Below are 71,730 nucleotides of genomic sequence, written 5' to 3'. Positions count from 1 at the left end.
CAGTGCTCAGGGGTTACTCCTGGCTCCATGCTCAGAAATCACCCCTGGCAGGCACAGGGGACCATACGGGATGCTGGGATTCGAACCATTGTCTTTCTGCATGAAAGGCAAACGCCTTACCTCCATGCTATCTCTCCGGCCCCTTCTTTCTTTCTTTTAAGGTCTTTCTCAGTCTAAAGATTTATGGTTTTAATTTCATTTCTAGAAATTTTTCTCATTCACTGCCTAATATTTTCTTGTCATCACTCTTTTTTTGTTTGCTTGGGGCTACACCCTTTGCTGCTTAGGAAATACTCAAAGTTCAGTGCACAACCATCACACCTAGTGGTGCTGTGGTGCCGTGGATGGAACCCAGGCTTCCAGCATGTGCTACAGCTTGACCCACTATATTATCCCCACTTACCTGTTTTGGACACACTTATCTCTATTCTCCTTAGGTCTCATTTTTTTTTGTTCTAGGTTCCCATCTCTTGATCCCTTGAAGGTTTCCTCAATCCAGGTTTCTAGTTCAGTGATTTTTTTTTGTTGTTGTTGTTTTTTTGGGCCTCACCCATTTGATGCTCAGGGGCTACTCCTGGCTAAGAGCTCAGAAATTGCCCCTGGCTTAGGGGGACCATATGGGACACCGGAGGATCGAACCATGGTCCTTCCTTGGCTAGCGCTTGCAAGGCAGACACCTTACCTCTAGCGCCACCTCACCGGCCCCTAGTTCAGTGATTTTAAACCTCTGATTTTAAGCCTGGAAGAGAACTTGTCTGAATACATGAAAAGGCTGACAAGCACTCTTCTCTCATAGTGGTTATTAACTGCCCATGTGCTGACAGGTGTCAGTGCTCATAAGTATAAAAATGCCGACAATCACCGATCCAGACTTGAGTTCATCTTGTCTCTTTCCAGCTACATTCCGTCAGATAAACACCCCTTTTTGAGTTATAGGCCCTATTTTTTTAGGGCTTTCCCAACAATGCTTAGGAGTCAAGGGTCTTTCCTGTGTGGTTCAAGCCTGACTATTTGGCGTGTGGGCTGACTGCACTGCCAGCTGGGCTTAGCATGCTGGGGAAGCTCTCAGGGCCACCCTGGTGGTGCTTGGAAGGACACTCAGTGTTAGGAATCACACCAGGAGCCTAGCACTTTTAAGGTATGGACTCTACCCCAACTAGCTCCCTGGGCTATGTTGCTTTTTTTTTTTGTTTGTTTTGGGGCCACACCTGGCAATGCTCAGAGGTTTCTCCTGACTCTTCACTCAGGAATTATTCCTGACAGTGCTTGGGGGACTGTATGGGATGCTGGGGATTGAACCCAGGTAGGCCAAGTGCAAGGTAAATGCCTCACCCCTGTACTATTGCTTCAGTCCTGTTTTTGAGAACTCTTTTTGCCCTACCCCTCCCACCCCACTCTTGAAATTTTTTTTTCCTTTTTTTTTTTTTTTTTTTGGGCTACACCTGGTGATGCTCAGGGATTACTCCTGGCTATTTGCTCAGAAATCGCTCCTGGCACTCTCAGGGGACCTTATGGAACCCTGGGGATCAAACCCAGGTCTGTCCTGGGTCAGCCGCATGCAAGACAAATGCCCTACTGCTGCACTATCATTCCGGCCCCCATTCTTGGAAAAAAATTTTAACTGTTATTAAATATTTTTATTCTCATTGATTCTTTATCATTTGTCCTATTTTTGTTTTATGATCTCTTTTATTGTGGTATGGTTGATAACTCCATGGCTACTTTGAAGGCTTTATTTATTTGGTGTTTGGGCCATACCAGTAGTATTCAGGGACTATTCCTGGCACGTTACTCAGGGGTTGTTCCCTGTAGTACTGGGGAGACCATGAGGTGCCAGGATTGAACTTGCTCTGCTCATGTACTCCCATGTGCAGAGCATGAATTCTAGTCTGGTTTGCTCTTTCTCTCTCCCTCCCTCCCCCACTCTCTGTCTCATTTTGAAGATTTTAAAGATACCTACTCTTGGGGCTGGAGGGAAAGGGTTAAGGTGTTTGCCTTGCATGTGACCCATGCTGGTTTGATCCCTAGTACCATGTATGGTCTTCCGAACATAGCTAGAAGTGATCCCTGAGCACAGAGACAGGAGTAAGTACTGCGTATCACTGGGTGTGGCTGGCTGCCAAGACCAAAACAAACAACAACAAAAAATATACCTACTGTTAGGTTCTTTTCAGATGTTCTAAAACATCTAAAACATGCTTCATCTGCTGAACACGCTTGCTTCCTCAGTGTGCACAAATTGTCTGGAGGTTCTGTAAAACCCAAGGCCATCAGTTGGGGGCCTTCTCTTAGTCTATAGCTGGCTGGGTTCCAGACCTGGGCTGTTTCAGGAGTATTCCCTGTTGATGTCCTTGTATGACCTATCAATTTTGGAACATCCTTTTATACTGGCTGTCTCTACTGAGGTCCCCCCCATATGCATGGGCTTTAGTATTTACTGTGACCTTGAAGGGTATCTGTGTGTGTGTGTGTGGTGGGACTTTCCTAGTTTGTGCCTATTTACTGTGGATACACAGACATTGTCCCAGCTGGGCCAGTCCACTGTGGCCAGACAGTTTTCCTCTAATCTTTGTTCATCTCAGTCTTTTGGGACTACCTAAAACCTCCCTTTCTGTCCCGTGGTCTCCCACTGTTTTGCTGGTCTACAAACACAGTCCTCTCATGTTATTAAAAAAAAAATCCATATTTGGAGCAGGAGAGGGTTCAAGCATAGTGAGAGTACAGTGACATCCCCATACAGGGCACAGCATTACTGACTTGGTGTAGGTCCTCTGGCAGGCCTGGGAATGGTGCATACCTGGGCCATGTGCTACTCTACAATCTGACTCATAGCTGCTCCCATCAGGCCTGTTTGAACCTGTGGGATACCTGGGTCAGGCTATGCCTGGGGAAATGGGGCAAAGTCAAAGCAGCTTGTACTATTTTTTGAAAAGCAAGTTTGAAGGGATCTGCATAATCAGTCATTTTATTGCACCAGATTTACACACACATACACACGCGCGCACGCACACACACACACACACACACACACACACACACACTCACTCACTGCACAAAATGCTCAGTGAGCCTGGGCTTCATCAATGCCTTTCTCACATGAACTCAGTTACCACTCATAACAATCCTAGAAAGCAGATATTGTTGTTATGACACCCATTTTACAGATAAACAATCTGAGGTAGAAGTTCAGGACATAGTTCAAGGACTGGAATGAATGTTTGGCATTTGAATTCCAGTCCTCAGCACAGCGTGGCTTGCTGAAAACCACCATGGCTAGTCCTCATGCCCCCATGATAACTGCAAACTGTTTGGCCTGCACAACTGGGCTGAGTAGTGGATTCTGGGTCTCCTGGACACTGCATCAAAGGTCCTTTTTACACCTACTCGATCCTTATCCTCACCACCACCACCCTCCAAAAAAAAGGGGAAAAGAAAGTTGAGATTTTTGTTTTGTTTTGTTTTTGTGCCACATCCATTGATACTAGGGGTTACTCCTCGCTATGCACTCAGAAATTGCTCCTGGAAGAGGATGCTCCATATCAGCCTGACTTGGATGAAGGAAATGCACAGAATCCAGAATCTTTACATACAGGAATCTGACACCAACAACAGCTAAAGTGTGGAAAAAACTTCACTGGGACCATGGAGACTAACTCAGGGGTTGGACAGACTAGTATGCCTGGAGCCCAGAGTCTGTCTTATGCCAATAAACTTCTGGGGTGAGGCCTTCTTGTAATCAGGCCAAGGATTTTTTTCCCGTTTTCCCCACATTTTGCTGGGCCTATGCAAACAAAGGCGATTGCCACTTTTACACCTTTACTACTGTATTTTTTTTTTAGTACATATCCTTTAAGGAAAAAAAAAACAGTTTAATCAACTTAAAAAAAAATAACTGTGGTAGAGTGCCTGTCTCGAATACAGGCCAGGAATGGGAAGGGGGGGGGGGATTTAGGGTGGGAATGTTGCACTGGTGAAGGGGGGTGTGCTGTTTGTGACTAAAACCCAACTATAATCATGTTTGTAATCATGGTGCTTAAATAAAAAATTAAAAAAAAAAAGAAATTGCTCCTGGCTTGGGGGGGCATATGGATGCTGGGGGATTGAACCACAGTCCATTCTAGACTAGCACTTGCAAGGCAGACACCTTACCTCTAGTGCCACCTCTCCAGCCCCGAAAGTTGAGATTTAAAGTGGTGGGTTAGGACTGAAATTCAGAGCCACGCTCTTAGTCAATGCCTTGTGCTCTGCACAGCATGTGCGTGTGTGTGTGTGTGCATGTGCATGCATGTATGTAAGTGTGCCTGTGTCATCTTGCATGAGGCAACAGGCAGCATAAAGGCAAACTGACTGTGGTGGGACTTCTCACAGCTGAGAAGTTATGTGGGGAGGAAACTCAAGGAGCCAAACACTCAGGTCCCTGTCCCAGACCAGCTTTGCTGCCTCCTCCCTGCAGCTAGTGACCTACCCTGAGTCTGGGGGAGGTCAGTCAGCAGCAGGGCCACAGCTATGTCCTCTCCTAGTCTCTTTCTCCTAGCCTCGATCAAGAAAGCTCAGTTCACTGCAGACAGCAGGGGCTGGGGCCCCAGAAGAGGGAAGACTGTGAAAATAGCTCCTCTGTGGAAGAAGGGCTGACACATCACTCCCATCGCTATTCCAAATGCAGGGAGTGAGAGAGACAGGAGCCACAGGGAATGAAAAGCTCAGGGAAATATGGGGAATGAGGAAAAGAAGAAAAGTGGGAGATGGACTGAGAGGTCTTGGAGAGTGGGCATCTGAGAGGTAACCTGTGGAGTGTGGGGCTAGATGGGAACCAAGGGAGCATGGCAAGAGGGAGGTAGCTGAGCAAGGAGTTGAATCCCTGGGGCTGTCAGGGGCAGGCTATGAGTCTTAGCCTAGGAGGTAAGGAGGTTTGGGACAGAAAGGTCAGGAGCTACAGTCAGGAGCTCTACTTTCATGGCCTTTATTGAGGGGGCTGGTGCTGGAGTGGGTGTGTGCCCTCCCTAGGCAGCTGGCCTGGTGTCCTGGAGTGGGGACAGGTGCCCTGACTCTTCATGCCCTCTGCCTGAAGATGGCCAGCTGGCCCATCCCCCAGTGCCAGTATCCGATTCCAGGCGATTCCCTGGGGGACCTTTGATCTGGAAAGAATGAAAGTGACCGATCTGGCAGCTGCCCAGGGTCCAGCCATGTCACTGAGACTTGGCCTGGGCTGCCCCTGCTGCCTTCCCGCCCAGAAGGCCATTGGGCACTAACTCCCTGTCCTCATTTCATTCCCTGATCCATCAAGAATTCCTACACATATTCATTTGAGCCTTTACTCATTTGTTCATTCATTCCTCAAGTTTGGTTGGTGGAGCAACTGGGGTGGGAAAGGCAGCAGGGCTAGAGAATCTGTGAGTGTGTGAGTCTTCCTGTCATGCTCTTTTAGGATCCCCTCACCCTGAAAAATGGGGTGTTTCAGAGACACATCCCAGAGAGCACTGTTTGCAAGAAACAAGAGGACAGAGACAGTAAAGATGAGGGGGTGGGGTGAGTTCCAGTAGGCAGATAGGGTGGGGAATGGAAAGGAGAGATGGCAGTCCTATCAATGTTGGCTTCCTGGAGGAAGTGGCATTTGAACTGGATTCTGAAGATCTGCAGAAGATGGGAGCTTGCCAGGCAGATTGCCAACTGGAAGGGAAGCTTTGGGCAGAGGGAGGGACCAAGACATACATGATGGCAGAGGGGCCTTGAATGGCCGTGGGAGGCAGGCCAATGTTAGTGAGGAACTCATGGTGAGTGGGATAGGTTTGTTCCAGCAGGTGCCCATGTGGACTGGGAGAGAAGGTGGCAGCCTGGTGAGTTTAGTGCTGGTCTTCAGATTCAGGTATTCCTAAGGAGGGCAGCTAGTATCCCTACATCACACCCACATCAACCCCAGTTAGTCTCCAATAGGCTTCAGAGGAAGACTAACTTGTCCAGGGTCTGTAAACCCCAGCCCCAGCCTAATGCCCCCAAGATGGGCCTGGCCTCCTCACACCCTGTTGGCTCTGAGTGATGAGGCCTTTTGCTGGGCTGAAAGCAGACACTGCTGGGCTGCAGCCCCTGGGGAAGGTCTGGTGAGCTGCAGCACTGGAGCTTGGCTCCTCTTATCCTGGAAGCCACTGAACTAGGCCCTATAAATAGCTGGGGAAGGAGGAAGGGCAGCTAGCCTGCCTGGGCTGGAGTGGTCTGGCCTTTGGTGGGAAATTGTCGGTGGAGGGACAGGAAAAAAGAACCCAGAATTTTAGGCCCGATGCCATGCCGCAACACATTAGGGTGCTGCCTCTTCTGAGTGTCTGGTCCTCAGGCTGTGGCAGAGAGGCACATGCAAGTAGGCCCTGTTGCTCTAAGAGGAGGCGCCTTCCTCCAGCCTTCCATCTTCAGCCCCTTTCCGGAGGTCCAAGGGTCAGGATATGAGCCAAGAGGCTTCCACCTGGCCTTGAGTGGCCGAGATACCATGTCTCCAGTCCCTGATGGCCCAGGACAAGTCATGGCCAGGTGCTTACTTGACCAGGACCTCTATCTCCATCTCTGCAATGAGTGCCTGGTGGGGTGAGGTGTTGGAGTGGGTCCATGGAGACACAGCCAGTGCTCAAGGGACTGGACCGGAGAGGGAGGATCCTAGCAATGGAAAATGTGAGTTCAGTGGCCTTATCTGGGCTGGAAACAGCTGCCCCCACTCCACACCCTCCACAGCCCCCGCCTCTGTGAGGAGACGGTAAGCCCCTCCGCTTGGGGATCTGTGATGTTTGTTCTCTGCAAAGCTGGAGCCATGACCCAGGCTTGTGGGAAGTTAGTTCCTTGTTTACTAGGACCAAGAGGGGTGGTGTAACCCAGGTGACCCAAAGCTCTGCTCTCTGTACCCCTCCCCAAATCAGATAGCTCAGAAGACTTTTGAAATTTTTAAATTTATTTGGGGGGGGGGCACATTTGGTTGTGCTCAGAGTTTACTCCAGGATCTGCTCTCAGGGATCACTCCTGGCAGTCTTGGGGATCAAACCTGGGTCTGCTGCATGCCAGGCCAGTGCCTACCCACTATACTATCTCTCTAGCCCAGCTCAGCAAACTTCAAATGAAAGAATCTAAGGATTAGTCCCACATACCAGAAGAGTCTTTTGTGCTCATGTGTGTAGTAATGTGGATTCAACCCAGGATCTCCCACATGTGAGACATGTCCTTTAGCACCAAGTCATCTTCCCTGGCCTGATCTGTGCCTTCTACAGAGGGATTTTTCCCAACATGATATGGGACCTGGGTGCCTACTAATGTGCACATAGGCTGCAGGCCAGGCATATGTTCTGAGTGTGCAGGTGCTTTACATGTCATAGCTTTCATATCTGTTCCCATCCCAGAAGCAAGCACATCAAGCACATAGACACTTACACACATGTACTCACACATGTCCTCACATATATGTGTGCCCTGCACAGTGCTCCCTGGGATGGAGATGATGTTTCACAGGGGGGTTGGTAAAGGGAATATGAATGACCCAGGAGGTAGGAGTCTCTTCCCAACCCTCAGGAACAATGAGGCCTGGGACAACTCCCAGGCAGGAAGAACTGAGGGTGGGGTGGAGGAGGGTGCAGAGCCCTCTGCTTCTCTCCTGAGTCCTAGACATGAGGCTCCAATGCAGCAACACCCCTTTCCACTGGTGGCTTCCGCTTCTCCAGTCTCCACCGTGACTCCTGCCTCCTTTTGGCTCCTGAATGCAGCAACCTGGCAGGAAAAGATAAATACTAACTCTGTGACCCACCCCTGTGGGTCTCATAACACGGCAACAGTTTCTAGGAACAAAACTAGGTTTTAGAAGATGAGTGGGGAAGCAGGGAATGGGATGTTTGCAGAGTGAGGGGTCTAGTACCAATGTGACTTTTCCTTGGGGTCCTGTTTAGTTTTTTTCCATTGGGATGTTTATGAGAAGTGGGTCTGGCTGCATTTATGGGCCTTCCAAACCACCAACTTGCACCCCAGTCCCGGGAGCTGGCCCAGGAGAGGTTGCCTGGAGGGTCTGCCTGGTCCCTGACATGCTAGTCTGAACTCTATCTGGAAAGGGCTGGGAGGGAGTCTCAGGGCAAAGGCTGGTGTGTGCTGCCTTCATGATGAAGCCTGTGTGCTTAAAGCAGGCCCTCACAGACACCATCCCATCTAAGGAATCCTCTCTGTGGGCTCAGGGACTGCTATCTCATAGCCTCAAGACCCCAGGCTAGCATTTGGGAGCCATCCTTGACTTCTCTCCTCCAGTTTCTCTTTATATTGAGGACCAGCAGCCAGGCTGAGCCCCCTTGCTGAGTACTGCCATCACTCAGAGTTGACTAAGCAAGATCTAAAGCCAGTCATTCCAGCTGTGGGGAAGATGAACAGCTGACACAGCATGGATCTCTGGTGAAGGGGTCCAGGCCTGTGTGCAGTTGCTGTATTCAGCACACCAGGGACAGAGGGATAGGGTATAGACAGAGCTACAGATCTTTGGGGGGGAAGGAGCCATTCCACATGTTCCCTTCAGCCTCTCCCTTGAACATCACTCCAACTAGTATTCTCAACCCCAAGGCATAAGGCTGGCAGCAGGGGGATGAACCCAGGGGACTCTCAAAAGAGCAGGATGCGGCTGGAGATGTGAGATATCAGCGTGGTCTAATGCCCAGAAAGGGACTAAGGTGAAAGAGGACAGGCTCTGGAGCCCCAGGAACAAGGGGCTGATCATTCAAAGGATGATAATTAGGGAGGATGTGGACCGAGTGAATCCGGAAAGGGGAGGAGAGAGCAAGGGGATACACTGCTGGAGGGCCTCCTCTGTGCTGTCTATAGGAGCTTTCAGGGCAGCAGTGATGTGTTATCTGGACTTAGCTGTTTCCTGGAAAGAGTGCTAGGACCTGTACAGAGGGGAAAAGGATCCCAAATCTCAGTCAGGGCCCTGAGTTTCTTCCTATGTCTGCAGCAGAGCTGTGGGACCTAAGACCAGCTTCTGGCACTTTCTGGGCCACAGTTTTCCTATATTGGGATCAGGCCTTTACCTTCCTGGCCTGGCAAGAAAGCACTTTGTTAATGTGAGTTGGTAGATAGAGGATCCAGAAGACTTGGAATCCAGAACTAGCACAGAGCAGGGGATTTGCTGGCAGAGGAGGGGTCAGAGCCAGGCCAGGAGGAACTGGGAGGGTGGGAGTCAGAGCCCAGCACGGTAGGCACCTCCTCCTCTACTGACTGACCTCAGGGCTGGTGAATGTGGAGGGAGTTTGCTGCCTCATCAACCCTCTCCTCCCTCCCTTCCCTGGAGCTGGGCAGGAGCTGGGTCTTTAGGAGGAGTGGCTTGGGGGAGGGGGGTTGCTGGAGTCCCAGGGCCTGGAGCACTGGCAGCCACCCCACCACCCACCAGTCCTGGATACTATCAGTTCTTCCTGTCCTGCTTCCCCTCTACCCCTTGTTCCCACTTCCACTCCCTTTGCACCCTTGGTCTCCACTGCCTTGAACCCAAGTGCCTCCCAAGAGCTGAGGGGTGAGAAACCAAGGGGTCCAGCTGTTTCTGGCGCAGTCAGACTCCCCAGAAGTCCCAAGGAGCCGCACCCAAATATTCACATGGGACATCTAGAGTGACTGCTTAAGTGAGGATGGAGCCTAGAGGGCAGTCTCTGATTAGGGTCCCCATCCCAGAAAACAAATATGGACCCCTGAGGCACCTTCACCCCCAGCCCATGCCGTACCTTCCCAAATCTGCCAGACCAGTCATGTGCCCATGTATATAGCAGCTGAAAGAGGGGGCTTGGACCTCCTGGCTCCCTCCCCCAGACCTGTGGGATGGGGCTGTGAGTGCAGAAGTAAGAGGCAGCATCTCCCCTCCACCAAAGATTCTACCCAGAGAAAGAATGGAGTGGTTTGGCTTCTCTCTCTCTCTCTCTCTCTCTCTCTCTCTCTCTCTCTCTCTCTCTCTCTCTCTCTCTCTCTCTCTCTCTCTCTCTCTCTCTCTCTCTCTCTCTCTCTCTCTCTCTCTCTCTCTCTCTCTCTCTCTCTCTCTCTCTCTCTCCCTCCCTCTCTCCCCCCCCCTCTCTCTCCTCTCACCACATGCACATGTAACATGCCTTTTGGCACTTGGCTTTCTCATGGGATAATTGCTGGAAGGCTCCGTGGATTAGGTAACCAGTGTTCCTTCCTGTCCCTGTGAAGGGGGAGGTAAGGGGGCACTCAGTGCTCAGCTCAGCATCTGTTAGTCTGCCTCCTCCTTTGAGGCAAGGCAGGCAAGTCCAGAAGGTCTGTGGCGCCAACATTTTTGGAAGCTGAATGGGTTAGGAGTGGGCCTTTCTCACTTCTTGTTCCTGGTAGGCCAGGCCTGGGAAAAAGAAAGCTAATCAGGAAAACTGTTTTCTTTCTTTTTTTTTTTTTTAATTTTTCCTTGCACAAAGAACGGCATGTTCCCATTTTTAACTTTAAATTGTATTTACCACGTGCACAGAAGTTAGTGTGTAACATCTTTTACCATTTCTCTTAAGGGTTTTTCTTTTTCTTTTTTTTTTTTGGTCACACCCAGCTATGCTCAGGGGTTACTCCTGGCTCTATGCTCAGAAATTGGCAGGCTCGGGAAACCATATGGGATGCCGGGATTCGAACCACCATCCTTCTGCATGCCAGGCAAACGCACTACCTCCATGCTATCTCAGGCCCCAGTTTTTCTTTTTATCCTAGCATCTCCAGGCGATCTCTGTTTCTATTCTTCCCCTTTCTGGGATGGGGAGGCAGGACTCAGGTGTGAAAGGAGCTTTCAGAGGAAGAGAGGTGGATGGTCTGGCCTTTGGAGTAAGAAAAGCCAGGCCTGGAACCCTGAGACAAGTGGGGGTGACTCAGGATTTAGAGATCCATTCCTGGGCTCACCCTTCCTCTGTACTACCGTACAACCACAGTGACCTCTCCTGCCTAGTCCAGGGCAGGAGGGGCCAGGGAGGGAGCAGATATAGGGCTGAGACGGGTGGGGGCCTCGACACCGGTCTGATCTGACCTCCTTCCTTTTTGGTTCTTGCAACAGGTGCAAGGCAGTCGGGTCAGAGGCCCCCAGGCGAGCGAGCTTGGGAGCATGAGACCTATGCTCACAACGCAGAACAGGCAGGGAGGGATTCAGGCGCTTGCTCTGCGGACAGCCACCACCATTGCAGGGGATCAGGATCCCAGGTGAGCCCCCACTCCCGGCACGAGTGAGAGCCCGAGAGAAAGCACAACTCTCGGCTGGGGTTTCTCAAAGGGACGTCTACGTGGTGGGGAGACCCGGGGGCTCCAGACTGTCTTAGAGTGTTGTGTATTTGTTGTAATATTGTTTTTGCCTGTCATCCCATCTGGATCTTCCAGGTGGGGTTGATTAAGGAAAGAAATAAATAGCTTGTTGGGGAGGCATAGGGGGCTCTTTTGCCAGAACTGACGGCTTGTTCGGTTTGCTTTTTAGAGCTGGCTGCAATTGACAAAAGACTCCTTTTGCTGAATCTGTGGTCCCCTAATCTTTTGCATTCGTTGATTATTTACTCCGGATATTATTATCAAAGTCTCCCCCAAAAGGGGGGACGGAAGAATGGGATTCAATTTATCTTTCTGGGAGTCATTCTTAGACTTGGAGACCATCAACAAGCGGTTTGACCTCCCCCCACACTTGGCGCCCGGAACAGGTGAATCTGGACCCTCTGGAACTGTAAGTGACATGTTTTATTGGAAATTACCTCTGGAGGTCCTTGGCTGGTTATTATGGATACTCATGCTCACTATGCCATCTGTTATTAAATACATCTGTTCGGCATTACTCAAGTGCATTACTCTGCTTGGATATCAAGCCACTTGGTTTGATACTAGTAAATATCATTGTCGTTGGATGGTTGCTGCTTACAATTCAATCGAAAATTTCTACTCCAATATTTGCATTACTTGAGTGGTCTCCATTAGTCATAGTTTGTGGAATTTCTGTGTTGGCTAATATGACTATCATATGCATAGGCATTGGCTGGTGGTTAGGAAATAGACAATGTGGAAATTGTAAAGTGATGACCAGTATGGACAATAAAAAAATTTTTCCTACGAAAATTCAGACTAAGATACAGGCTGATAAATCTAACACTGGCAGCAAAAGTATAGGTATTTTTGCCGGTAAAAAATCAACTCGGACACGTAATTTAGATACTCATAATTCAAATAAAGATCTTGACACTGATGATCAGCCTCCAGTGCTAAGTCCACAAGGGAGTCCTGATTCTGTTCACAGTATGGACTCACATGTTAGTGCCAACTCAGACAATGAACCACATTCTAGTATTCCACACCTCAGGCATCAGAGTCCTGTGCAAGGTACTTCTGCTAATCCGGCCTCAACTCCATTTCAAACAGTATATGTTTCAAATTATGAACCTCTTGAAATGGAGGATGTGGAACGGTTTAAGAAAGCATGTAAAGAATTTGGGGCTACCTCTCCATATTGTCAGGAGGTACTAAGCATGTGGTGTCGAAAATCAATTTGGACTCTGCATGACTTTAAAAAACTTACTGAAATATGCCTGCCATCTAAACAGCAAACTGAATGGGAAATGTTATATGCAGAGGGTGTGAAATCCAAACTATATAGTCCAGATGGAACCAAAAAACGAGTGACAGGGGTTAATCTCTCATATGAATTATTAATGGGAGAAAATCAATATTCAGATATACAGACACAAGCAGCTTTACCATAGGAAATCTCAAAAATAATTAAAGACATTGCATTATCTGCATGGGAAAGAATTGATACTAACAGTACGGGTGAGGGAACCTTTTTAAGAATCATCCAAGGTCCCCAAGAGCCTTATGTAGAATTTGTGGCTAAACTCAAGGATGCTTTAAAAATACAAGTTAAAAATGATGAGGTGAGGAAATTTCTAGAAAAATGTTTGGCTTATCATAATGCTAATTCAGCTTGCAAATTGGTATTGGCTCTGTTGCAGGAAAAAGCTGATTTAAATGAATTTTCATATGCATGTAGGAATGTTTATGATATACCCCATTCATTAGCAAATTCAGATCAGGTGCAAACCTTTGCAATTACTAAAGGAAATATACCTCTTTACCAAAGGGGACAAAAACTTACCCGAAAACCAGGTCTCTGCCCAAAATGTAATAAGGGTTACCACTGGGCGAAAGACTGTAGATCTGGAAAACCCTCTAATAATAACATAGGAAGAGGTTTTAATACAAACCCTAGGAGACAATTTGCCTGTTACCATTGTGGAAAACAAGGGCATATTAAAAGGAATTGCCGTCTTTTGTTAAATTCAGTTCCTCCAGGATCTACAATTAAAAAACAGGGAAATGCCTACAGGGCCAATCCCCAGGCCCTTACAAATCAGGGGCAAAGTCATCAAACCATAATTCTCCCCAGCCCAGCCCAAGAAGATTAATCTCAATTAATGAATTAACACATGCCACAGTGGGCAGTGCTGGGCTTGATATAACTTGCCCAGTGGACATTACAATTTACCCAGGAGAATGCCCTTATATGTTACACACAGGCATAGTGGGACCACCACCCCCAGATACAATGGGTTTGATTCTGGGCAGAAGTTCCCTTAATGTAAAAGGTATATCAGTAGCCACAGGTGTTATTGATTCAGATTCAAAGGGAGAAATTATTGTAGTTATCAATGTGCCAGTTACTTGGACTTTCAAAAAAGGAGAGACGATTGCCCAAATAGTAATAATACCTTATGTTAAATTTGGGACTTCAGATAAGATAAGAACTGGAGGTTTTGGAAGCACAGATCCAGGGGCTGCCAAAAACCCATTAGTGGCTCTGATTACTAAATGTAAAGATGAAAATCCAATGATTAAACTTAATATAGAAGGGCAATTCTTCAATGGCATTATAGACACAGGTGCTCAGGTCACTGTAATTTCTGATAAAGAATAGCCAAAAAATTGGTCTCTGCAAGAAATTCCATATTCGTTAAAAGAAATAGGAGGCCTGAGTTCTTGTTTGTTAAGCACAAGAACCATGGTATTTTATGGCCCAGAAAATCAAAAGGCTATAATCAGACCTCATGTGGGCCCATTCTCACCATCCCTGTGGGGCCTTGATTTGCATAAACAATGGAAGGCAGAATTCCATATTCCATTAGCTCAAGGTGAGCCTGAACCTTCTCCTGAATTAAAAACCCAAAATTTTTGGTAGGGTCCACTGCCAGAAAAACCCCAGCACCAATAAAAATAAAATGGAAATCTGATGAACCAATTTGGATAGGCCAGTGGCCCCTTAAAACTGATAAATTAAAGGTGCTGACAGAATTAGTGGAAGAACAGCTAAAATTAGGACATATTGAGCCTTCGTTTTCTCAATGGAATTCACCTGTATTTACCATAAAAAAGAAATCTGGTAAATGGAGATTGTTAATGGATCTGAGAGCTGTGAATTTATCTATGGTACCTATGGGAAAATTACAGACAGGTTTACCATCACCTGTAGTAACCCCTAAGGAATGGCCACTAATTATAATTGATTTAAAAGACAGATTCTATCATATTCCTATTCACCCAGATGATAAACACCGTTTTGCATTCTCAGTTCCTTCTATTAATAATACTCACCCTTGCAGGCATTTTCAATGGACTGTTCTCCCTCAGGGCATGCTAAATTCACCAACTATGTGTCAATATTTTGTGGACAAAATTTTGAGCCCTGCTCGTGAAAGATTTCCCCAAGCTATAATTTATCATTACACCTATGATATTTTAATTACAATGAATAATGAAACAATTTTACAGAAATTATATGCTTATGTGATTAATTGTTTGCAAATGGCAGGACTGAAAATAGCTTTAGAAAAAATACAGACCATGCCACCATATCAATACTTGGGCTTTATTTTGGACAGAACATCAATACATCCTCAAAAAATTTCCATAAAAAAAGAGAACCTTAAAACGCTTAATAACTTTCAGAAACTTTTGGGTGATGTAAATTGGCTCCGCCCAGTGCTAGGAATCTCAAATGCAGAGCTGTTTAATCTGTTTAAAACTTTGAAAGGCAGGGGCCAGGCGGTGGCGCTGGAGGTAAGGTGCCTGCGCTAGCCTAGGACGGACCACGGTTAGATCCCCCGGCGTCCCATATGGTCCCCCAAGAAGCCAGGAGCAACTTCTGAGCGCATAGCCAGGAGTAACCCCTGAGCATCACAGGGTGTGGCCCAAAAACCAAAAAAAAAAAAAAAAAAAAACTTTGAAAGGCAGGGCCCGGAGAGATGGCACAGCGGCGTTTGCCTTGCAAGCAGCCCATCCAGGACCAAAGGTGGTTGGTTCAAATCCCGGTGTCCCATATGGTCCCCCGTGCCTGCCAGGAGCTATTTCTGAGCAAACAGCCAGGAGTAACCCCTGAGCACAGCCGGGTGTGGCCCAAAAACCAAAAAAAAAAAAAACAAAAACAAAAACAAAAAAAAAAACTTTGAAAGGTAATCCTGCATTAGATAGTCCCAGAAATTTAACACAAGCTGCTAAAAATGAATCGGACATTTTCTTGAACAAACTGCAAAAATCATTTCTCTTAAGATTTATCCCTGGAGAGAAGGTATTTTTATTAATTTTTCCTACAAAAGAAACACCTACTGCGGCTTTAATGCAACAGGCTGGTCCTTTGGAATGGGTGTATTTACATAACAAACAGCCTCAGTCTGTGATATCTTACCTTCAACTAATCTCAGAATTGATTATCAAAGCAAGACTTAGATCAATATCTTTGTTAGGTTTTGATCCAGATATAATAGTATTGCCAATACCAAAAAAGGAAATTGAGTTAATATTGCCTCTTAATGAATCTCTACAAAGGGCTCTCTCAGATTTTACAGGAGAGATTTCTTCTCATTATCCAAAAGGAAAGACCTGGGACTTTTTGAAAAAGACTCAGTTTGTTATCTCTTCAATTGTGAGGGATTCTCCTATTCCCAATGCAAAAGTTTTTTATGTAGATGGATTAAGTGGGGGACGGGGCGGAATAACCGGAGAAAACATGAATATAACGATAGAAACCAAATATAAGTCTGCACAGAAAGTTGAATTAGCAACGTTAATTTATCTATTAGAAAATGTATCTGAAGCCATGAATGTCGTTTCTGATTCTTTATATGTTGTAAATTTATGCCCGGTGATAGCCACTGCCTCCCTCAATTCTCATAGTCCTATTATACAGAATTTATTAAAAAAAGTTACAACACATTATTCAAAAAAGAACTGAACCTATCTTCATCACACATATTAGAGCTCATTCAGGCCTTCCAGGGCCAATGGCTCAAGGAAATAAAACTGCTGATTTGTTGGCAATGCCTATATTTAAATCACCTGTAGAGGAACATTCAGCCTTACACACAAATGCTTGTCGTTTACATGTAAATTATCAAATTCCATGGAGGCAAGCGAGAGAAATTATAAAAAGATGTAACATATGTGCCCCACTAGCACAAAAGACTCATATAGCAGGAGCAAATCCAAGAGGCTTGCAGTCTAACGAATTGTGGCAAATGGATGTAACTCAAACAGACTTATTTCCCAAAAAACCATACCTTCATGTGGTAGTGGATACATATTCTCGATTTATTTGGGCAATTCCTATGTCTTCCCAAAAATCTAAGGCAGTTTGCAGTTTTCTTTTACAATGTTTTTCTGTTATGGGTATTCCGTATTCTATTAAGACTGATAATGGACCCTCTTATATAAGTAAAACTTTTGAATTTTTTTATAATGAATGGCAGATAAAACATCTTAAAGGAATTCCCCACAATTGTCAAGGACAGGCAATTGTGGAAAGAGCCCATAGAACTCTGAAAACTCAATTGCGAAAGAATAAAAAAAGAGGTTTAATGCCAACGGAGCTGTTATCTTTGACTCTCATTACATTAAATTATCTAAATTTACCTCAGGGAGAGAGCTATACAGCAGGGGAAAAACATTTTAAAGAAGATAATCAGTGGGGCCGGAGAGATAGCATGGAGGTAAGGCGTTTGCCTTTCATGCAGGAGGTCATCTGTTCGAATCCCGGCGTCCCATATGGTTCCCCGTGCCTGCCAGGAACAATTTCTGAGCCTGGAGCCAGGAATAACCCCTGAGCACTGCCGGGTGTGACCCAAAAACCACAAAAAAAAAAAAAAAAAAAAAAAAGAAAAAAAAAAGAAGATAATCAGAGACAAGAAACAACAAATATTCCAATTTGGATAAAAGAGGATAAAAAATGGATTGCTGGTTATCTCCTCTTGAGAGGGAGGGGTTATGCTTACGTTTCTACAAATGACAACCCTCCTAAGAAATTTTGGGTCCCCTTGCATCTTGTTAGAAATCGGACTGGCGCTGATGATCAAGGTCAGGTTGCTGGGACTATAGATTCCTCCCCACATCAAGTACAGAGTGCTCAAGATATTGACAGTTGTGGTGCTGCTGAGGTGACTGGGAAAGTAAGTGAGGGATTAACTTTCATACCTCATATTTTCAGTGAATCTGACAAAAGTGAAAAATCCTTACAGTCTGGACTACAAATAGAAAAACAGAAACCTGTTTTCACTGGATTACAAAATTTGGGTAACTCATGTTACATTAATTCAATATTGCAATGCTTGTATAATATTACAGACTTGACTCAGTATTTTTATCAAGATCATTATAAAAAAGATATTAACAGAGAAAATCCAAAGGGACATAAAGGTAAATTAGCAGATGAATTTGGTCATCTTATCAAAATCATGGGAAATGGATGCCATAAATATTTCAATCCTGAAAGTTTCAAAGCAACAATAAGTTTACTCAATGACCAATTTGCTGGACACAACCAACAGGATCCTCACGAATTATTATTGTTTCTTATAGAAGGCCTACATCAAGATTTGCTTAAAAATTCAATAACAGATGAAACTGTACTCTTTATAGACAATGATAAATATGAACAATTTAGAGCTTGCAAATCTATTATCTATGAAACCTTTCAAAGACAGTTTAAATCTATACTACAGTGTCTTACATGTTACCAAAAGTCTGAGGTTTATGAAACATTTGTTCAGTTGTCCCTGGCTGTCAAGTCTGCAGATAAATGTACTTTACAGGAATGCCTTGTTGAATTTTTTAAAGAAGAAGATTTGAGAGATAACAATAGAATTCACTGTAATAATTGCAACACTAAAAGAAATTTTTCAAAGAAAACATATTTATGGAAAATACCTCCCGTATTGATAATTCATTTGAAACGTTTTGCTTTTGATGGAAAACAGATTAAAAAATTATACACTTATGTGGATTTTCCTTTGGAAGACCTCAATTTAGCAGAATTCACTCAAGAAGATAATAACAAGATTGAAAAATATAATTTATCATCAGTATCAAATCATTTTGGTCAAATTCATTATGGACATTGTACTTCATATTGTAAAATTGCCACAGAACAGTATTGGATCAATTTTGATGATAAGAAGATCAAGAAAATCCCTATTGCATCGGTAAAATCTACAGCAGCATATATCTTGTTTTATATTTCTCAGAGATCTACTATGAATACTTAATGATCATTTCCTTTATTTGTCGATTATCATTGATGTTTTACTGGTCATTTTTTAGGTATGAGTCCTCAATAGGAATGAATACGATGAATCCCCATTGTGGTTGTTTGTTTGATGTATTTATGCCTTAAGTTCAGTATTGTTTTAGGTTACTATTAATTAGAAGATTTTGCAATATATTGATGTTACTTAAGACCTATATGAAAGAAAGATTCTTTTTTCTTTTTTTTGTTTTTGTTTTTGTTTTTGGGTCACACCTGGCGTTGCTTAGGGGTTACTCCTAGCTGTCTGCTCAGAAATAGCTCCTGGCAGGCATGGGGGACCATATGAAACACTGGGATTCGAACCAACCACCTTTGGTCCTGGATCGGCTGCTTGCAAGGCAAACGCCGCTGTGCTAGCTCTCTGGGCCCGAAAGAAAGATTCTTAATCATGTTAATGTTGCCTTATGATTGTGTATCGATATATGTTCATTTGGCAACTTTTGACTTTTCATTGTAACATCAATGTTTTATTGCTCTCAACATAGATTTTGAGATGGAGGTATAATCATAGTTTTGATATAACCATAATTTTGTATAGTATGTATTTGCATGTTTATCGGTTTTGTAATTTTTGTTTATGGTTTTCTTTCCTGACACTTTATCCCTTAATTTATTATTTCTCACAATTCCCCTTTTCTTCCTAGTTCTTAACGTTTTATTTGTAGGAATCTCATCACAATTGCAAGCCTCCTGATATCGAACTGAGGAATACACCATTAACTGTTCCAGTACTGTGTCGCATATCAAAGACAACTTGTCTTTCCTGATTCATCAAATGTCTTTGGTCGGACTTTTAGGAGTTCTATACTCCCTATCTTTTTAGTGTAAATTTCGACTTGGTAAAAATTTTTAGCTTTTGTATTTGTATTTTTTATGATTAGAATCCTTTAAAGTATATTTAATTCTGTATTTTTGTGATTATTGTAATTAATGTTTTTAATTAATTGTAATTAGTGTTTTTAATCTTATAAAATTGATGTTATATTTCATTAAAGTTTTGCTTTTGTAACTATGTGTTTGGGGTTAGATAGTGTTATATTATTATTATTGTTATTGTATTGTACACTATTATTGTTTACAAAAGTGGGGGAATTGTTGTGTATTTGTTGCAATATTGTTTTTGCCTGTCATCTTCCAGGTGGGGGTGATTAAGGAAAGAAATAAATAGCTTGTTGGGGAGGCATAGGGTGCTCTTTTGCCAGAACTGACGGCTTGTTCGGTTTGCTTTTTAGAGCTGGCTGCAACTGACAAGACTCCTTTTGCTGAATCTGTGGTCCCCTAATCTTTTGCATTCGTTGATTATTTACTCCGGATATTATTATCAAAGTCTCCCCCAAAAGGGGGGACAGAAGAATGGAATTCATTTTATCTTTCTGGGAGTCATTCTTAGACTTGGAGACCATCAACAAGGGGTTTGACCTCCCCCCACATTAGAGGTCTTGCAACCCCTCCCCAGGCCGTGGGTTCCTATTGGGGGGATCTGGAGTGGGGGCTGGACACTGGGGCTGCGGCTCCGCAGAGGGAAGGCGAGGCGGGACAAGTCCTCCTCCGGGCGTCCTGGGGGCCGGCCGCCCAGGGTCTCCAGAGGGCCGGGGCGCCCCGAGTTCCCACCAGGACCCGCCCCACGGACCCGCCTCCACGCCGCCTCCAGTCAGTCCCCAGCTCTCCCGGGGCAGATCCCGCCCCTCGCCCGCCCTCCGGCGAGCCGTGCCCGGGGCGGCCAGTCCGGACCTGGCGCCGGGAGCTCCGCTGCTCCGCTACTTCGCTGCTCTGCTCGCCCGCCCGTCCGTCCCGTCCTCGCCCGCCTCGCCTCGCCATGGAGCCCGGCCCCGACGCCGAGGAGGCGAGCTCGCTGGGCCGCTACGAAGCGGCGCTGGCGGGCGCGGTGCGCGCCTTGCAGGAGGACATGCAGGGGCTGCAGCGCGGCGTGGAGCGGCGCGTGGCCGAGGCGCTGCGCCTCGCGGGCCCGCTGGCGCGCACCGTGGCCGAGCTGCAGCGCGACAACCAGCGGCTGCAGACGCAGCTCGACCGCCTCTCGCGCCAGGTGGAGGCGCTGGGCCTGGCGGCCGGGCTGTCCCCCGCGGCCGGCTCCCCGCAAACGCCCAGCCCCCCGCCTGCGCCCCGCGCCCCCGACCACGCGCCCCGCCTGGGCACCGCGCGCTTCGCCAGCCACGCCACCTTCTCGCTGTCGGGCCGCGGCCAGGTGAGCCTCGAGTGCGGCGCGGGGCGCGGGGGAGCGCGCCTGGGAGTGGGGGAGCCCGCCGCCTCCTCTCTGTCCGGACTGCCTGCACCCCTCCAGGCTTTCTCCCCAACCAGCGGACCCGGGACTTGGGGGCCTGCGATCGCTCTGGACAAGGCCCGACAAGCGTGGGGACAGCCGACCCTCTGCACCTGCCTTCCCCCGTCCCTTCTCTGCACCGTGGCCCTGCTGTCTCCCCGTCCCGTCGGCCTTGCGTTCTGTTCCGGGGATCTTGCTGGAGTGTTGGAATGATCCACACCCCCTAACTGCCCCCTCCACCAATTGCCCCTTCTGTGAGCCTGATGACTCCTAGTTATTTGTTAACTCTCAGAACTCCAGCAACTGAGCACAGCAGGACGTAGAGAGGGTCCCAGACTTCTGGGGATGCAGCCTGCAGACCCCTGGAGAACTCACAGGAATAAAATCCCCCAAGGGGAAGGGGAAGACTGGGGAAGTCAGCCTAGAGCAGATTCTAGGATCTTGGAACTCTGAATGGCCATGGCTCACAGTGCAGGGAGGCGGTGGGTGGGGGGGAGCTGGGCCTCACGGTGGGATATTCCACCCTGCTCTGGCATGTGCTTCCGGGGTTATCGCTGCACCTGCACCCCTCTATTCAAGTCAACTTGAAGTCAACTCCCAGGGGCCCAGGAAGAGGGGGTGCTTAGGGTCAGCTCTCGGCCCTGCTGGGAGGGCTTTGCTAAAGTGGGAGGTGTCCATGGACAGAGAAGGGCCAGTCAGCGCGTATGCTCTGCTCCCAGCCCCGCAGCCCTTTCCCACTGGGCAGGCTTTGTCCTGGAGCCTGGGCTGGTGCTCAGCTCCCCTGGCTCCTGTGGGGATGGGGTGGATGGAGCAGCTACAGAAAGAAAAGCTCAGGGACTCAAAGGCCAGGGGAGTGGGAGGAGAAAGCTGTGAGGGCCCCTGGATGGCTAGGCCAGGCTGGGGAAGAGGTCTTTGTTCCCTGGGTCCTTAAAGGAGGTGCTGCTAGACTTCCAGCCCCACCCCTGCATGAGTCCATGGAAGTCACGGTGCACCCAGTTCTGCCCTCCAAGCATGACATGCTACCATGTCTGTGGTGTACAATCACCCCCAAGAGCTCACACATGCCAAATCAACTGTGTCATCAGTTGCTTCTGATTTGAACACACATTTGCTACTTCTCTGTTCCTGGAAGCAGCTGTCCCAAGTTTTAAGAAAAATAATCTGAGTCATCTGTATATGAATATGGAAAGTCTGAGCACGCTCGCACACACACACACACACACACAGACACACACACACACACTCTCACACTCACACTCACTCTCTAGTGTGACCCAAGAGACTCTGCAATTACTTTTTGGGAAACAAATTTTCATCTGGGATGGACTATCCCAAATGAAAGTCCTGTTGATTGTGGGGTTGAGGATGGTATTGGGGGGACAGGGGGCTCCTTTTTCCCAGCAAGCTTCCTAGAAGATGATGGCATGTTGGAAGGTGGCTGGAAACTGGGTGACTTAATGTGATGGCTGGAGGAGAGAGGGGGCACTGAGGTGGAGCCCCTGTGTGTGGTTGGGCAGCATTGTCCCCTGGTGTGGACATGTATGGATGTGAACGGGGCCCCCATGTGTGAGTGGGAAGCTGCAGCAACTAGGCTGTTGCCTGCCAGCTGGGTTATGCTGACAATGTGTGTCTTTGGGACGTCCTGGTGAAGATGTCCCAGGGGGATGGAGCTTTTTATCAGGTGCTCTGAGTTTAGGGAGAAGGCAGGTTGGAGCAGGCAAGATCTTCAGAGTGATTGTTCAGAAGAAGGCCAAGCAGAAGGCGCCTGGACAGCCCACTCTGAGAGATTAAGAAGGGGAGGGGGTCGCTTTTGGAAGGAGAGGTTTGGGATATTGTAGTTGCGTGGGTTTGGGAATTGAGGCACAATTGGGGAGCAGGTTGTGGACTTTTGCCAGTCGTGCAGTAAAGCAAGAGGAGGAGCAAGTCTCTGAGCTGCTGCTGGAGAGTGGTCAGGGTCTGGGGTGGAACGTATTCAGAGGCTCTGCAACTCTCTGGGCCTGAACCCCAGCCTCCCACTGTCAATACTTCTCTTGCAGCCTACCTCTCAGAACCCCATCATGGGATCTCAGCTAGCTTCTGGCTTGAGCGGGCTGTGTGGGGCCATTGGGACCTGTCCCTGTGAGGTTTGGTCCTGGAAAGCGAAGCTGGTTTTAGGTGAGCCTGCTCAGGTGCTGCTGAGTGCTGCCTCTCCTGCTCCTGTGTGTGTGCTGTGGGGATCCCCATACTCGGCAGTGCACAGGGGTTACTCCTGGCTTTAAACTCAGAAATCGCTCCTGGTAGGCTCAGGGGACCTTATGGGATGCTTGGGATTGAACCGAGGTCTGTCCTGGATTGGCCGTGTGCAAGGCAAATGTCCTACTGTTGTGCTGTCACTCTGGCCCCTTAATGTGTCTTGAGCCCAGTGTTTCCAAGTGCCCAAACTAGGTAGTAATCAGCCAAGGAGGCACCGAGAAGAGGGAGAGGATGGGATGTTGGGATGGGAATAATCAGGCAGGACTTCCTAAAGGACGCCATATTCACTAGAGCAGATAGGACCTGCTTGGCAGGCATTGATGGTGAGGTTTTGGGGTCTTCTGCTTCCAGCTCCACAGTTTCTCTGTGGCTAAAACAGTGGTGTTCAACCTTTTTATACTTGTGAACCAGTGCTAGTCTGTGGACAGGTGACTATAAACCACTGACCTAAATCCTGGGGAGTGGTACATCTGGGCTTAGTGACTGAGGGTGTCAAAGCTGACATGAGTCCTAGCGGGTCTATGAATTGGGGTCCGTGGAAAAGGGCAGCAGCCAAGAGGCTAGGCTGGCCCTGCAAGTTGGGCTCAATTATTCCCTGGAAGTGTTCTCAGTTGAGCTAGAGCCACTGGGTCCCCATGGCCGAAGCCGTGGAATCCCTCCAGGGCGGCTGCCAGGTCTGCCACGGGTCCAGGCCGGCCCTGAGAGAAACCAGACCTGCTTTATCTGCCTCCCTCTCCCAGACACAGTGCACGATAAGAGTCAAGCTCTAAGGAGCATTTTGAGTCCTTTAAGCCATGGTGCCAGGCGGCATGTCCTTTTCAGGATGGGGGGCAGGGGTGACTGCCTGTGGGTTATGGAGCATCTTTGGGGGGTAAGCAACACCCTGGAATATTCCTGCTTCATCGAATTGCTCAGAAACTTCCCTCAGGAGACGGTTCCTGAAAGCAGGCTTATCTCATCCTGGCCTTGTCTCCCTGAGCGTTCCCAGTCCTAGGAGCTCCCTTATTAAAACAAAGCCCAGACAGGGCTCCTGGGGTGCTGGAGCCAACAGGCCCAGCCACAGGGCTCTCAGTGACTCCCTCACTATCCAGTACACCCTCCTTTCTTTCCCAGGGGGCTGAAACAAGTCATCCCAAACATACAGGGGGACTTAGTGGAGACTGGGCTAGAGACCCTGAAGGTGTACTTGGGGGCTGTACTTGGGGGGCTGTGGAGAAGCCAATTTCTGTACCACTCACTCCCTGCTTTTAAAGGCATGATGTCTGGAGACTGAAGTCTTAATTCCATTATGCTGTGCTATCTTGGGCAAGTTAACTAATCTCCCATCCTTTTGCATGGGCTAGGACCCCACTGGTCATGTGTGACTCCAATTGAGGCATCGGGGTACAAGGGGGCAGGTTCTACCCTACACAACACATGACTTCTGTTCCTCTCCCCTGCTCACTGTGCCCTTGGCAGGAGTCAGGCTGTTCCCAGACCTACATCCTACAGGTAGGGGCATCTGGTCCCCTGGAGCACCTTGGGGGTGTTAAGGGGCCTGAAATGTGCATAGAGAACCACATTCTTGGGAACATGATTTCACCATTAGTTGTCCCTCCAGGCCCCTGTCTGGACCTGTGGAACCTGTTGGACCATGGTGGGGGGATGCAGAGACCCCATTGTTGAGTGCTCTGGTGGCAGGTGGGGGCTGCTGATTCAGGGATGCCTGGCTATTTCTCTCTCCCTGCCAGACTAGTTTCAAGTTGGCCTTGGGAGCAACCCTTGGGGTACCCCCTCCATTGTTTCTGCCAGTGGGCCTGCCCTCCCTTGTCCTTCCTGGTGCTGAGAGGCCTCTCCAAGGCCAGGTTCTCTGGCAGGCTCCAGCACCCCCATCCCGCCAAGGGTCTTCTCTCCTTTCTTTCAGCCTGTAATACTGTCCTTCCATCGGTTGACCCCTTCCCTCACCCTTCCTGCTCTGGCTGGCCTTGCCTATTGATGCTCTATCTGTAGTCACCATGATTTTTTTGCTAAGCGGGGTGGATGGTTGTTGCTTCAGAGGACATCTGAGTCTTTTCCTCAACCTGAGGCCACCTCTGAGCTGACACATTGTCTTGTCTTCCCACACATTCCCCACTGCCTTTCCCACTCATTCCCCCAGACCCTTTCTCACAACACTCCCCCTTATTTTCCCAACACACACTAGTTACTGCCTTCCCCTTCCCTCACACACCCCACTGATTCTCCCTACCCCCATGTCTATTTCACCCAACACCCGCCTCCCCTCAATCCTACTCTGCCTCCCCCACTCCTATCATCCCCCCTGCCTTCTCTCATACTCCCTCTGTTTCCCCCACACCCCACCCATATTCCCTCCCAACATTCTCCCCTGCCTTCTCACACTCCTCCAATCTTTCTCAACTGTCTTCTGGCTCCTTCTTGCCCTCTGGCTTTCCCTTCTCATTCCCCTTCACAGACTCCTTGTCACAGCCCCTGCATGCCCAAGGCCAACCCTCCTCCTTCTGTCCTTCCTGACAAAGCCTTCTTTCTCCATCACCACTGTGCTCTGCTCCATCATGCAGGTTTTCCCCTTCCATGTCCCATTCTTGCTGGCTTCTGAGAATATTCCTGCCACAGCCTTCAGCTCCTTGTCCAAGGGTTGGGAACAGATTCTACAGGCCTGTGGGGCCACATGTGGTGCTTTTCAGCCTGCAGCCATGGGGCTCCTGTGTTATGGTACTGTGGGGGTGACACTGCTTTGTTTGTACCCTTGTGCCAGTCCCTGCTGGAAATGCCCTGCCCTTCCTCATCTGCTCAGGCACCCCAGCCTCTGAGGCCAATTTGGCACTATCAGCTAGCAGTTGGTCCTCGTTCTCTCCCACCCCCACACTGACAACTTCATAGGAGGACAGTAGTTGGGTCCACAGGGTCAAGGCTTACAATCTGGTATGGAACCTTGGACAGCGCCCCCAGGTGAGTCCCACACCCTCCTGGAGTGGGTTGGTAACAAGGGGAACAGCACATGGAGGGCTTTGCTGGCTCATGTCTGCCCTCCTCCGGAAACAGGCTAGCTCATGCCTTACGCTTTTGGCCCCCTTCCCACCTCCCTGTCTGTGCTTTCAAGAGGAGTCATCTTCAGCCCTTGGACAGGTCTGGTCCCTATGTGTACTATAGAAGGCCTGGCAGCCATCACCTATCTCCCATCTGCCCAGAGGCTCTGCTACCCTGGTTTAGGGCTCTGCCATCTCTAGGGACAGACTATGCTCCTGGTCTGGGGCTTTGTATTCAGCTGGGGAAGCAGAGCAATCGTCTCTGACTCATACTCCAAGTGGACTCTCAATCTAACCTTCACACCTTATCTTTGGGGCGTCAGTCAGTTGGGGTTGGGTCTTCCCCCAGCATCATCCATTGCACTACCACCCAGAGCTGTTGCCTCTCAAATGTGAGGGTTGTTCACCTTGCTGGAACCAGGAGGATTTGGGGCACCTGGGCAGGTCATTGGTCCTGACTGCCGATATATGTGATGTGTGTGTGTACATGTGTGCATGTGTCTCTCCAGAGTGTGGATCATCAGGATGACACCAGCGAGTTGGAGATTAGAAGGAATTCCAGCTCGAGCATCGTTGAGAACGGGCACCAGCCAGGGCCAGGTAGGGAGCATGGGTAGAGGCTGGCTCAGACTGCACTGGTCAGAGCAACCTTTAGGAGCAGGAAGTGGGGTTTGGGCCTCCACCCAGTGGGTGGTAGAGAGACCAGCCGGTGAGCAGGCACCTTCAGTGTGATGCCAAATGTTTGTGCCCAAAAGGAAGTGGGGGATTCTTTGAGGGTCTGAAGAATGGCAAACTGGGCTCAAGAACTACTGTCCAAGTAGAACATGGAAGAGGTTGGGCTGATGATCCAATGAGTGTTTATTGGGTTTACTTGAGGGAGTCTGAGCAGACATTAACTTTATGTGAGATAAGATTTCCTAGTAGGAGGAAGCCAGAGCAGCCTTACTGGAGTTGGGGAAGGTTCAGAAGCTTAGTATTCTCCTGGGGGATGTCTAGTTAACTTTAGCCCTTCTTCCTACTTCCAGGTTCTCATGAAACCTTTGATGAAACCCTTGATGCCACCCAAGCGTTCCCAGCACCAGATACTCCCAAGCCTCGTCCTATCAGCCTCTCCTTGCGGCTGCCTCACCAGCCTGTCACGGCCATCACACGAGTCTCTGAGAGGTTCTCTGGGGAAACCTCAGGCACAGCATTATCACCCACCTCTCCAGCCATCCTGGGCGCCCTCAGCCTGAGCCCCAGTGAGACTAGCACACCCTGGACTCCTAGTCCTAGCGGTAGGATCTGAAATGTTGGGGGCTGGGAGATCAGGGCAGACTTACCTTGAGTGGGACAGGGCAGCAGTTGGTAAGACTAGCAGAAAGCTCAGAGCCCAGCACTGGGTCTGTCTTTGCCCCAGTCCCCAGGGCCCAGGTAGTGGGGCTTGTGGACATGGTCACACTCTGCATCCATGGTAAAGCCATGGGCAGGACATTGCCTGTTACTCTGTGCCTTTTGGCACAGACTCACCAGCCAGCCCGCAGGCCTGTGGTCAAGCTTCTGTGGTGTGTCCTGGGATTTCACATATTAGAATTTGGGAGCAAGACGTTTGCTAGACACACACAGCCTAGGAGACCCTGGGCCTCTGGCTCTCAAAACAGGTGGGTATAGGGCACATTTAAAGGCCTCTTTTATGCCCTTGTGCCACACTTTATCCTTTCTCCTCAATTGTTGGCCAAGGTCAGTGGGATTAGGCCAGGATTCCTGCTTGTGTGCAGAGGAAGGGAGCTGGGTTTCCGTGGCTGGCCCTCTTATTCTGCTCCTTTCCTTGCTCCCACAGAGAAGAATGCCTCTCTCCCACGGTCTTCAGTGAGCTCAGGCTATGGGACAGCGAGGGCAGGTGGGGGCCCTGACAGGTGAGTCATGGCTTTGTACTTTTTCCTCTCTACCTGCCCTTGCCACTTGCAGAGACCTCCTTGTGCTGGCCTCAGGACCTATGTACCCCCAGGGAGGGCCTTGGCCTCCAGAACATTTAGGATGAATACAGTAGGACCATAGGTGGGGCCTGGGCAGTGCACAGGAGGTTGCCCAGTGGACAATGGAGAATTCTGGAGAAATACAGCTGGTTCTGCTATGAATCCTTCCAAGCAAATCTGTCATCAGATTTTGTTGGGAGGGAATCTTGTCCTGTTGGGAGGAGGAGGGTGGAGAAGGATCTGTCTTCCACTTACCTGTTCAGCAATCCTGGCTTAGGGTACTCCTTACCCCAGGGAGAGACAACAAAATTGGGGCAGGTCTGCTTGGCCTTCCCTGTGCTGTTCCTACACCAGCTCTGCTGTACTGTGATTGGAAGTGAGGGTGAGGTTGGGAAGGGGGTTTGGGGGAACTTGGCTTTTAAATTTTACTTAAAATACCTTAAAAAGTATTTAATTTTATTCCTTTCTTCCCCACTCTCTCCCCACTTCCTAATGGTGATGTTGTGTTGACCCCCTCCATCCTCCTCCCTAGTACACTCCAGGCTTTCTCAGCTGTGGCGCCCCCTGGGGGCTGTATGAAGCTGTTGTATTCTGTCCCTTTCTCACACCATTGAGAAGTGCTTGGTTGTGGTGTTCTCCAGGAGTCAATGCTGCTCACATACGTGCTTGCCAACACTACACATCCTGGCTGCGATCCTCCTTTTATGCTATGGGGGGCTTGGGGTTTATATTTCTCCACTATTTTTGTGGCACCCACTCACCTCAGACTGCACAGTTGCTAGAGATGACAGAGCAGATCTTCCAGGATTGTACTCTGTTCATGTTGGATACTAGGGATTTGAACTACTGACTGCATGCTTGCAAGGCAGGCCCTTGAAAGCCCCACACTCTTCCTCCAGGCCTTTTATTCTTTTCCTTTTTGCTTTTCATAGCACCAGGAGAGTTCTAGCATTTTCAGTATGAGGAAGAGTCTGAAGGACTCTTCACAGTGGTGGCTGAGAAGGGACCTGGTCCTGGTGGACTAGTTCTGGGCACAAGCCCTGCCCAGGGGGGAAGCTTCTCAGTTTCCTGTCACTCACTGATGCCTACCAATGGGTGATTGTATTCAGAAGGGGGGACTTGTGCTTCTCCAGTGTGGGGCCAGGTGCAGGTTTGCTTGGGAGAGCAGCTCAGTTCAGAAAACCTGCCCGACCGGTTGGGGACCCGAGCAGGTGGCTTTCTTTCTAACTGCCACTGTCCCCACCCCTTGGGTGCACTTGGGGAGGGCTCTGTGTTCCTGACTTGGTGCTTCTCTCTCAGCCCACCTCTGGTGACACCACCCCAGTCTCCCCCATCCACGATCACCGCGCAGGCCCACCGCCAGGGGGAGCGCCGCCGGGAGCTGGTGAGGTCTCAGACACTGCCCCGAACCTCTGGGGCGCAGGCTCGGAAAGCCCTGTTCGAGAAGTGGGAGCAGGACACAGCTGGCAAGTACGGATGGATGGCAGAACAAGACCCTCTGTCATGGGAGTTTCCCCTGGGGTGTGGTCTTCCCCAAGATTAGACTCCTCAGGCAAGACACCAGCCCACCCTCAGGGAGAGCGGGGGAAGCTGATTCAAACCCTTTCCACTGTCTGTCGTTTCTCCCCCCCCCCCTTCCCCGCCAATTCTCTGGAGTCCCTAGGTCTGCCCTCACTCATACCTGAGTTCTATGTTTCAGGGCCAGTCTGGGGAGACCCGTGACCGGCCACAGAGTGGGATTTTTCTAAAGGAAATGGGTGGCCCAGGGGCCCTGAGTGTCTCCTGGCCCATGACCATGTTCATCCCCTTAGAAAGGGGCCAGGCCTTTTCATAGCAACCTGTGTCAGTGCATGGAGTTGTGGCACAGGCTCTTGTCACATTCCCCCCCCCCCCCACCAACCCCCGCAGCGTGAGGATAACCCCAGAAGAGTTCCCATTGACTCAAACAAATGGTTTAGCAGTTAAGGGGTTAGGGTTAGGGAGAAAATCCTCCCTCTTCACTAGCAAAGAGCCTCAGGGCTTGGAGGAGGCTGAGGTTGAGGTGCTCCCAGCAGCAGGCTAAGGTCTCTCAGCCCCCTGTTTCCCAGTGGATGCCTGGTGTGGAGAATATTTGGGCCTGTTCTGCCAGATTCTCTGGGGAGGTGGGTTGGTGGGGCAGGGAGATTTGGAGCTCACGAAACAGCTCTCTGACTGAATACAGTAAATAGGGGTGGCCTTAGGGTGATGTGAGATTGGCTGGGACTCCCTGCTACTGAGGGGCATGGCTTGAAGTGTTGTGCCAGCCCCCACAGTAGGTCTGCTCCCTGTACAGGGGCCGAGGTGAGACCCGGGCTAAACTGAAGCGCTCACAGAGCTTTGGTGTGGCCAGTGCCAGTAGCATCAAACAGATCCTGCTTGAGTGGTGCCGCAGCAAGACCATTGGCTACCAGGTGTGTTTTGGTTGGCCCTGGGGAACTCTTGACAGGAAAGCAGCTGAGCACTGCTCCATCCCTGAGTCCCTTGGTCAAGATGAGAAGCAGAAGCGGGATACTGGGTGGAGGTTTCTTGCTGCCCATCTGTGGCTTCCCAGTGGTCCTGTGCTCATGACTCTTCTCAAACCTCCACTACTGGGAGAAGGGCAGGAGCAGGGCATCAAGGAGGGGTTGGGGGAATCTGCTTGTGGGATTGAATGGGTGGGGAGCCCTGCTGGAAGGTCCCCTTGGCCTCACATGGAGCCTTGCCTCAAACAGCACGTGGATCTGCAGAACTTCTCCTCCAGCTGGAGCGATGGGATGGCCTTCTGTGCCCTGGTGCACTCCTTCTTCCCACACGCTTTCGACTACAATGCTCTGAGCCCCACACAGCGACAGAAGAACTTCGAGCTGGCCTTCACCATGGCCGAGTGAGTAGGGCAGCTCCAGCTGCTATGGTCAGCACTGGCAGGGGCATAGAGGTGGGAGGAATCAGGCAACTGTTATGGAGCTTAGGGTCCCTGAGGCCACCACTTTGTCTTTCCCTGATATGGATGGGGGAAAATCAACACCCGAAGAGGGAAGTTTGCCTATGTCTTCGACATTTTTCATGGGTGTGTGGCATGTTTAGCTACAGATAGGGCATGGGAGCAGAATGCCCAGGTCTCCAGAACACTGGGAGACTGTGGGCTGGTGAAAAGATAGCAGAGGTGGAGTGAGCCACAGCTGCTGAGCAGCAGAAAATTAACTAAGCTCTGCCTGGGACATTAAGAACTATGCTTCTAGGGGACTGGAGAGATAGTACAGTGGATAAGGCTAGCAAGAGGATGACCTGGGTTTGATTCCCAATACCACATACAGTCCTTTAAACACCACCAGGAATGACTCTTGAGCACAGAGCCAGAATTAAACCCTGAGCACTGCATTTTGTGACCACAAAACGAAAAAGACCTTTGCAGGCATTTGCCTTGCACATGGCTGGCTGACCCAGTTTTAATCCCTAGCATAATATATGGTCCCCTGTGCCCTACCGGGAATGATCCATGAACACAAAGACAAGAGTAAGACCTGAGCCTAGCCAGATGTGGCCCCACAACTCAATAATAAAAAAAAATAAGGGCCAGAGTAGTAGCACAGCAGGTAGGGCATTTGCCTTGCATGAAGTCAACCCAGGTAGAATTCTCAGCATCCCATGTGGTCCCTTGAGCCTGTCAGGAGAGTTTTCTGAGTACAGAGCCAGGAGTAACCCCTAAGCACCACAGAGTGTGGCCCAAAAACACAAAACCCAAAATAAACAAAAGTAAAATATAATAATATTTAAAAAAATTTAAAATGGGGCCGGAGTGATAGCATAGTGGTAGGATGTTTGCCTTGCACACGATCTACCAGGGAAAGACCCAGGTTTGATCCTCAGATCCCATATGGTCCTCTCAGCCTTCCAGGAGTGATTTCTGAGCATAGAGCCAGGACTAAACCCTGAGCACTGTCAGGTGTTGCCCCCCAAAATAGATAAAGTTTTAAAATCTTTTAAATGACCTCTGACTCTAAGAAGTAAATTCTCATAACCAGTGCACCCTGTGTTTGAGATGGTGGTGTCTGCTTCTAGCAAAAGGATGGAGTAGTGGAGGCTGTTCTGAGATAATGTGAGGTACTTAAGAAGCCACTTTGGATTTTGACCTAGGACAACTCTAGAGCTTCAGTAGATGGGGGAATCGTCCTGGGTCAGGGTTTTGGTGGGAAAAAGGTGGCACATTAAGACAAGTGGAGGAGAGTTTAAGAAAGGGAGTTTTGAGGCCGGAGAAATAGCACAGCGGCATTTACCTTGCAAGCAGCCAATCCAGGACCGAAGGTGGTTGGTTCGAATCCCCGTGTCCCATATGGTCCCCCATGCCTGCCAGGAGCTATTTCTGAGCAGATAGCCAGGAGTAACCCCTGAGCACGCTGGCTGTGGCCCAAAAACCAAAAACCAAAAAAAAAAAAAAAAAAGAAGTTTTGGGGCCGGAGAGATAGCATGGAGGTAGGGCATTTGCCTTGCATGCAGAAGGACGGTGGTTCAAATCCCGGCATCCCATATGGTCCCCCGAGCCTGCCAAGAGCGATTTCTGAGCGTGGAGCCAGGAGTAAACTCCTGAGCGCTGCCGGGTGTGACCCAAAAACAAAAACAAAAAAAGAAGAAAGGGAGTTTTTCCAAAGCATGGGCAGAAGAGAAAACATTTGGGTAGAGGCAATGCTCTGGACAGCTTGGCTTAGAGTACAGGAACTCTGGTGGGCTAGAGGGAGCTGCCCTCTTGGACAAGGAGCTTTCCAGTTCAGAAAGAGGCAGGGAAGGAGCTAGGGCACAAATTCTCAGCCTTAGCTTTCCTCTTACCCACAAGTCCTGCTGCAGCAGGTGGCCTGGAATAGAACCCTCTCTGCTCTTCAGGTTAGATAGTGGTGCAGGTGAGAATATAGGGTGCTGTCAGATGTTGAGCATCATGGAATTTGGGGTGGGGGAGGGTAGTGGGAAACTCAGTGCTGAGTTTCCTATAGGAACACGGATCATTTTCTCCTGCCCACTTGCTTTGGAGCCCAGCAATGTTGCCCATTACTCTTGCTCAGGCTGTGGCTAAATTTCTGAGTTCCTTGTATTCCCCTCCAGATAGTGGTTCCAGATGCTGGTTGAGTTGGGGGTGTCATCCTCCCAGAACCTGGCTGTATTCCTGTCCTCATTCCATCCTGGGCCTGGTGACAAGTCCTATCCAGCCCACCGTATCTGGCTGAGTGTGTCCTATAGGTCTCCTCTGGAGCCCGGCAGCTGCTGTATCTAGAACAGCCGTTTTGTTTTGGGGGCCAAAGGGAGGGAGGCTGTCTCTGGAATACGGGCATTGCCTGTCATGTGGTCTTGGATTACGCTCGGCCTCTTGGCCCTTGGGACTGTAGGAACCCCTTGTATAGATTAAAAGCCTTTTTCTTGGCTGCTCAGGGTTAGCTGTCATCCTAATTGCAGAAACAGCTCAGGATGGAGTGTGGTATGCAACTGGATCCAGACACTGGGGAAGTAGAGCCAAGTGTAACGGCATGGTGTTGGGGAGGGCCGCCCCACCGAGGAGGCCCAGCTGCTTGGAGCCTGGACACACAGACTGTCAAAAACCAGATTGTCAGAGTCTGGAGGGCTAGGCCTCTGACGTGAGCATTCCAAAGTCTACCCCAGATGATCCTCAAGTTCTCTTCTTCCTCAAGGCCAGTGGGCTGCATGGTGCTAGCGCTTCAAGCTCTATCTTCCCGGGATCACACCTGGACCTGGGTTTTGGCTGTTGCAGAAAGAACAAGGTCTGGGACCATGAAGGGGGTGACCAGCACCCTAGCTCACAGAGAGCACTGCTTTTCTTGGCAACCAGGCAGGGTCATTTGTGGCATTTTCCCAGCATGAAGTTTGAACTCAGACTTCAAACAGATGTTTCTTTTATTCCCAACGTGGGATGGAAGAGGCACCTCTCATTTGCCTGCCTCCGCCCCAGAGCAAATAGCCTGGTCTACTAGCCATGTCTGCCTCCTCCCCAGAGCAAATAGCCTGGTCTATTAGCCATGCCTGCCTCCCTGGGGTGCCTGCATTTGACTAGGTTGGGTAGAGGACACACCTTTCGGTCCTCTAAGACAAGCACCTACTTTTTTGCTCACGTAAGCAGGCCTGCATGGAGAGCGTGTGAGGAGTTTATGAAGGTGCCTTCTTTCATGAGTCCTGGAGAGGTGATCTTGAAGTTATTGGTGGGGGGCTGGAAGGTGGGCCCCCAGAAGTCAAGCAGGCAGCATACAGAGTTCAGAAAGGCTGTTTGGGGACAGACATGTGGGCTTAGAGGTAATGAGGTCCAATGAAGGCCAAAATTTTGGGAGGGTGAAGAGAACACTGGGATCCCAAACTTCAGGTCCATTTCACAACAAAAGGTATGGTTCCAGACCATTCTAGTTTTTTTTTTTGGGGGGGGAGGGGGGAGGAGAAATGGGATTACACCTGGCAGTGCTCAGGGCTTAGGATCCCTGGCATTAAGGGATCACTCCTGGTAGAGGACCTTATGGTTATGTTGGGCATTGAACCCAGCTTGGCTGCATGCAAGGCAAGAGCCATGCCCATTGCACTTATCTTCATCTTTCAAACTTTTCTGAGATAAGTGCCTCAGGAACTTAGGGAATAAACGTAGTGGTAGCATTGTCCCCACAGTCATTCCCATCCTAGAAGCTCCCACAGCCTGATCTGTGTGAATGATACGATGTTGACAGCATGCTTGAGCTCCCCTCAGGAGACAGGTGCTCGGAGCTTGGGAAGCAGGAGGGAAGGACCCCCCCTTTTCTGGCAGGAGCTTTGGTGGGCAGCCAGGGGCCTGACCCTCTCTGCTTTCGGGCACAGCATAGGGCAATGCAGGCTGGAGCTGGACGTGCAGCCTCCTGAGGTTCCTGCCTGCCCTGGGGGGAATGTGTCCTGTTCTCGGGTTACCAAAGCAGAAGGGGCTTCCAGGCTATTTGTAGTCCCCATGTGTCTCTGTGTCTAAAACCAGAGAGGAGGCTGAAGTCTGAGCCCTGGAATCCTGGTCTACATTTAGAGAAGGCTTAGAAAAATAAAAATAACCCCTCAAACACCTCCTTCATCTCTCTTACAGGCCAACCCTGTGGTTGTTGCAGATCATAATAGACAAAAATAAGAAAAAAAAAAACACTAAACCTTTTCTAACCCCAAGCAAATTGTGGCCAACGAGTTATTTAAAAGTGGGCTTATGTAGTAGAGAGATAGTCTGGCTGACCTGGATTTGACCACTGACATCCCTTACGGTCCCCTGAGCACTGCCACGAATAATTCCTGAGTGCAGAGCCAGGTGTAAGCCTTGTGCACTTCCAGGTGTTTGCCCAAAACCAAAATTAAATAAAGGTGGGATTAAGGAGCTGTGGAGATGCCTCTAGAGACTGGAGTACATCTTTGCAAGGGGTAGCCTGTCCTGGTTTTCCCCAAGCACCTCTAGGACCAACCTGGAGCACTGAACCATCACCAAGCCATCTATAGCCCTGAATATTCATGGGGGTGGCCCCAAACCATGTCCCACCCCCAAGTAGTTGTAAGCAAATGCTAGTTCTGGTGCACAAGTACAGTGATGGTTAAAATGATTTGTACATTTTCTCTCCACCCTCAGTATTCTCCTTTTGACTTGACTGGACCATCTCATTTGAATTCTTTGAAATAAACTGTCGTTTTATAAAAGTCCATTTATAAAATTTATAACTTATATATATATAATTTATTGAGAAAAATCCATTTTATAAAAATGGATTTAAAGAGTTTATTTTTGAGACTTACTTCCTCATTGTTGTTGGGTTTTATTTTGGTGGTTATTGTAGGTTTTATTCTCCCTTAAATTTTTTTCTTTTTTTTATATAAATTATTTAAGCACCATGATTACAGACACGATTGTAGTTGTGTTTCAGTCATTAACAGAACACCCTCCTTCACCAGTGCAACATTCCCACCACCAATGCCCCCCCCCCTTACCATCCCCTGCCTGTATTTGAGACAGACATTTTACTACAGTTACTTTTTTTTAAGTTTAGTAAGCTGCTCTCTTCTTCTTCTTCTTCTTCTTCTTCTTCTTCTTCTTCTTCTTCTTCTTCTTCTTCTTCTTCTTCTTCTTCTTCTTCTTCTTCTTCTTCTTCTTCTTCTTCTTCTTCTTCTTCTTCTTCTTCTTCTTCTTCTTCTTCTTCTTGTTTTTTCTTCGAATAAGAGTTAAAAATATACACTAATAATGGTGTGAGAGTGGCAATTGTTGTTTGCATAGGTCCAGCAAAATATGGGGAAAATGGAAAAAACAAAAGCCTTGGCCTAAATACAAGGAGATCTTACTCGTGAAGTTTTCTGGCATAAGACTGACTCTGGGCTCCAGGCATACTAGATTGTTCAACCCCTGAGTCATTCTCTGTGGTCTAGGTGAAATTTTTTTCACACATTAGCTGTTGTTGGTGTCAGGTTCCTGTAGTTAAAGATTCTGGTTTCTGTGCATTTCCTTCATCGAAGTCAGGATGATATGGAGCGTCCTCTAGTTTCACCTCACCATTAGATGTGGAGAGCCCTGCCCTGCAAGCAGGTTGTTGCTGTTGCCAAGTCGTCTGGGTGTTAAGAGAACCTCTTTGAACTAAGTCAATGCCAGGGCATTGTCTTCCCTGGTAGAGGTTTTCTTCCTGGTAATGTTATAGACAATTGTGGTTGTTTCTATAGATGGTATCCATAGTTCAGGGGTGAATGGGTAATGCCCATTCTTCTGAAGCCTGAGCCAAATCAGTGAGTGACTCAGTGATGATCATCCATTCCTTTTCTCATTCATTGTTGCCCAGGTTTTGTTCCACCCAAGTCTTCAACATCTAGGAATCTTGTCATAGCCTACATGGGTGGGGGTGGGGTGGGTGCAGGTGAATGTGGCCCAGTGCCCTGGAGGTGGCAAGGGAGACACCTGAGCCACTCTTCCCAACTAGGGAGTAGACAGAGCCATGATCTTTCACACTGAGTGCCACTCCTTCCTTCCACTTTCTGCTTTGTATATTTTCATGTACTTCTCTCAAGAATAACTTGCTTGATTCCAGTCTTTGTTCCACTATGATGACTTGATTTTTTTTTTTAAGGTTCAGCTCTGCCATCTTAAGTTCAGGTGCAGAATAGACTATTTCTTTTCTGAATCATTGAAGAAGTGGAGGTAGAAAAAGTGGGTAGACCACAAGTGAGAAAGGGTTTCTGAAGCCTGGCCCTCTCCCAACTGAGATCCCTTCTCAGGTCTATCTGGGAGATCAGGCCTAGGTTTTCCTACATGCCCAGTGAAGCTGTGCCCTCAGATCTGTGAGTGAGGTTGAATAGCTGGCCTAGGCCAGGGCTGTGAGGTCACACATTTATGAAGACTTTCGGCCTGGTGTAGGGCAGGGAATGACAATCTAGAGGGTAAATGTCTCCAGACTGAAAGAAGAAAAGAATTGACACTGTCCCTCACAGTGTGGGCCTCCCTTGAAAAGTGCCAGCATTTCTGGGTACTTTCTGTAGAGTGCTAGAAGGAAAAACCCAGAGGAGTGGACCCAGGCACCCTTTGGGGAGGAGGGGACCAGCAAAGGAGCCAGACATGCTTGATCTCAGGGAAATACACAGCTAGGAAGGTTTTCTTCCAGTTTGTAAGAGGCTTTTTTGGGGGGTAGAGAGGGAAAAAATCAGAATAACCTTGTGGGTCAGTAGGTAGAAAGAGACAAAAGAGTAAGAGAAACATCAGGCACACTTGGTCCTGCTAAGGGCTCTCTGTAGAGGAACTGGAACTGTCCTTGGAGGAGACTGAGCTTCCTGGGGGTCAATAAGCTGAGACAGGACCTTCCCAGACTCAGAGGGTGACTTACATACAGCCTTGTCTGGGCTGATATTCCCACATCAAATGCTATCTTCTTTTTTTTTAATTTTAATTTCTTTTTAAAATTTTATTTTATTGAAACATTTGTGATCTACAGAGTCCTTTATAGTTGGATTTCAGATACACAATGAGTCAGAGCCCTTCCCACCACCAGTGTCAACCTCCTTCACCAATGCACCTAGAATGCACCCTACCCACCACTTTTTGCCCCCTGGCCTGCCTGTATAGCAGGTCCCATTAAGTTTAGATTATTAAAGTTTAGGTCCCTTGATTCTATTATTATTGACTTTGGTTTGGATATTTAGTTTTATTTGTTTCCCTGCCAATGCATCTGAGATCACTTGGCCCATGACCCCAGCCATTTTTTATTCCTTCCCTCTTAGTTTTATAGAAAAATGTGGGAATATGTGCCACCCTCTTTTAATGGCAACCCCAACACTGCTGTCAGTAAGGACAGCTTGGGCACATGCACAGATTCTGTTCTCACATCCCTCAAGGCTTGTCTGCTTTAGCCCAGAGGGAAGGTCCCTGAGCACCTTTTTTATGCTCCCTTCCTCCACTACCAATAAGGCCATAAGGTCCCCTTAGAAGTTGCCTTAAAGATGGCCCACTCCAGCCCACCCATCAGTGCTGTAGAGCTGGGCCCTGTTCAGATATGGTAAGTACCTTGTCTTTGGCAGAAGGGACTGTGCAAGGCACACAGGAGGGCTCCCACACCCTAGGGACTAGCCCCAGAAGATACACAGATAGGTGTACAAACAGCAAGGGGCAGTCATGATTTGAACCTGGTTATTTAGTCTTCATATACCACCATCCCTCAATCTATTACTTTGCTTCAAGGGAGGCAGAATATTAAAATCAACAATCATCTCCAATGTTTCCCGTGCTCTTTCTGTCTGCCAGACACTGCATTTGACTGGCTTAGATTAGATCATTTATTACTGTTCATCCCACTAATGGTCTTTATTTAAGATGGGGAAACTGAGGTTTGAAGGAGCTTTGTGTCTTTCCAAAAGTCATACTGATGAGTCTGTTGTTTTTGGTCCACTTCTGGCTGTGGTCAGGGATCACTCCTGTGTAGTGCTGGGAATCGAACCTGGTGCAGGCATGTGTTAGGCAAGTGTCCTGCTCACTATACTATCTCACTATACTATCTCTCCAGCCCTATATCTGGAGCTTGAATGTAACCCCTGAAATGAAGATTACATTTCATGGAGATGAGCGGTGGGAAAAGACTAGAGATCCCAGAAGCCATGAGAACACATGTAGCTATTGGAGGGACATTAAGAATGGTAATAGTTTTTGCTTTTATAGTGCTCACAGGCAGCCACCCCTGGGGCACAGTGCCAGTTTTGCCAGGCTATCAGCTGTTATATCAAGACCCAGCAGTAGAGCACTCACTTTGCACTTGGGAGACCCCAAGTTCCATCCTAGGCTCACAAAACAAAAAGTTGTGGGCCAGAGATAGTTCAATGGGCTGAGCATATGCTTTATATGCCTAAGTTTGATCACCAGCACTACATGGTCCAGGAATGATGCCACTGAGCAGGGGGTGAGAAGGCAGAGTTTGGCTCCAAACAAACAAACAAACAAAAAACTCCAAATAAAACAAAGGTTTGGTGCTGAGATGCAGGATGTGGTGTAGCTGAAGTTAGGTACGTTGCCTCCTCTCTTCTGAAGTAAGGACAACAGCCTTCTGCAGCCCATAGAAAGACCTTAGTCTCCGCTTTCTCTACAGCAAAGTACAGGTTTCTCTGAGCTTGAGGAATAGGGCCTTGGCGACAGCATTTTTAAACTTCATTTATGACCTTTAGTAAACAATAAAATTAGTTTACTGGTTTATGATCAGCATTAAAAACCAACACAAGGACTGGAGCAATATTACAGTAGTTAGGGTGTCTTCCTTGCAGGTGGCTGACCCAGGTTCAATCCCCAGCATCTCAGATGGTCACCAGGAGAATTCCCGAGTGCAGATCCAGGAAAAACCCCTGAGCATCTCTGGTTCTGCCCCCCAACAAACAGCAAAACCAAACAAAAACATAACACAACTGGACATGAAATAGAAAAATAAAAATGGAATATTTTGAGGGTTCATTCCCCAGTATGGTCCCCAAGCCAGACAGAGCCCAGGAGTAACCCCCAAATACCACTGGGTATGACCCTTCAAACAAGCAAACAAACAGTAAAGCTATTCTAGCAAAAAAAAAGTTTGAGAATATTATTAGCGGACTATGAGTGAATGTTACTCATTAAAAAGTTACTTTAGGGGCCCAGAGAAATAGCACAGTGGTGTTTGCCTTGCAAGCAGCCGACCCAGGACCTAAGGTGGTTGGTTCGAATCCCGGTGTCCCATATGGTCCCCTGTGCCTGCCAGGAGCTATTTCTGAGCAGACAGCCAGGAGTAACCCCTGAGCACTGCTGGGTGTGGCCCAAAAACCAAAAAAAAAAAAAAGTTACTTTAGGGGCTGAAGCGATAGCGCAGCAGTAGGGTATTGCTTTGCATGTGTCTGATCCAGGACGGACCTTGATTTGATCCCCAGCATCCCATATGGCATCCCAAACCAGGAGCGATTTCTGAGTACATAGCCAGGAGTAACCCATGAGTGTCACCAGGTGTGGCCCCAAAACCATAAAAATAAATAAGTTAGTTTTAAAAATTCATGCTTATTTACCTTATGATATAGAATTTTTAGTGCATTTGAATTTTAAATGAAATCAAAATTTTATCATGAAAAATAAAATCTTACTATTTCTGTTTTGGAGCCATACACGATGGTGCTTAGGGCTTACTCCTGACTCTGCACTCAGCTCATGCATGACAAGGCTCAGGGAACCACCATATGAGGTGTTGGGGGTCCAACTTGGGTTGGCTGCATGCAAACAATTGCCTTACATACTGTACTATCTCTCTAGATCAATAAAACTTATTTTCAAATGAAATTTAATTTAGTGAAAAAATTATTTTGTGTAGCCACAATCAGTGGTTTCCAGGGTCTACCTCCAATTCAGTGCTCAGGGGTTACTCCTGGTGGTGCTTGGAGACCAGGCTGGACCCAGGCCTCCTGCATGCAAACAACCATTTATTTTGAGCTATCTCTATGGATATAATCCAGTGAAGTTTTAAATTCAAAATATGCCTCATGTAGGTGTGCTGACCTCAAATAAAAGCAGTTATTGCAACCACAAGCAGGGTCCATTTGGAAAGAAAACAATAGAATGGCACAGAGTGGAGAGTGCATTTCTGGCTGTTCCAAGACTAACCTTAAGGCCCCTGGGGACCACCCTTGAGTTCTGCAGGAAGGAAAATAGTGGGAAGGTGGGAGGACTGTGGCATGGCAGGTGGCAGAGTGGGCTGCTTGGCATGGCTCTCTCCAGCTCACATATTCGAGGATCCAGCATCAGCCATACTGGTGGCTCTGGGATGTGGGTGACAGGAAATACTGCAGTTGATCACGGGGGCTCCAGAGAATCTGCTGGGCTTGACAGAGTTCTTTTTAGGCGGTGCTGATGATGTTGCTGGGGGCGCTTCTGTGTTGCAGGAATCTGGCCAACTGCGAGCGCCTCATTGAAGTGGAGGACATGATGGTGATGGGCCGCAAGCCTGACCCCATGTGTGTCTTCACCTACGTTCAGTCTCTGTACAACCACTTGCGTCGCTTTGAGTAAAGCCCCTTGGGCCACCGAGCATCAAACAGCAACCTCAGGAGGTGACCGTGGGGGTCGCAGGAGACCTCCCAAAAGAGTTGCATTTTGAAGGGAGAGCGCTGTTTGTTTTGCGGTATATGATGCTCTCACCCTAGCAGGGTTACTAATGAAAAGTAGCGCCACGCTGAGCGCTGACAGCCTTGATCACGGACAGACAAGGGCTCTGAGAGGGGAAAACTACCAGAGAGGAAGAAATTGGTGCTAAGAAATTCTCTTCTTTAAAAAACAACAACAAAAACCAAAAAACGCTTTTCTGTAGATTTCAGAATGCTAAATAACAATGCTCTTTGTGGTGAATTTGGTTACATTGGCTTTACAGGGAGACATTGATTACCAAGTGTTTTTTATCAAAATACCCAGAGTTTTTTTCTTCCTCACACTATTGTAGGCTCCTTTCCTCCCTCCCTCTGGGCCACTGCCAGGAAACAGAGACCGCTTAATCAGCAGCTTACAAAGGAGCCCCAAATCTTGGGAAGAAACAGTTTAATCACTCCCAGGTCCTGGGCCACGGATGACCTTCAAGTCACCTCTGCTCTCTGGGGAGAGGGAAGGCTCTTGCCTTGGTCCCAAAGTGCTTCTGTCTTTCCTGGGAGGCCCCACAAGTGTTTGGCTAAGAATAGGCTCATGGGAAGTTAACACTATTGGGGTTGACAGGCCTTTCATGCAGAGAGCTAGTTTTTATTCACTCCCCCTGCCCTGGGGATTTGCTGTAGATATTTATATTAAAAAAAAAAAGGAATTTCATCTGTATTGCTGACCATTTGTACATAAAAGTGTGTCAAACTTTGCTTGGTATTTGTTATTTTTGTACAAGGAAGGTGGGACACGTGAAACCGATTTTGCACTGCTTCCAAATACTGCTTAACCCCCGTCCTACTCCCTCTTCTATTTCTGTACATTGCCCAACACATTGACGATCACATTTTCTTTCCTTGAATTTGCCTGCCAGTCACTTGTCTCCATGTCTCATTCAAGGGACAGGAACAGAAGGTCCCCTCATGCATGACTCTGTTCCCTGGATGCCTAGTAATGGGGCTCTGGTAAATACTGGCAGGTTCTGGGGTGGTCGTGTATGTGGAAGAGGGAAGAGCTGGTTTATTTTCACAGCTGTTTTGGTGGAGGGAGACTGTTTTATTGTGTTTGTCTGTTCTTTGTCTTGGAGCCACACCTGGTGGTGCTCAGAGCTCACTCTTAGCATTACTTGGGGGACCATATACAGTGCTGGGGATAGTATCTGGGCTCCCTGAATGAAAAGCATGCAATTAGCCCATTGATTTCTCTCTCTCTCTCTCTCTCTCTCTCTCTCTCTCTCTCTCTCTCTCTCTCTCTCTCACTCTCACTCTCTCTCTCTCTCTCACTCTCTCACTCTCTCACTCTCACTCACACTCACACATCCTGGTGGTAGGAATCATTTTAATAGATCATCTCAAGATTCTATAATGTCAGCATTAGGTTCTTTGTAATCAAGAATCATTTTCTAATTGGGTTAGATTTCCTCCCTCCCTCCCACCCTTCCTCCTTCCCTCCCTCCCTTCCTTCCTTCTTTTCTTCCTTCCTTTGTCACACCCGGCAGTGCTCAGGGGTTACTCCTGGCTCTACGCTCAGAAATTGCTCCTGGCAGGTTTGGGGGACCCTATGGAATGCTGGGATTCAAACCACAGTCCTTCTGCATGCAAAGCTAATACCCTGCCTCTATGCTATCTCTCCGGCCCCTAGATTTTATTTTTTTCAGGCCACACCTGCTGATGCTCAGGACTAACTCCTGGTTCTGTTCTCAGGGATCTTGGGGCCATAAGGAGTGCCAGGGATCGAACCTGGGTCAACTGTGTGCTAGGCCAGCACCCTATCTGCTGTACTATTACTCCCATGTTTTAAAAGAAAGCAAAACTGGGCCCGGAGAGATAGCATGGAGGTAAGGTGTTTGCCTTTCATGCAGGAGGTCATCAGTTCGAATCCCGGTGTCCCATATGGTCCCCCGTGCCTGCCAGGAGCAATTTCTGAGCATGGAGCCAGGAATAACCCCTGAGCGCTGCCGGGTGTGACCCAAAAACCACAAAAAAAAAAAAAAAAAAAAAAAAAGAAAGCAAAACTGGGGCCGGGAAGGTGGCACTAAAGGTAAGGTGTTTGTCTTGCAAGCGCTAATGTAGGATGGACCGCGGTTCGATCCCCAGGCGTCCCATATGGTTCCCCCAAGCCAGGAGTGACTTCTGAGCTCATAGCCAGGAGTAACCCCTGAGCATCAAACGGTTGTGGCCCAAAAACCAAAAAAAAAAAAAAGAAAGCAAAACTATTTTCATTAGACCTCCTGTAATAAAGAGTCAAAATCTGATACCTCAGTTGTTTTGCCCATGTTCCCAGGAAGTGTGCACCTGTCCCCCACTGTTGCAAGTCAGCCCTTGATGGGGTTGACTGATGGAGGGATGGAGGATGAGGTCTTTCCCCTCCAGCTCGGAGCACGCATCTGCCACCCTGTCTAGTCGATGGTTCTGAGGTGAAACGGCGGGTAAACAGCTCGAAGACAGTCAGGCTTGTGGAAATATTAGCTTTATTCGGTGGACAAGACTAAAGTCCAAAGACTTAGCATAACTTCCAGCCAAAAGCCTTTCGCCTTCCACAGATCTTTGTTTTTATCCCCCAGAATCAGGTACTACCCAATGGTGGTATCAGATACCACCCAATGGTGGAAGCAGAATCAGGTAACACCCTAAGGTGGGGCAGAATGCCAGGTCACACCCTACGGTAGGGCACAATCACCAATCAGGGTAGGGTCAGTAACATAATAATCCCCTAAAATATTTACATACACAACACCCCACAACTTATCTGGATGGAGAGAACAATGGATAAGGCACTTGCCTTGCCACAACTGACCTGGGTTTGATCCCTGATATAGATGGAGCCAGGAGTAAACCTTTAGTACTGCTGGGTAAAACGAAACAAAACAAAACAAAACAAAACACCTTATAAAGTCAACTCACCCCTGCAAATTCAGAAAGGTAAAAGATTAGGGGTGGAAGTCTCCATCTAAGGCCCAAATGCACCTAGTTGGTTTTTGTTGTTTTTTTTTGGTTTTGGGACACACTGGTGGTACTCAGGGGTTAAGTCTGAGGTTCTGCATTCAGGATTTACTCTTGGTGGGCTCAAGGAACTATATGGGATGCTGAGGATTGGACCCTGATTGATTGCATGGAAGCACCTACCCACTGTACTATTGCTCCAGCTCCATGGACGGACTTCTTTAGGACTGTGCTTGCTAGGTGGGTGAGCAATTAACTTGTTGAGGCCACTGTCTTGTTAGCGCCTTTGGATTCTCTCACAGTGGCAACCAATTCCTTTCTGGCTCATGTTTTAGAGGCTCAAGAAGGTGAGCCCTATTATTAGCAAAGACACGGTGCCTGGTTTTATTTTCATACTGAAGCTTAGAGTTTCAAACCTAAAGCCAACTTGGGACACAAGGACACTAGCATGCCTACATGTGTCTGTTCACATATGGTGTATGCTCACACTTGTTAAGTGGCGCTCTCCAAGATGGCAGACATAGGCTGTTGTATAAAGTAGAGCAGATCTTGCTAAGAGCAACAACAACAACAACAACAACAACAAACCTTTAAAAGATTTCCTCTTTTAATGTAAAAAAAACACCTATCTGGCTATTCCTAGCTTGATGTTCAGAAATCACTCTTGGCAGTGCCATGTGGTGGTAAGATTGAACCAGGGTCTCTTGCATGTAAAGCATGTGCTCATGCTCTTTAAAGTTGTTTCTTCAGCCCTAGGAATACCTTATGTTTTTAATTTCCAAGTGTACTGTCCTTTATATCTTACATTCAGAATAATAGACAAGGGGCCGAGTGATAGCATAGCAGTAGAGTGTTTGCCTTGCACGTGGCTGCCCAGGACAGACCTGGGTTTGATCCCTGGCATTCCATATGGTTCCTCAAGCCAGGAGTGATTTCTGAGTGCATAGTCAGGAATAACCCCTGAGCATCACCAGGTGTGATCCCCTCAAACAAAAACAATAATAGATAAGATTTTGTTATTTTTATTATTAATTTTTTGCTTGTTTTGGGCCACATGCAGTGTTCTTTAGAGGTAACTCCTAGCTACGCATTCAAGAATTACTTCTGGTGGTACTCGGGACACCATGTGGGGTGCCAGGGATGGAACCTAGGTCAGCTGCATGCAAGGCCCCACTCACTGGACTATCTCTCCAGCCCTTAGACTAGTTCTTTTTTTTTTTTTTAATTTTTATTTTGATCATAGTGGCTTACAGATCTTTCACATTAGTATTTTAGGTACATGTTAACATTGAATCAGGAGAATACTCACCACCAAATTTGTCCTCCCCCCATTCCCCGTTTCCTTTCTGCAACCCATCTCCCCCACCATCACCCCCCGGGCTGCTAGAGTAGTGGTCCCCTCTTTGTCTAGCTTACTATCAGTGATCGTACATCTGTTTGGTCCTGGTGCCCTCCCTTGTTTCTCCCTCTATTTGGGAGGCTGAGCTAGATAAGTCGAGTTAAGTGTTTTTGTTTGAGGGAAAGAAAAGCAATAGAATGGGGTAAATATTAAGCAAAAAAATTTTTTTAAAAATAATAAAAATATGATGAAAATGGGCGGAATCCTTCTAGTGGCTATCAGCCTCAGTTTGAGAGAGGACTTGAAAAAGGTAATTGAAACACCATAACAATACAAAAATAAATGTCAAATTAAATATCTAGTGAGCCCTACAGCAATAAAGAGAAGCACCACACAATATAGACTAGTTCTTTTTAAAGACTAAATGAGGGCAGGTAAGTCCTAAGAGGTTTTGTAGCTGACTGCCTCTAGGACACAGCATAAAGGGTTCCATGGAATAGGGATGAGTAGCAGACAGATGCAAGTCAGCTTCATAATGTCCTACATGGAGGAAGCTCTGCATGGGCACATACACAGTTGAATGCCCGCTTTAAGCTGTTTTTACACCTTGGCACTGATGGTTCCACTTTTCTCTCCTTTTCCTAAGGGACTTACTTCTTCGGGTTTTTCATAAGATTCTTCTCCTTTTCCAGATAGATTCCTTCACCTGGATTTTGTTAAAAACTTATTAAATCCGACCAAATTGGCTTGTATATTTCCCCAAAGTGTTTCACCAGTTCCAAGACGAGTTTCAACTTTTCTGACAGCTGATGGATATTTTCTTAAGGCAAGTGAGGGCTTCTAAGTGCTTTCTGAATATGATATAGCCTAGGCTCATCAGAGGAGAACATACAGGCCAGGTGTTTGGAGAACAGTTTGTGAAAGCCAATGAATTTTGCAAATGTGCTAGATGATGAAAAGTTCTCAGCTTTCGGTTACAGTGGTCAGCACTCTGTAACTGGAGGAGACCAGCGTGAGAGCAGATTCTGTTTTCTGCCAAACCAGAATCCAGGCAATAGTATGGTGGGCACAGAAATACTGATTTGATTGGTCTTTATGAGTGGGACATTTTGTAGATCCAGTACAACCAATTTTTTAAAAAAATTTTTTACTTTATTTAAACACCATGTTTACAAAGTTGCATATTACAGTTGTTTCTGGCTTTTCATGCTCCAACATCATGTTCCAATACCAATTCCATCCCCAATGTAACAGTCCCTCCCCCATCATCCCTAGATTGGGATTGTTGGATAGTGTGAAGTGAGCAATTTATTCTGAAGGATAGGCTGCACTTTTTTTTCCCCCTTGGGCTACACCAATGGCTCTCAGGGGTTACTCCTGGCTTTGTGCTCAGGAATCACTCCTGGTAGATTTGGGGTACCATATGGGATGTCATGATTGAACCTGGATTGGCCAATTGCAAGGCAAATGTCCTACACACTGTGATATCACTCTGACCCCGACTGTGCCTCTTGAGATGGCAGGCTGAGTTTGCTCTCTCCCCATTCCTGGCATTGCTCTTGCACCTACACCATCACTGATCACTGACTTCTAAAGATAATACAGATACTTGTTATGATTATTATCCATCTTATCTGGTTGGGGCTTGCTTCTAGAGTCTTTGATCTTTTATCTTTTGGTTGTTGGACTTGCTTTGACTTGAGCCAGCCCCCATCTTCTTTTGAAAGATCACAGGAAGAATACGGAAGCCTTCTTTCTCTTTAGATAGCACCAAAAAAGGGATTTGGCAATATGGTAGAGCAGGTAAAAAAGGTTCTTTTGCCTTATATTGCCCAACATGGGTTTGATACTAGCATCCCATGTGGTCCTCCAAGCCCATGAGGAGCAAGCCCTGAGAATCCCCAAACAAAAACAAAAACAAAAAAATAAGGAAAGCCAGAAAAAAAGAACCACCAAGGGACATTGGGTGGGCCTAGAACATCATGCTCTTCAGGGTCTCCAGGAAGCCTCTTCAGGAAAGAGATAGACTGGCAATGCGAAAGAGCTCATGGGACACAGGGATGTGGACGATGACTCAATCACTTAAAGCACTTGCCTTATGAAGCACAGAGACATGAGTCCAAACTCTGGTGCCTTCACGTGTGTAAAGTGATCAGGATAGTCCTACTATTTGTGATTCTTAGCAAGAAAGAACTCACAAGATGACTCAGTGGCCTCGAAAGCATCTGAGGTAAGCTGAATCCCCAGTGCAGTGCTTACACCATGGTCTTATACTTATATACCTCAAGGTCTGAAGTTCTAATCAAAGGAAAATGAAAAAAAAAAAAAACACCTCCAAATCAGTTAGGCAGCCAAGATATTGGTGGTTATACAGAGGTGCATTTTGATACATTTCAACTTTCCACGTTTATCCTCAGAATTCATCCAGTCCTCTCATGTGGGCAGGGGTTAAATCTGTATTTTTCACAAAGCAAATTTTGTGTGTGAGTGTGTTGGGGGGCAGGAAGTTAAGGAATACTGGCAGTGCTCTGGGACTACTCTAAGATCAGTAGCTTGGAGGTTACTCCTGGTGCTGCTGGTGGTGGTGGGGAAACACCACACAGCGCCAGAGATCAAACCCAGGCTTCTGCATGTAAAACATGCACTACTCTTTAGAGCCACCTCCCTGGCCTGACACAGCCAACTTTTAATAGCTACAAGTATCCTAAATGTCTTTTGTTGCTTAGCAGAGGACTTTGCACTGCTGTCTCTCTCTCTTCCTGGGCTCTGGCCCCATTTTTGATGTCCAGATTTCCCTATGGTCCTGCTATTTTTTTTTTTTGTGCTATTTCTTTTCATTGTGGTCTTTTCCTCTCTCCATCCCACCTCTTTATTTATTTATTTTTTTTCCTGCCTATCCACTTCGCTCTGTCTTCTAATTTAAGGGTTTTAAACCCAAGCCCAGCATGGACTTTAGGAGCCTGAATATCTCTTTCCCTCTGGAACTGGCTTTTCTCCAGTGTTTGCCACCTCAGCAGAAGGCAGCGTTGAGTAGAAATGTGGGCACTCCCTGGACATGAAGCACTTGCTGCCAGAGCAACCCACCTTCCTTTTGTGCATTGTGGACTGGGTCCTTGCAAACAAGATCTTGCCAAAGGAGGTGCAACCTATAACCTAGGTTCTAGAGCATCAGAGCTATATATTTTCTCCCAGGTTTCATTTAGAGTATTTTCAAATTTACAGAAAAGGTAAATGCTATAATAAACTCATATTACTTTATTTTGATTGTAAGCTTTATGCTTTGTTTGTGTTCCGGCTCCATTTATCTGAGTTGTCTCATGGCACTAACCTTGATACACTTTAGCAGAACTTGCCCTGAGCACAAATGACTTCCTATAGATGCAGATTTCAGTGCATCTAAAAAGGGGAATATTTATCAACCTAGAATACTGTGTGGAGCACTTGATTTTTTATTTCTCTCCTAATTCCCATATTTCCTATATTTTTGTTGTTGTTTGGTGTCAGGGATCAAACCCGGGGCCTTCCACATTCTACCATTAAGCTACATCCCTGTCGCACAGACCTTCTTTTGCTTGTAAGGCAGAAGTCCCCAAAATGACTGGGCCTATGATACCCTTTTCAGAAATCTACCTCTGTAAGCAAACAGAATGAAACTAACTGCACCCAAAGCTACTATTGCCACCCCCCCCACACACAATTGTTCCAGTGTGCCCAGGAGTGTGAGGGTGGTGTTATTGTTTTGGGAAACACTGTGTAAATGTCTTCTTAAATTCTGGTCCAATAACAGCTCACATATTATAATTGGTTGTTACTTTAGTCCCTTTAAAGCTAGACCAGTCCTTGCCCTTTCTGTTCTCTCATTTTTTAAAGTATTTTTTCTTTTTTGGGGGGTGGTGGTGGGGGTGTTCTCTCATTTCCATTTGACTCATGTAAAGAATCCCAGATTGGTTGCCTCATAGCATCCCAAGTTCTCAATTACCAATTTTCTCTAGATGAGATTTATTTGGGTGAAACCCATTTGGCACGTGCACAGACCAAGTGATGAATGACCAGACAACCCACAGGGAGCATAGGCTGTGGCTCGTTTTTTATTGCTGTTGGTCAGATTTTGTGGTCAGGGAGTGTTCATTGTGCTCTCCACAGTAAGGACTTGGACATCAATGAGGTGATACTCTTGTGATCATTTTCATATTCTGTTCTCCAATGTATCTCACTCCAGACATTTTAGGATTACAAACTGATGATTTTTGCCTGGTCTGTAGTTACTTTGGGAATTGGACGTGGTGAATTTTATATTCCATTATCTCTTCTGTATTTATTAAAATAAACCCTCTCACAGGAAGGGCTTCTCTCCTTTCTTACTTTTGGAGTAGTACAATGGGATCATTAATTCATTTATAAAAATTTAGTGTGTTGTGATCCCTTAGTGTTCATCTTTCTGTCCAAGATCAGTGGAAGATCACAACTCCGGCGTCCTTGGGACATAATCCCTCAACCTTTGAGCACTTTTCTGCTTTTGGCACAAGACGGGCCAGACTGACCTTTGACTTCCCTGGCTCTAAGTCTGGAATCAATAATCTCTTCAAGAAATCCTGATCTCTTGAGGAATCATATTCATTAACCAAGATTTTGGAACTAGATACATTCATTGCCTTTGGTATCATTACTTCTAGGCACTCAGAATAACCAAGTTAAGTCATTTGAACAAAGATGCTCCAATTATGTTACTCTCTCTGGTTTAAGTCTGAGATCATAAGATTAATGCACTTTTATCCATTTCGTTTCATTTCATATTTATCATCATTTTACTTTGTCAATAAATCCTAATCACCTCAACTTTAATACATTTATATATATTTTTCATAATAAAATACACAGAAAAATTTCTTTTTTCTTTATTTTAGTTTTGGGGCCATATCTGTATATGATCAGGGCTTACTACTGGTTCTGTGATCAGGGATCACTCCTAGAAATACTCAGAGGATTATATATGATTTCAGGGATCAAACCAGGATTGGTTAAAAACAAGTCATGCACACCTTTTCTGTGCACTATATATCCCCCCAGTTTTATAATTTAAAAACTGAAGCCACTTCCAAGAGCAAGTCCAGTAAGTAAGGTTTGGGTTTTCTTTGAGATATTTCTGTGTCCTATAATATATACTTTTTTGGCACACAAAATACTGGATCCAGGGGCTGGAGATATAGCAGGTAGGGTATTTGCTTTGCATGCTCCAACTGGGTTCAATCTTCAGGATCCCATATGGTATCCCAGGCACCACCAGGAGTAATTTCTGAGTGCAGAGTCAGGTGTAATCCTGGAGCATCACTATATGTTTCCCCTTAAAACAACAGCAACAAATACTGGGCCTAAAAGGGGCTTCATTAATTTTATATTCTTTTAGAAGATGCACTATGAATTTGATAACAGTTTAATACATTGTTTCTGTGCTATTTAGTCAAAGGTTTTCTCTATTATTTTATTAAAAAGTTTTTGTAAAACAAGATAGTTTTTTTTTTTGTTTGTTTGCTTGTTTTTTTTTTTTTTTTTTTTGTCTTTGGATCACATACAGTGGTTCTTAGGGCTTACTCCTGGCTCTGCACTCAGGGATGACTCCTAGTGGTGCTCAGGAGACTATATATAGTTCTTAAAAACCTGTACAGACATAGAAAGGCATTTCCAGTGATCACACAAAGCCCTGAGGTTGTTTTTCTGCCAACCCCTACTGGTTCTAGGCCAGTAGAGTGTCTACTGGTTTCTTTTGAAGAGATTGGCTTAACAAAGTGAATAAATGATGTTGAAATGACCCAATCAGAAGGTGAATCTGTGGGATTCTCACTCATCCATCCACTACAACAGCCTTTTAGGGAGTGTGGAATGAACCTGCCTCCCCCACAGGAATAGTTTGTAGGGAAATTAGTAATAGCACAGTATTGGAAACAAATTCTTCCCATCACAAAAATAATCGAATTTCAAACTATGAAAGTTTGAATATGGATTACCTTAGTAGATTTAAGAAAATGTGCTTGAACTATGGTCCTCATTCTCCATTGTGTGTTGAATACCTTGGTACCTGGAGTGATGGTGGGTGTTGGACCCAACAGGACGTTAACACTGTAGCAAAGACCTGTTAGAGTACTTCTCAATATTTACAATGAAAGATGTGATTTGTTGAAAATTTTCAGATAAAAATTAAAAGTCTAGATCACTCTGGAAGGAGGGTTGCAGGAGTCACATTATCTTGTGAAATACTGATAGATGAAGGGCAGTACACAGAAGTAAATAGGCAGACAAGACTACACCATGCTGTTTTATTTTATTTAATTTATATTTTTGATCACAAATTGACTTTTATTGCTCTGTTTTATTTTTTTTTAGGTAGTTTAAATTTTTTTATTTGGTTTTCGGTTACACCTGGCAGCACTCAGGGGTTACTCCTGGCTCTATGCTCAGAAATCGCTCCTGGCAGGCACAGAGGACCATATGGTATGCTGGGATTCAAACCACCATTCTTCTGCATGAAAGGCAAATGCCTTACCTCCATGCTATATCCCCAGCCCCATAGTTTAAATTTTTTTTATTTAAATACTATGATTACAAAGTTGTTCATATTAAAATTTTTTCACAATTAAAGGTGTTCATGATTGAGTTAAAGTTATACAATATACAACAACCTTCACCAATTAGAAATATATTTCTCTAATTGTGAGTTTTTTCTCAGCCTGTGGCTCTCTAAATTTTATCTGGATGAATTCAATTGTGATTTTTTTTTTGATTTGTTGAATGTTGCACTGGTGAAGAGGGGTGTTCTTTTTATGACTGAAAACAACTACAAACATGTTTGTAATCATGGTGCTTAAATAAAGATATTATTTAAAAGGAAAAAAAGAAATATGAAAGAACACAATGCTGTTTTTAAAGCTTGTCAGGGAATTTTCTTTGAAGGCTTGGGGAAAGATTGACTCAAATACCAAGTTCAAGGGTAGCTATACAAAGATTATTCAGGAAGCTATGGAGCCATATGCAGAATTTGTGGGGAAATTGACAGGCAATTAAAAGGCGGGTTAGAAATAAGAAAATTCAGGGGCCGGGCGGTGGCGCTGGAGGTAAGGTGCCTGCCTTACCTGCGCTAGCCTAGGAGACGGACCGCGGTTCGATCCCCCGGCGTCCCATATGGTCCCCCAAGCCAGGAGCGACCTCTGAGCGCATAGCCAGGAGTAACCCCTGAGCGTTACCGGGTGTGGCCCAAAAACCAAAAAAAAAAAAAAAAAAAAAAAAAAAAAAGAAATAAGAAAATTCAAAATTTCTCTCTTTTTTTTTTTAAATCTTGACAAAAACTTAGCCTTTGACAATGCTAACGAATATTGTTAGACTATCTTGGGCCCAATTAGAGAGAGAGAAGATGTCAGGAATTTCTACTTGCTTGTAGATGTACTGTGACTTACAATTATCCTCATTCACCTCCCCCACCTCTAACAACATATGTTGTTGAGGGACAAACTCCAGGAAATTAAATCAATGGCCTTCGCCCAAGGAAAACACCTGGTCCTTGCCCAATGTGTGTGAAGGGATTTCATTGGGCAAGTGACTGTTGTTCAGTACCTAACCATTTCACCAACAACTCGGGGAGGGGTCTAAGCCTATTTCGTGAGGTCAGGTCATATACTTTAAGTGTGGCAATATGGGGCACTTATGGGAAACAATGCAGGTAAAAAATCTTTTTGTACCCACTCAAGAATCTGCCTACTTGAGACCAAGACTTTAATAACCTGCTTCAGGAAACTGGGTCAGGGCCACCCCTGGCCCCTCAAAATCAGAGAACCTTTTCATCAATAGTTTAGCTTCCCAGCCCAGGCCAAAGAACATCGCAGATTAAGCTCATTAAAACCTACCACTTCAGGAGTCGGAAAGATAGCATGTCGGTAAATCGTTTACCTTCCATGCAGAATGTCAGTTGTTCAAATCCTGGCATCCCATATGGTCCCCTGAGCCTGCCAAGAGCGATTTCTGAGCATAGAGCCAGGAGTAACCCCTGTGCACTGCTGGGTGTGACCTAAAAACCAAAACCAAAACCAAAACCAAACCAAACAAAAAACAAACCAAAAAAACCCTGCCACTTCAGGAAGCTGCAGTTTAGATATTCCCTGCCTGGAGGAATTGACCCTCCTTCCAAATCAAAGGCCTTATAAGATTAGGTCTGGCATAAGGCCACTCCCTTAAGGGACTGTGGGGATGATTTTAGGAAGAAGCAGTTTAATGCTTAAAGGAATAGTAATTCACCTGGGGATTATAGATTCTGACCACATAGGGAAAATAATAGTTCTTGTTTCAGTATCCACAGGCTGGACCTTTAAGAAAGGTGAATATATAGCACAAATTTTATTCCTTATGTTATGCCTGGAAAATCAGAATGCATCAGAGAAGGAGGCTTCAGAAGTACTAAACCTGAGGAATTTGCATTTACAGCTTTTACACTAACTTTAGAAAGGGAAATCCAATGTTAACTCTTGAAATTAAGGGCAGAAAAATTGAAAGTATGTTTGATTTGAGGGCAGAAGTTTCTGTGTTCAAGAAATTGGTCTCAAAATTGGTCCTACAAGAAATTTAAAACAGTTTGGAAGGGATAAGAGGGGTCCTGCCTCCAAATTTCATTTGCCAGAGCACTAGGTATTTGAAGTGCATAGGACTGGAAAATCAACAGGTGATATTCATGCCTTATGTAGTTCCATTTTTTTTGAACCTATGGGAACATGAATTGCATACACAAAGGGGAACAGAATATCACATCCCTTGACAAAACACCTTCCAGTAATTCAGAAGTTTTGCCTATTTAAATTTGGGCCACTGGGTTAAAGCACCCAGAACCCATTCCCATTGAATAGAAATTTAATGTTCAAATCTGTATTCCAGGGGACTGAGAGATAGCATGGAAGTAGGGCGTTCACCTTGCATGCAGAAGGATGGTGGTTTGAATCCTGGCATCCCATATGGTCTTCTGAGCCTGCCAGGAGCGATTTCTGAGTATAGAGCCAGGAGTAACCCCTGAGTACTGCTGGGTGTGACCCCAAAACAAAGCAAAACAAATCTGTATTCCACAACAGCCCATCTACAGCACAAAATTAGAGACACTTAGAAATTTAGTCAATGCATAGTTGAAAAACAAAGCCTCTTTTTCTAATTTAAATTCTTCAGCATTTATTACTACAAAACCATCAGGTAGCTGGAGACATTTAACAAGTTAAGGTCTATAAATTCTCAGATGGTTTTGATAGGCAAGATACAGAATGACTTACTTTCACCAGTTGTCATTTCAGAGACTGGCCTTTGATAGTAATTGACTTAAAGGACTGTTTTTTGTTGTTTTTTTTGGGTTACACCCAGCAGCACTCAGGGGTTACTTCTGGCTCTATGCCCAGATATCACTCCTGGCAGGCTCAGGGGACCATATGGGAGGCTGAGATTTGAAGAAATGACCTTCTACATGAAAGGCAAATGCCTTACCTCCGTGCTATCTCTCCAGATCCCATGTTTTTTTTATAATATTTCTATACACCCAAAAGATAGAAAAGGATTTGCCTTTTCAGTTCCTTCTCTTAATAACAGGGCCCCTATACAGCGATTTTAATGAACAGTTTTGCCTCATGGCATGGTGATTTTACCCATCACATGTTAATGCAGTTTTGCATCCAGCTCATAAAAAGTTTTCCCTGGTATATATACATATATTAATAATTTTTATTGTGACCAAAGTGGATTACAAATCTTTCACAGTAATATTTTAGGTACATAGCAGCATTGAACCCAGGGCATTCCTACCACAAGTGTTGTTCTCCCTCCAACCCTGTTCCCAGCATGCATTTCATATCCCCCTGTTCTGCCCCCCACCCCCCGGCTGCTAGTATAAGTGGTTCCCTTTGTGTCTAATTAGTTGTAGAATGGGTATCGATTCTGTTGTTGTTGGCTTTGGATTTGGTGTTTAAGACTGATTTTTTTTCTACTCAGTGTTCATATGACTGTTTGGTCTTGGTACCATCCATTTCCCTCCCTCAATTTATGAGACAGAACAAGATGATTCAAGTTATGTGATTCTGTTTGAAGGGAAACAAAAACAAAAAACAAATAAACAAGAAAAAAGCAAAAAACAAACAAACAAATCCAGGAGGGGTCCATCTATAGCAGGGGTCTTCAAACTACGGCCCGCAGGCCACATATTGTATTTATTCCCATTTTGTTTCTTCACTTCTAAATAAGATATATGCAGTGTGCATAGAAATTTGTTCATAATTTTTGTTTTTACTATAATCTGGCCCTCCAACAGTCTGAAGGACAGTGAACTGGCTCCCTGTTTAAAAAGTTTGAGGACCCCTGATCTAGAGGGTTATAAATATAAATTTAAAAGAAGAGAGGGGATAAGGAAGAAAAACATCACAAAAAAGACAAAAAATTATGAATAAAAGAACATACAAACAAGAAAACAAACAGAAAGAAACAAAAACTACAATGACAAAAAAAAAAAAAAACCAAGAAACACCACTGCAATACAGACAACAACCAAACAATAATCATGAACCGAAATAAAACGAAAAAATAGAAAAAGGAAAAGAAAAAAAATTGTTTCCCCCCCCCCTCTTTTGCAAAGGCACAGTAAATACTGGGGAAATTAGAAAGGGAATTTCCTTGGCCTAAGAGATACAGGATTACTCCTCCCTTAAAACATACTGTAATGGGAATAACTACAGGCTCTGTACATGCTCTTTTATTCTCCCCGAGGTCTTTTTGTGGTGTCTGGAAACTTTCTGTTCAGTCGTGGGTGATAAATTCAGGTCTCTGTAACTAGAGATCTTGGTATTTGCACAGGTCATAGGATGGAGCCTTGGATAGAGTCTTTCTTTACGGTTTTAGAAGTTCTGTTCCAACACTGTTTTAATCAGTCTTCTGTAATTGGTGGTTCCTTAGGTATATTTGGTGCATTACATGGGTGACATCTCACTGTCAACTCAGACTCATAAAGAATTGCGATGTGTTTATGAAGTTGTCATCAGCTTCTTGCAAGGTGCTGGTTTAACAACAGCCACAGAAAAAATTCAGACTTTACCTCCATTTCAATACTTAGGCATTGTATTGGAGCGTACTTCAGTGTTTCCCCCAAAGATTTCTATTTATCAGAAAATTATAAGGAATTTAATAACTTTCAAAATTCTTAGGTGATAGAAATTGTATCAGTCCCTCCCTTGGGATTCCAAACTCAGAACTCAGCAACAGATTTTTTACTTTAGAAAGAATTCTGAATTTAAATAGTCCCAGGCATTTAACACAAAGGCCCAATAGAAATTAGATTTTTTTCATGGATCTTCTCCCAAAGACCTATATTTTCAGGTTCATATCTGGAGAGAAGGTGTGGCTTTTAATTTTTGCAATCCCTTATTCTCCTACAGGTGCTATTGCTCAGCTGTCTAGGCCTCTAGAATGGGTTACTTACACAACAAGCAACCTTATACATTTGTGCCCTGTTTGGAATTGATCTCTGCTCTAAATCAAGGATCAGAACACTTTTATTGTTAGGTTTTAATCCTGAAATAATAGTGCTGCTGATTTCAAAAAAGAAAATAGAATGGGGGCCGGGCGGTGGCGCTAGAGGTAAGGTGCCTGCCTTGCCTGCGCTAGCCTTGGACAGACCTTGGTTCCATCCCCTGGCGTCCCAGATGGTCCCCAAGCCAGGAGGGACTTCTGAGCGCATAGCCAGGAGTAACCCCTGAGCGTCACCGGGTGTGACCCAAAAACCAAAAAAAAAAAAAACCAAAAACAAAAAAACAAACAAAAAAAAGAAAACAAACACCCCCCCCAAAAAAGAAAAAAAATAGAATGTATATTACCTCTCAGTGAGCACATTCAACGAGCACTATTTGACTTTTCAGGAGAAGTTTCCTCCAATTATTCTGCTGGAAATGCCTGAGACTTCTTTAAGAGGACAAGTCTTAAATAACCTGTTTCAGGAAACTGGGTCAGGGCCACTCCCTGGCCCCTCAAAATCAGGGAACCATTATTTTCCACTTCTCCCCTATACCTGATGGTCTGTGTTTTTTTTTTTTACATTGATGGGCTATCATAAAGAAAAGTGGTTTTACTGGCCCTTCTCTGACCACAACAGTGCATGCTAATTACAAGTCTGCTCAACAAGTGGAACTTGCTACTATAAATTATTTATTGTTACATATTTCAGAGCTGTGTAATGTAGTGTGATTCAGCTTACATAGGATTATTCCCAGGAATAATGACTGCCTCTTTAAATGCTTCAATACCCAGGTTGTTTAAGATTTGCTGCTGCAATTACAAGCCCTTCTGCAAAAAAGTTCTGAGTCAATATTTATCACTCACATAAGAACCCACTATGGCCTCTCAGGGCCGATGGCTTTAGGGAATAAAACTGGCCATGCCAATATTTAAGTTGCTTGAGGAGGAACATGCAGCACTTCATACAAATGCCTTTCATTTGCATGTCAACTATCATATTCCATGGAAGCAAACCACACACTAGTTGATACATGTACAGTTTTCACACCCTTGAATAAAAGAACACATGTATCTGGCGTCAGTATTCGAGGGTTACAGACTAATGAATTGTGGTAAATATATTTTACACATGTTGACTTTTTCCCAAAGAAGCCCTATCTTCACATGATGGTAGATACATATACCCACTTTATACAGGGAGTTCCAATGACTTTAGAATGAGCTACAGCAGTTTGCACCTTCATACTTAAGTGCTTTTCTGTTATGGACATCCCCCAATATGTAAAGACAGACAGTGGTCCAGCCTACACCAGTAAAACTTTTCAGTCATTCTGAAAGTAATGGCAAATTAAACATATCACTGGCATCCCATATAACCCACAAGGACAAGCTATAGTTGAATGAGCTCACAGAACTCTGAAAACTCAACTATTAAAATAAAGAAAAAGAGGGCCAGAGAGATAGCACAACGATAGAGCGTTTGCCTTGCACGTGGCTAACCTGGGATAAACCGACATTTGATTCCCAGCATCCCATGTGGTCCTCCAAGCTTGCCAGGAGTGATATCTGAGTGCAGAGCCAGGAGTAAACCCCCCAAATAAAAACAAAACAAAATAAACAAATAACCCAAAACATTATTTTTTACTAAACGTCTTAAATTTACCCTAAGGAAAGCCCTAGACAGCTACAGAAAGACACTTTAAAGAAGATGTTCAGGCATAAAACTATTTACCTACTTGTGTAAAAATGTATAATGAATGGATTGCTGGTAATCTTCTTATTTGAGGAAAAGGATATGCCATGTTTCTACAAATGGCAACCCTACCAGGAAACTCTGGGTCCAACTATACCTCGTCAGAAGCAAGGTTCTCACAAATGGAAAAAACGCAGACACAAATTTACACAAATAAGAGTGTAAATCTTCCCTCAGAACTAACACAGATCATTCAAAAAACAGGAAACTAATTGTGACCTAAACAGGTAAATGGGTTAATAAGCTGACACCACACTATGAGGTAGAGATTATCCGGAGTGGAAATGACCAATTCCAGAATTTCACTTCTGTAGATTAGGAATTGGTCTTTCTCTCACCAGATTCCATAATTTAGGAAACACTTGTTACATGAACTCAATGCTACAATGCTGTAAAATATTCCTGTTTGATTGATTACTTTTTTTCAGGGGCACACTCTGTGGTGCTCAAGATTTACTCGCACTCAGAAATAGCTCCTGGCAGGCTCCAGGGACCATATGGTATGCCAGGAGTAGAACCAAGGTTGTCTGCATGCAAAACAAATTTCCTACCCCTGTGCTATTGCTCAGGGCCCTGACTGTTTTTTTTTTTGCTTTTTTTTTTTGGTTTTTGGGTCACACCCAGCAGTGTTCAGGGGTTACTCCTGGCTCTACACTCAGAAAAGGTTTGGGGGACCATATGAAATGCTGGGATTCGAACTACCATCCTTCTGCATGCAAGGTAAATGTCTTACCTTCATGCTATCTTTCCAACCCCTGACTGATTACTTTTACCAGAATCATTATAAGAAGGACTTTAATAGATCAAATCTATTGGTACATAAGTGCAAGGTGGCAGAAGAGTTTGGTAAGGTTATAAAAGCCTTATGAGAAAGACAGCACGGGTACATCAACCCAAAAGACTTTAAGATGACCATTGGAAAGATAAATCATCAGTTTGCAAGAGAGTCAACAGGATCCACATGAACTATTAATATTCTTTATGGAGGGTCTTCATCAGGACTTGAACAAAGCTGCTATGCAGAATAGTAATATAGAGGAAAATAGAGATCATCTTGTTGACTCAAAAGCTGTAAAACAAGCTTGTCAGAGACACAAGCAGTTTATTGAGTTTATTATTGCTACACTTTTTCAAGGCCAGCTTAAATCTACAATTCAATGGCCCATCTGCACCAAGAATCTCAGACATCAGAAATCTTTTGGGCCACACCCAGCAGTGCTCAGGGGTTACTCCTGGCTATCTGCTCAGAAATCGCTCCTGGCAGACACGGGAAACCATATGGGACGCTGGGATTCGAACCTACCACGTTAGGTCCTGGGTTGGCTGCTTGCAAGGCAAAGGCCTCTGTACTATCTCTCTGGCCCCAGACATCAGAAATCTTTACTCATTTATCCTGGCTTTTGACATCTGCAGATAAATGCAGGTTGCAAAATTGCTTTAAGTGTTTTTTAAAGAAGAAGAACTAAAATACAATAATAGGGTTTTTGCAGCTATTGTTACACACAGCAAGATTCCTTAAAAAGTACAGAAATAATGGAAACTACCACTTATGCTCTAATACATTTGAAATGCTTCTTCTACAAGGGCAACAAATGGAAGGAAAAAAAAAAACCTACAGACCTACATAGTCCTTCTTTAGAAAACCTTGAGCTATCACACTTCACTATAGTCCCTAAAAACAATACAAATAAATAAATAAACAAAGAATACAAATTATTTTGTCTTGAACCATTATGGTAAAATGGAAAAGGGTCATTGCACAGCCTATTGTAAAAACACGGCAAGAAAACAGTGGTTTAAATTTGATGATAAGCAATTTCAAAAATAGCTAACTCGTCTGTAAATTCTTAATTTGCTTTTATACTTCAAAGAAACTTGCTGCTTGAATGCAGCTGTTTAAATTAGCAGATATTTAACTGAATTCTCCATAGATATGTCTGTGATAATGTTCTAACATTTTTACCTACTGAAAAACAGCTGCAGGATGCAGATTCCCAACATAGTGTTGATTATTAGAATGTTTCAGTGTCTTAATTTCTATTCTAATATGTTTGTAATAATCTTTAATGCTTCTATTAACAATGATCAGTGGAGATATAGTTTGGATACCCTAGTTTCCCTTTACAGTGATATTTTCCATTGGACTCCTAATACAGTGCTTATTATGATGTCCTTTTTTTTTTTTTTTTTTTTTTTTGGTTTTTGGTTTTTGGGCCACACCTGGTGGTGCTCAGGGGTTACTCCTGGCTGTCTGCTCAGAAATAGCTCCTGGCAGGCACGGGGGACCATATGGGACACCGGGATTCGAACCAACCACCTTAGGTCCTGATGGGCTGCTTGCAAGGCAAACACCGCTGTGCTATCTCTCTGGGCCCTTATTATGATGTCTTAACAAATATTTTAAATAGTTCATTTTCCATTTGTTTTTATCTGCATATATCTTATAATGTCTCTCTTCCCAGAGATCCTTGGATAAAGCATCTGAATGCCATAGATTTTTTTTTACAGTGCTCATCACTATATCCATTAGTATTCTAGCCTTAAATATTATGATTGTTTTAAGAATGTTCTATGCATGTTTTAAACCAGGAAGCCTTTTTTTTTCAGCAAAGTTCTCCATCAATGTTGATTACTCCAAGGAACTAGTAAACTTTTTCTTTTATTTTTTTAATTTTTTCTTTTTTGTCAGGCATACTATGCCACTGTGCCAGGAAATAAAGTTCTGAGAGTGAGAAAGTGAGAAAGGGAAGAGGGACAGAAGGGAGGGAAAGGAGGGAGAAAGAAGAGGGGGGACTAGAGAAGGGGAAGAGGACAGAAGTAGAGAGCTAGTAAACTTTTTCACTTGACATCCTGACTTTATATTTTGAAGCACTGTGACTCATTTCACCTGGGTCAATTTTTCCTATGGATCGATCCTTTTGTTTGTCTATGTGTGAGTGTATGTGTGGTGGCCACTCTAGATTTAATGTTTGTTGGTATTATAGGTAATGTCTGTTTACATTGTATTTAGCCCTTCTTTTTTGTATATAACCATTTCTTTTTCTTGGGAAGAACATGTTATCACTGCTGCTGCAGGGGTCGCAGTGGTGCTTATGGTACCACTTCAGTATAAATTTGAAGGATCAATATAAATCAGCCCAGCTTGACTTGCTATGGATAGCAGGCTGTATGAAAAGTGGGACCCAGGCAGCACCATTGGCATGTGAATTGCTCATGGTCCTTTGTAGTGACTTATCCTGTCTCCTGCTCTTTGTCATCATTCTGGCTGCTGCTGCTGTTGGGAGTCACTCGAATCTTTGAACTGCGAGTCATCCTCAAAGAAGAAGGCAGGCACATTGCGGTTGCTGATGTGATCTCAGTGGGCAATTTCTACCACTTCATTTCACCATAGACTGTTGCTCACAACTGGTTTCAGCTATTGAGAGATACTCGAATCTAGGACATTTCCTGATCAGTGAATGCTGCGAGTCATTTTTTTCAGACTCCACATGTGTTGCAGACTGAAATTGGGATCTGGAATTTATCTACTCTCTTCAGACTAGCTCAAAGAACTTACGGGTTATGAATACTCTCTTTGTATCTCTTTAACATGTATATTTTCTATGGTATATTATATATATTATATTTTATATATATGGTATTTTCTATGGTATATTATGCTTTTCCCTTTTTATTTAGATTTGCTAGTAGAAAGTCTTAGAGTAGCGATAGTACCCATGAAGTCTTTGTCCTTTTGATAGAAACAGGATAGGAATTGTTTGGTTTATTATCTTCTCCTTAGGCCCAATAGTATCCTATAGCACCATTCCTTTTGCATAGGTGCATTAAAATCGGAAAATGTTAGAAACTAAGAGGAGTTATTACCCATTAGGGATGAGAACTCAGTAACTTCTTGCTACAGGGGTCTTCCACCCTGAACATTTGCCTTGGTGATTTGACTTAGGTTTTTTTTTTTTTTTTTTTTTTTTTTTTTTTTTTGGTCACACCCAGCAGTGCTCAGGGGTTATTCCTGTCTCTACACTCAGAAATTGCTCCTGGCAGGCTCGGGGGACCATATGGAATGCTGGGATTCAAACCACCATCCCTCTGCATGCAAGGCAAATGTGCTATCTCTCTTGTCCATTGACTTAGGTTTTATTCCCTTGGAAATAAGCTGTTTACCCCTGAACCTTGGATCCAGCATGGTTCTCTGCACCTACACTAGGAATCAACATCTACCAGTACAGACCCTGAATCTGTACCAACTGGCCACAGCCTGGTCTTTCCTCTCAATATCTAGAAAAGTTCTGGAGATTAGAGTCTCTCCCAACCCCAAGAGGGCTAGGACAGACCCTCTTCTAACAAGACACACCTACAGAGGATGAAAGACCCAAGACCACCTTCTGGCTCATTATTTTGATTTGACCTTTGCATCTTTACATTTGCCAAGCCTAGGTAACCCTGACGTTACAGTGAGACCGTAAAGGCAGGTTGGCCTAGAAAAACTGGAGATTGTCTAGGAATAAATGGATTTGTTTTGGCACTTACTTGCCCCAGGATGGGTTAACATGCTAACCTGACAGTGAAAACTGTGTCCTGGGATCTTGAAGAAAGACTATGAGGTTAGACAAATTTGTGTGCCTAGAGCCTGTAGATGATGTGAAGGCAGGATGCTTCATGGGTAGTGAATATGAATTATTTTGTTTTGTTTCTATAAAGTCAATTAGGGGGAGATGTTGGATTACTGGTCCCACCCTAATCAATGTTAATACATCACCCTAGGGTATGATCTGGTGATGGGATTATTGAATTGTTCCCTACTTGGTATTCCTCTCCCACCCTAGGGTGTAGCCTGGTTCTTGTCAATAAAAGCAAGGGTCTGAGGAAGGCAGGCACTCAATTCTTCAGTCTTCCTCCACTAAGCTGCTCATAAAAAAAACTTCTGCAGATATATATATATATATATATATATATATAATATATATATATATATATAAAGTTTGAAAATAAGTTTGTTAGAACATTCTTATAATAAGTAGTGTAGTAAGATTCTATAGTATCCAAGTTCTTTTTCCATTGGCTTCTGTGGGTGGGCAAAGACATTAGAACATTTTAGCAGACATAATTTGAGAATAAGTTGCTAAATATACACAAACACCACAGCAATAGAAAAGCATTTACTAGGATAGCTGAATTAAAATTAAACATTAAAATTAAAATGTAATTAAAATTCTAACAACATTATGCATTTCCCCGGGACTATGCAAACTAATATTAAACCATGAGAGTTGAATACATAATAATCTGTTTGCAGTTTTGGAGCCAAACCTGCCAATACCTAGGGTTACTCCTGGCTCTGCTCTCAGATCACTCCTGATGGTATTCAGGGAACCATATATGGTGTTGTGATTGAACCAGGGTCAAATGCTTAAAAGTCCATCATTCTATCTGCTGTACTATCTATCTCCAAGAGCTAGATTTGTCTATCTCTTGATCCCAGATTTCTTCATTTACTCTGTCCGACACTTTACCTAGTTCACATCTCTTTTTACTTGCATTTGGAACAAGCTTTCTTAAACTGGTTTATAGGATTTTTTGAACATTTTCTCTGTATTTCCAACAAAATAGCTTGTTAAAATGTAATCTTGATCCATCTTTACTTCTTTCTTTCTTTCTTTCTTTCTTTCTTTCTTTCTTTCTTTCTTTCTTTCTTTCTTTCTTTCTTTCTTTCTTTCTTTCTTTCTTTCTTTCTTTCTTTCTTTCTTTCTTTCTTTCTTTCTTTCTTTCTCTTTCTTTCTTTCTTTCTTCTTCTTCTTTTTCTTCCTTCCTTCCTTCCTTCCTTCCTTCCTTCCTTCCTTCCTTCCTTCCTTCCTTTCTTTCCTTCTTCTTCTTCCTTTCTTTCTTTCCTTTCTTTTCTTTTCTTTTCTTTCTTTCTCTCTTTCTCTCTTTCTTCTTTCTCTTTCTTTCTCTTTCTCTTTCTTTCTCTCTTTCTCTCTCTCTTTCTTTCTTTCTTTCTTTCTTTCTTTCTTTCTTTCTTTCTTTCTTTCTTTCTTTCTTTCTTTCTTTCTTTCTTTCTTCCTTCCTTCCTTCCTTCCTTCCTTCTCTCTCTCTTTCTCTTTCTTTCTTTCTTTCTTTCTTTCTTTCTTTCTTTCTTTCTTTCTTTCTTTCTTTCTTTCTTTCTTTCTTTCTTTCTTTCTTTCTTTCTTTTCTCTTCTTTCTTTCTTTCTTTCTTTCTTTCTTCTTTTCTTTCTCTTCTTCCTTCCCCCCTTCCTTCCTTCCTTCCTTCCCTTCCTTCCTCCTTCCTTCTTTCTTTGTTCTTTCTTTCTCTTTTTCTCTTTCTTTCTCTTCCTTTCTTTCTTTCTTTCTTTCTCCTTCCTTCCTTCTTTCCTCCTTCCTTCTTTCTTTGTTCTTTCTTTCTCTTTTTCTCTTTCTTTCTCTTCCTTTCTTTCTTTCTTTCTTTCCTTTCCTTTCTTTCTTTTCTTTCTTCTTTCTTTCTTTCTTTCTTCTTTCTTCTTTCTTCTTCTTCCTTCCTTCCTCTTCCTCCTTCCTTCCTTCCTTTCCTTCCTTCCTTCCTTCCTTCCTTCCTTCCTTCCTTCCTTCCTTCCTTCCTCTCCTTCCTTCCTTCCTTCCTTCCTTCCTTCCTTCCTTCCTTCCTTCCTTCCCTTCCTTCCTTCCTTTCTTTTCTTTTTCGGTTTTTGGGCCACACCCGGCAGTGCTCAGGGCTTACTCCTGGCTATCTGCTCAGAAATAGCTCCTGGCAGGCACAGGGGACCATATGGGACACCGGGATTTGAACAAACCACCTTAGGTCCTGAGTCAGCTGCTTGTAAGGCAAACACCACTGTGCTATCTCTCCGGCCCCCATCTATACTTCTATTGGATGAATTTCTGTTGTCCTTAGGATAAGCAGTTTTTTAACCTGATTCTCTGTTTTCAACCCAACTCTTACCTGTACCTGGTCCTCCCCACTGCCCCTGCCCCACCTGAATCTTCCTTACTTTTTTTTTTGTTAATTTTTGTATCTTTGTGCTCAGAGGTTCCCTTCTCAGAGACCTTCTTGATATCCCTGCACCAGCTCCTTTCCTGGAGTACTGTGGACTTTCTTCTCTCACTCCTCTGTCTTGTTTAATCCTAGACTATAAGAGAAGAAAGGGACCTCTCTCTCTAGTGGTTCTTCTAACCTGACAAGTGTCCAACATACAGTTGATGCTTCATGAGTATTTCCTGTCTGGGTGGCAAGTTCATATATGGCTTGGAGCCAGGTGAACATAGAATTGGCGTGATAAATCTGTTCTGAGCCATCATGGTCCAGGTTCCGGAAGGGTAAGAGCTTATTTTCAAAATTAATCAGGTGCCACTGAATATCTTTCCATAGAACTTTCTTCTTCAAGGTTGCTTTAATTCCAATCACCAGAGACTGGAGACCAGGGGGAGAAGGCTCCAGGGATCAGAGTTAAGCTCCACTTGGCATTTGTTTATTCAGCAGATGTTGATAAATGAAAGCCAAGGTAATGAGCTGTAATTTAGCTTCTCCAGGCTTGATTAGAACCATCGTTGGCTAAACATTTCAGATTTCAGTCCCCGGAATGCTACATCACTGTTTTAGGGGAAGGAGCAAGATCTGTGTCACCAGGAGACCACCTGGCCCTTTTTCTTCACTAGTACCACAAGAATGGAAAAAAGCCCAACCACAATCATGTTTGTAATTAAGGTGTTTAAATAAAGATATATAAAAAGAAGAGAGAATGGAAAAAAAGAAAATCAAATTTTCTTAGGAAGAACATTGCAGAGAATCTAGCTGGTTGATCTCAGTGCAGAATCTTTTGTACTCCACAACAAAGCATGCTGAGAGTGGCTTGCCTAATGCTGGGACCTTCAATACAGGAGGACAGCTTGGCCATGACTAACTTTCTGGGCTCTACCCTATCCTGGTGTCCATAAACAAAGTGGACTCACTACTCTAGGGGTGACAACATGCTCTTGGGCACCTTGGGCTACCTGGGGTCAGAGGCAGAGTCTTGACCATACCTTTCCCACTGCTGTTTGCATATTGAAAATCTCAGTGGATTCTGCTGATCTGACCATGGCAGAATCACTGCTCTCCTATCCCAGTTGACAGGATTCCACCGTGCTGATTTTCATCTGTGTTGTATACTGCAAACATGGGGATTCCCTTTACCAGGTAAGTGTCTATGAAGGCTTGTACTGATAGTAGGGTGCTGGGCATGATGGCAAGCCAGGAGGCTGATTAGTAGCTCTGGCACTTTGTGGGTGACAGATGATAAACGGTTCATAGCAATTGCTTCCCACTGCCACTCCCTCCTACTCCCCCTTGGAAGGCACTGGGCCATTTCTAAGACAGGTTTTCTGAGGCTCCAGATTTGCTCTGCCCCAAGGACACGAGAAAAAACCCCACAACCTGCCCCCTGTCTCCTCTGTAGTTTTCCTCTGGGCCAAAGAATTCCATTCCGAGATTTGTTTGTTTCCTTCTGTTACTTTATCCAACAGACTTACACTGGCCTGAAGGAGGGTGACTAAGGGGAAATGGAGTATTTTCAGCCGGGATCCATCACAGTTGCCGTATCAAGTATCTCTTAGGGGCAGTAGATTTCATGACAGGTGTGTTTTTATTCAGGAAATTAATGCACTTGATTTAAAGGGCTGGACTTCCTTCTGAAAATATTTCCCTTCCTCTCCCTCCTGCCTCCATTCACCATGTGGGCAATCTACTAAGAAGGTGACCATTTCCCTCATGGAGAAGCCATTAAACCATATGCTAGAGACTTGGTTTCTGTCTCTGTCTTTTTATTTAATGACTATGTGAATTCACCAATTTAGGGTTTAGGGCTTTTATTGAGGTGGTTTTCTTTTTCTAACAGAAACCCATTTTGCTCTACCAGGAGAGTTGGGGTGGAGACAGAGGCAAAATAGTCTGAGTTGTGGGAATTTGTGGCCTTCCAGGTGGAAACTTAAGGAAACACCCACCATTCTGGGTCTGCATTCTTCTAGGCAAGAGTCGTGAGAGCGAAGACATGGGGTAAAAGGGGCTGTGCTGTGAGGTCTTTTCTAAAATTGTGTTGCCATATAGATCAAGTCTACTACCCTAAACATTCTAAAAAATTATACAGAAAAAAACCTATATGGTTTAATAAATGACCAAACTAATGCTTATGTATAGATTTCAAAAATAAAATGGTAATAAAATACATTGAACAACAGTTTTCCCTCCCATACCGTAAGCTGGAAGAAACTTCCCTTCCCTCTTTTTATCTATTTCACTTTGTGTTGCTCTCATATTTCTAACTCATTGTGTTACTCTTCTTTCTCTGTCTACTCTTTGTATCTGATCATTGATTTTCCACAACAGGAAGGTGAGAGCTTGTTTTACACTGTTATTCCTGTCACTTTATTTTCAATGGCCCCCAATATGACCATACACTGTTTTTGGCTCATGTAATGCTCAGTGTTTATTTTATTATAACAAGGCAAAGAGTATTCACATCAAATGTTCTCCAACTAATTTCTCATTTTCTCTTTAACAGAGGGTGGAGATTTTAAAACATGGCCTCACATTTTTTGGCTCTACTTTCTTGAAGAGAAAAAAACTCACTTAAACATAGTGACTCAGTTCTAAGGAATAAAATGTAGCTTGACAGCTGAATCTTGGTGATCCATCTTTTCTCTCTCTCTCTCTACCTCTCTTTCTCTCTCTTACACACACACTCTCTCTCATTGACTCTGTTTCTGTCTTCCTCTGTTTCTCACTCTGTTTCTCTCTCTGTTTTGAACCACACCTGACAATGTTCAGAAATTACTACTGGCTCTGCATTCAGGAATTACTCCTGGTAGTACTTAGAGAACTATATGGAATGCCAAAGATTGAACCCAGGTTATATGCATGCGAAGCAAGCACCTTACCTGCTGTACTATTTCTCTATCCCCTTTCCTTTCTTTCTTGAGGACCCATAGATTATCAGTAAAAAGAAACTTGGGGGGCCGGCGAGATAGCATGGAGGTAAGGCATTTGCCTTTCATGCAGAAGGATGGTGGTTTGAATCCCGGCTGCCTGCCAGGGGCGATTTCTGAGCATAGAGCCAGGAGTAACTCCTGAGCGCTGCCGGGTGTGATAAAAAGAAAAGAAAAGAAAAGAAACTTGGGTAATCTGAAGCCAACAGGAGGAGGGAAGGAGGGGAAGTGAGGGAAAGAGAGAAGGGGAGAGGAGGGAAGAAGATGTGAGAGGAAAGGAAAGGAAGGAGATTTTCCCCTGCTGTTAGTTGTTCTGGCATCATGTAGAATTGACATCTATGGGACATCCCATCTCAACCTTAAATATTCTGAGTTCCTGGCATAAACTCATTTTTTGGTGTCTTCCCTCAGCCCTCTTGTAAAATGTTCTTTTAGCCAATGTTGCCCATACCTATCTTTCCCTTTCCTTTCCTTTATTTATTTATTTATTTTTTGGTGACATGCATGTCTAGTGATGTTCAGGAGCTATTCCTGGCTTAGTTTTCATGGGACAATAACATGCATTGCAAGTGCTTCAGCCCTTTCAATGATCTCCTCAGCCCAATGAGCATCTTTTTTAACCTAAACTAAAACATCACCATTTAATTTGCAACAAAATTCCCCGAACATTGCCCGAATGGCCTGGTTCCTTGCATCGAGCTGCTTGCTGTGTTGACTGAGAAGCTAGAAGGACCCTAAGAACTGGTTGGAGACTCTGAACAAACAGATATTAAACAAATAGGCAAAGGGATATTTTATATATCTATACAAAAAGAGATCTAGTTCTGTGTTTGTTCATCACAACATAGAAATAGCTCAGACTCAAAATGTTAGATGTCCCCTGGCTGGATGCTGACTCTGCCTTTGGCCTGGCACATCCCAGAGGCAGGACTCAATCCTCCGTGGGCCTTGGTTTCTTCATCTGTCCAGTGAACATATAATAATAGTGCTGAACTTAGAGACTTGCTGTGGGGATTGAAAAGCTAATCCACATGAAGTGCCTTGCCTGGCACTTGGTGTTAAAATAAATGCCAGCTAGAACTGTTATTATCTTTCTCAGTTTAAACTCTCGCACAATGTTGTCGCTCTAGCACAACTGGACATGAGGACTCTTAGGGGTATGAAGCTTTTCAAATGGCTGAGACAGAGGAAATGTGATCTTCTTGATTTTGTTTGTGACTCCTACTCAAGCACATAGCAACCGAACAACATAGCAACTAATATAGAGTGATTACATTGGCCTCAAGTCGGTCAACATGTATTTATATAAAATGTCTTTCCAACTTAAAAACATATGCTTGAGTAGTTTTTGAACCCATTATGGTAAAAGTGGCATTAAAAAATGTTTCTGCTCAAAGTACTCTCATTACAAATTTATAAACTGATCACACTCCATTTTTTGCTACTTCACAGATGGCCACTAGATTGTGACCATAGTGCCCCCTAGTGGAAGATGGCCCTTTCCTGAAGGTAGGTAGTACTTGGATTTCAAAAAGGATTCTGTTTATTATTTTTTATTCTGTTTATTACTTATTATTTGTAACTTAGTCTTCCTTGAAGACAGACTTTATTCATTGTATACACCATTATGCATTTAATTTCTTTAATTTTTGAGGATAGGGATTCCCAAGAGATGCTCCAGGGTCCCAGGCCAGCTCAATTTGCTGGGTGGTTTGATCAGTGTTAGGGCTGGGGAAGCTTTGCTATCCTGCCCTGCAGTATAGATTGGAACTTGTAAGGCCATATAGTTCCAGGAGTTTAAGTAATTGGTTTCCCTAATTCCTGTAACATCTCCCAACTCCTACAAATCTTTTTTGTTGCTTGGGGTCCACATCTAGCAGTGTAAAAAGGTTATCTCCTGGGGCCGGGTAGGTGGCGCTGGAGGTAAGGTGTCTGCCTTGCAAGCGCTAGCCAAGGAAGGACCGCGGTTCGATCCCCCGGCGTCCCATATGGTCCCCCCAAGCCAGGGGCGATTTCTGAGCACATAGCCAGGAGTAACCTCTGAGCGTCAAACGGGTGTGGCCCAAAAACCAAAAAAAAAAAAAAAAAAAAAAAAAAGGTTATCTCCTGGGGTGGTGCTTGGGATGGCTCTCTGTGGTGTTCAGGGATTAAACTGGACCTTCTGCATCTGCTCCAGTCCTCAGAATTATCTCCAGACACTTACAAACTTATTTGAAAAATTACTCATCTTACTTTCAATAATTTGGATTAAGAGGCTACAGTAGAAAATAGGCCTAGGGGGTAACACAGAGAGCATATAATAGTTTAAAAAATTGCCTTGCATGCAGATGATGCTGTTTCAATCCCCTGTATAGTGCCCTGAGGACTACCAGGAGTGCTACTTGAACAAAGGGTATAGGCCAGTTGTTCTGCACAGGTGCTGCAGTTAGAGCCTAAGAAAATGCTCTGAAATCATCTTTCTGTGCCAGCCCCTGTTGAAGTTTTCCATGACTGGATGTACTATTGATTCCAAAGGGCATTACAACCTTCAAAGATGCCACTTTGGTGTAAGGAT

General features: G+C 45.1%; 1 protein-coding gene across 1 annotated transcript; it reads left to right on the top strand.

Moving 5' to 3' along the window:
- The first annotated feature begins 20,387 nt into the window (after positions 1-20,387).
- On the top strand, positions 20,388-42,398 carry SMTNL2 (smoothelin like 2). The gene is made up of 8 exons (XM_049782440.1): positions 20,388-20,774; positions 26,617-26,707; positions 27,133-27,384; positions 27,927-28,002; positions 29,362-29,532; positions 30,374-30,491; positions 30,792-30,943; positions 41,446-42,398. The coding sequence occupies exons 1-8, from the start codon at positions 20,388-20,390 to the stop codon at positions 41,570-41,572; spliced, it is 1,374 nt and encodes a 457-aa protein (XP_049638397.1). The 3' UTR covers positions 41,573-42,398.
- The last annotated feature ends 29,332 nt before the right edge of the window (positions 42,399-71,730 follow it).

This window comes from Suncus etruscus, chromosome 1 (genome assembly GCF_024139225.1).
Source record: "Suncus etruscus isolate mSunEtr1 chromosome 1, mSunEtr1.pri.cur, whole genome shotgun sequence".
Classification (NCBI taxonomy): Eukaryota; Metazoa; Chordata; class Mammalia; order Eulipotyphla; family Soricidae; genus Suncus; species Suncus etruscus.
This window is presented reverse-complemented; position numbering and strand designations above follow the sequence as displayed.

Excerpts from the sequence above, each read along its gene's own strand:
- SMTNL2 (XM_049782440.1), top strand. The coding sequence starts at position 20,388 with ATGGAGCCCGGCCCCGACGCCGAGGAGGCGAGCTCGCTGGGCCGCTAC. Across the intron at positions 28,003-29,361 it reads GCAGGTGGGGGCCCTGACAG|CCCACCTCTGGTGACACCAC; the intron begins GTGAGTCATGGC and ends CTTCTCTCTCAG. Across the intron at positions 30,944-41,445 it reads CTGGCCTTCACCATGGCCGA|GAATCTGGCCAACTGCGAGC; the intron begins GTGAGTAGGGCA and ends TCTGTGTTGCAG.